Raw genomic sequence first — 72089 nt, forward strand, 5'->3', positions numbered from 1 at the left:
TTCTTTTGCTGATACCTTCATTTTCCACAGTGTCGGACCTCTTCCCTTTTTCTTCTGTTTAATGCTAATAAGAGGAAGGTTTCCTGTTGTACTTGCTCTAACAATACAATCAATCGCCATGTATTTTGTACAAAGTCACTTAGTACAAGTTACAAATGCATTAATTTCTTTGCCTTTATTACTTGTATTTTTCCCTCCTATCTTCCACATTTGTTTCGTTAAAAACAATTTATCATTACATTGAAATGCTTTTTAATCTAAGCATTAAAACAATCCTTTCATATGTAAAGCTCATTTTGCTTGTCAATCATATGACTTTGAACAGTTTGCAATGTCGTAATTGCTGCAATTATAAACTCCACAAATAACGACACCCATAATACCTGCATTAGCAAACTGCAGTTCAAAACTATTTAGTGAGACGTGCTAATAAATAATTATAAACACGCCAGTGCACCAGAATCATAGAAGTGGCATTGTGCAATTGAACTGTTCTTCACACCAAGCCATGCAGGTAGCAGCATTATTGACATTCTCGCTGAAAACTATAAGGTGTCTGGCCTTGGTGTATTAAAATATTTTATACGGTTTACGTGCCAGCTTTGTAATGGATACGTTGCTGCATGTCGATGAAGATTTTCTGGATTGTCATGGTCAGTGATGAATTGGCACTTCACCTAAGTAGGTGTATGATCACTCATAATGCGCACATCTGGAGATCAGCAAATCCCCACGAGATGGTGCAGTTGCAATGTATCTCCCCTAAATAGGATGTTTTTTGTACCATAACCCAGTGGAAACTTTATGGGCCTTTGTTTTACACTGAAGCAAGTGTAACTGGTGTTTCTACTCTTCATGTTCTTGAATAACGGCTCTTTCTTCAATTACAAGATGTGGAACCAGAGAACTTTATTTGGCAGCAATATAGTGAGTAGCCTGATTGGCATAACTCAGTACATGATAGGTTAAACGACATTGTACCCGACCACTGGAATATCTGCAAGGGACTGGATGACGAAGTTTGTTTTGCATGGCCTCCACATTCACCTGATCTCTAATGCCGTGCGGTTTTTACCATTGGGGATCGTCAAGGATTATGTGTTTGTACCTCCACTGCCAGCTTTCCTAACCAATCTGTTAAACAGGATTGAAGCAGCTGTTGCAACAATTACTCCAGACAAACTGACCAAAGTGTGGGATGAACTCGGCTATCGACTCGATATATGCTGTGTGACAAATCGTGCTTACATTGAACATCTGTAGGACAAACTGTTTGAGTTGCTCTTTTATTTAACCCTCTTAGTGGCATGCCCGGTTGCTCACAGTATGCCAAGAGTGCCAGACAGATTTAGAGAATTTTGCAGGTTCTCACTCTCTGGACTATATAGTTCACAAATATTATAACTAAGACTTGAGATTTTTATTAAATATTAACAAGAAGACATTCTTACTGCTGAACTAAATTACAGCACTAAAATGCTCTTGGGTATTTTGAAAAAAAGTATTTTCCAAACAATTTAAAAATACCAAAATTTAAAAATCAGAAACAAAATAGAAAAAAGCAGAAAATTCAACTCAACGGTAAATATTGATGACTTCCTTGCAATGTCCTATTTCAGATGAATAAACATGTAAAGTGTCACATTTTTATCTTCAATAGTTTAAGAGTCATGTACAGTGGTATCGTAATATACAATTGGCATGGCCAGCAATGGGATCGAACCTGGCACATGGGTTGTGGTCAGGGTGACCAGATGGTGATACATTATCATCGTTCACAAGATGAAAGAATCTCATGATCAATTGGAATCTGTTTCTTGAGAACATATTTCCTAACCATGGAATATAACGGGAGTTTTTGACCCAATAAGAAAATATGCTCGGCCTTGTAGTTATAAGATTCAATAATTGAGCCGTGAAAAATAAAATAAAAATACGCTATAGGTTTGCTTCTGATGAATGGGCGTGTCTCGGGCTAGGAGTATCATAATAATCAGGTGAGGGTTGGTATTTCGCATCTTGACCTAATTGAGTTTCACAGAAAACAGGAAATTGTTACTATTGGATATTGTTACAGCCGTCATCATCATCAGTACTGTCACTCAGACGATCATTACTACTTCCAATGTTTACATTCGGACAATGAGCACGTGGGTGAGTGTTTACAGAAAACTCGCTGTTGTCAGTCCCAATAACACTTTCACTTTACCCTTCCTCACTTCTTGGAGGAATGAATTCCTCATCAGAGTCTTCATCATCCTCTTCTTCACTAAAAAGTATTAAGATATACAGCCAGTTCGTCATCGTTAACAAAATAACTTCTCCCGCTAGTCACCATTTTACTCACGTGGCATGGAGATCATACGTCGTAGATGAACACAGATTTTAGAAACTCAATGCATGATAGCGAATGAATTTAGGCATTATCTAGCGGCGTAGTTAAAATCTAATGACAATTATATATGGACTCGACACATAAGATGTTGCAATCTGACGGCCCAAGTTGTACTAACTCGTATAGAACTGCGCGCTATCCAAATAACGATATATCGTGGTTGGCACTTTACGCGTATATACTGAGCCCTGACAGCACTCCCTGTGACCATTTTGCACATCTCAATTCTGAATCTCGGTGTTGGGTTACGCCACGGCAAAGCAAAACAGTCGGTGATCCACGAAGCCTCCACTCTAGGGACGTGCAAGTCCGACGAGTTGGGTCACAGGTTTATATACTGGACTGGTATCAGTATAGTTTAAACGTAGAAAGTAATCATCATTTCCTACCCAAAATTACGTAAATATTCCGCAACAGGATGTCAAGTGCTCAAAGATATTGGCATATTCATCAAGATTCATTGATCATTATTTCATTTCATCCTAAATTAAATAACTATCCTAGTATTCCTACACTACATCAAATGAGAACTCTGTGACATGTTTCATTTATGGAAGGATTTCCCGTTTAATAACTACTAAATGACTTCGCGTGATCGAGTCTCGATCGCGAATGAGACCGTTACTTTGAGAAAGCCAGGCCACTAGAGAGGACACCACCTACTACACACCATTAGAACTTCATTGATGGTTTCCACTAGATTACTACAATTTACTATGCATCTGTCTTCTACCTAACACAGCTTCTCATATTTTTATATGCGGCTCTTCCGACCCCTCTATAATAAGGCAAAACACCAGCCAACATTATGAAACAATAATGAAGAAAGGGACCGCTAGATTGAGAAGATATTGAGAATGCTGCTATTTCTAAAGCCTTAAATTTCATGGTGTTTTCTTCTCCTTATCACAGGCTTTTCGCCTGCAGGTTAATTCAGGCTTGGTTTCTCTCAAAATGTTTGCTCCCGCTCTCCTCCTGACCAATTTGATGTGATGGGTTTTCACTAAGATGATTTTGACAGCGATTTCAAACTGTTTTGTGATTTTTATAAAGCAATAGTTTGTAAACTATGAGGTCCACAACCTCACCATGTGCTACTATTATTCATTTCCATCTACATCATTTGTTTTCTCATTCCCTTGCTTCTTAGGTTAACGCAGTTTTTAGTATCTATTATTATTTCAAATTAACACCTGTTTCACTGAATTTTGTCACAATAAGTTGTTTTTTGCTCTGCATATTGATGTAAATATTGTATATTTGTGCTAATTTTGTTTCCGTATAGGCTCTCTTTTGTTTGTTTTTTCATTTGCGCTTTCATTATGTTTTTTAACATTTTTTCAACTCATATTATGTAAATTATTCCAACCCCCCTAATTTTTTTTTTTCACTGAAGATGGCTCAAACGAGCCGAAACATGTCTGATCTTGTTTACTCCGTCTAATGACAGAATATATGATGTATTGATTAGGAGGATACTTTCATTTTTCACCATTGTAAAGTGAAAGCCGTCAATACGGAATGATTCTAATATCTTGTAATGAATTCACAATGCCTAGGAAAACAATCTATTCAGGCATTTTCACGTCAAAGACTACTAGGTATGTTGCCGCATTAACACCATATCACCACAATAATATCGCAATTTCATTATCAAACACCGTATTTCTGCACAAGCACATAATATCTGAAGACCATAGAATCGCATGTCGCAAATACTGAGCTCCTCCGAGGTATTTTGAGCCACGAGTTAGGTTAACGTTCATCACAATAATATTATTACGGCACCAGTACCATCGATGCCAAAAATCATTCCGTAAAACCTTGCTAGAAGACATTAAAAGAAAACTCATACGACCCATCGCATATTATCACAACATAGATTGAATCACCGCACTAGACGCAATGATCATAATCAACACAACGCAATGATTAACAAATAACGGTCGCCTTCAAGTTGAAAATTACACATGTCATAAACTGACATTTAAAAAAATGAATACTACTCTACATCTAAAATAAGCAACTACATGGTGGAATATATAGACGATATTTAAGTACTCATCCTGGGTTGTTGCTCCACGACGGTGTCACCTTCCATGTTCAGCTCTCAATTATTAATATTTATCCATTAGTGTCCATCACATTCCTGGCCAGATCCTTCGAGGTCCCTCTATTTTAGTTGTTCATGTTAACACGTGTTGTCATCTCATATTTGCATTCAATAAATGTCGGTTCCATGTTACCTGAAACTCAGAAATATCTATTAGGACAGGGTCATACACCTTGATACAATTTCACAGTTCAATCAACACACTTGCCTTTACATTTCGATAACAAGATATCTTGTTTTACAATATAATATTCGTTTACAATATGCCAATATCACGTTATATATCTCTTCAAAAACAATCTTTCTCCCCACGAATTTTACGATTCCGATCCTTCTAAGACACAGATTGAGAGTCAACTTCCACAGAGACAAAAAAATTCAATATAATAATCGCGGACGGTTTGCTTTTTCATAATCCTTCTGTGCTTCCAGCTCCCATGTGTTCTTGACATTTGGAAAACATTTGACACATAATGCGTAACGATCTCGTATAAATCAGCTGTACCGGCAAAGGAACTTGTTTAATAATTTGCTGCCTCGTATTTAGGTTAGTAATCGACAGTTTCATTCTCCATCTCGATCGTCGAATCGTGCGAGACTAGATGCACAAGGTATGGCCCTCTCATATAAACTTTGCTTATTCCAAATTATTCACACATTTCATGGCCCTCAGTATTATTCTGTCACTGACATTTTCTGCCGTTCATACGCATTTCAGTAACTTTACTTGAGGAATGTGTATTATTCATTTAATCCTGCCCTATGTTTCACAAAGTTTTATTGTCTACCAATATTTCCGAGGCACCACGGGGTTTAGAGCTTGTTATCAATCCGCCGATATCTTCAATTCAGCGATGCTGTTCACATAATTAGACAAGTCAACTGAATTCAAATTCTCCTGGAGGTGTGATGACCGGACATAAGATTTCATTGACATTATTTCTCAACATAAACTTCCAATGTGTTCACCATGTGTTCATCCTGACATGCATTGGAAGGTTATAATACGAAACAACGATATATCGTTGTCTGGCTCTCTACTGGTTAATGTGTTATTTACGAATGCAAGTTCAATGTAATAAACATTACAGAACCTTAAAACCATGATATTCATTATGATACACCCTCGAGTTTTTAATAACTGTGCTGCATTTTGTAAAATAATCCAACAATATATGACCTCTTCCTCAAAATATTACAGCTTTTGTATGCCCCATTGTTTTGTTTATTATTTCACAATGGTTTCCTTCATAGGTGGGTGTGTATACCCATAATTATAAACAGTAGTAATAATATCATGGCTTCAGTTTCAGTGTGCATGCATTTTGATGCTTCCTGAGCACTTATCAGCATTTCGATGCTTCCTGAGCACTTATCAGTTTTGACCATCGACGCTCTGTCCAAAACAGATTATTACAAGAACTTTAATTCATTTTTTAGCCCATATTGTCAACCTTATCAAGTGTTATTGTTTTTCCCTCTCAGAATAACCTCAGTGAATCATGTACGTGTTTCATCTTTGTTGAAAGACATCTTCAACCATCAAAATACAAAAATTGAGCACAAAGTTATATTTAATTTTTAAAAACACTAAATATTCCTTAGGTGTAATTCTGTCTGTGAATTCTAGTCAGACACTGTCACTGTTGAAAGCATGTGATCATAATAACACACATGCATATTGAGTTAAAATTTATGGACGCTATAAAAAATCATCAGCATTAATAAACATATACAATTCCATTAATACACATGTACATGTATAAGAATACCTTTGTTGCTGTTTCTAAAGTAAAAATTATTATATAGACTACAGTTTCTGCAGATCTTTAACACTAGAACCGCCGGAGCGGTCAAAATGACCGCTACACATTTTCAAAGCCTTATTTTGACCACATTTTTGGTCCTATTGTAAAGAGCTTCAGTGACTTTTCCTGATTACCGGTCAGAATCATCCGTATTAAATGTAATTAATTTTGCGTCATTGGATAGGACGTAGGTAACGAGTATACCTAGAACCGCCGAAATGGTCATTTTGACCGCTGTATTCATTATCAATGTGTTAGAACATGTGCTTATTCCTCTGGTTGAGATAATATTTGTTTATAATTATTCTTCCTGCAATAATGTAAGCACAACAATGAAACTCTGATAGTCTATGCACGGCCATTGTTCAATTTCCTCTTTATTCATTTATTGAAAGGCGGCTACGAGGGCTAATGGTTCACTCTCCTCTGAGAGTAGCGAACATTCTTCCACTCTCACAATCCCCTTCAAGGCCTCCCTCACCGCTCCTCTCTCCGTGAGCCAATCACAACCTTGGGACAACTGTCCACTAATCTCTCTCGGCAGTCTGGAGCTACAGCTTCGTCAGCTTGTCACAGACCATGGCTCGTAGACCACCGACCCTTACCGATGAAGAATTACTCACTCTACTGCATGACATTCCAGATGATATGTCTGAAGTTGAATGTGACCCAGATGTAGAGGACCTACGAGAAGAAGCTGCGGATGAAGATTACTACCAACCAAGTGTCCATTCTGAAAGCAGTGATTCAGATGATGCTGAATACCAAACTGTTGAACCAGGTAAGTTACAATAATGATATACGTTATCTTGATGTCAACATTTCAACTTTGGTACTCAAATTCAACATTTAGACTGCAATTATGCCTGGTATAGGCCGAGAACTGAAAGTTATCAATTGTTCTATTACAGCAGCAGAAAATGTAGCACGAAAAGCTGGAAATAAGAGGGGACGAATCAACACAAGCCTCCCAGGAACAAGTAATACGTTGCTAGGTACAGATGGCATCACGGAGTGGACTGTAGGAGAGTTTGGGAAGACTACACCTGGCAGGATGACTTGTCACAACATCTTGAAAGAAAATCCAGGACATGCTCCATATTCAAAGCGGCATGTTTCTGACGACAGTGTAGCGAGTGCATGGCGTCTTGTTATTGATGAGTCTATATTGAAACACATCAAACACTGCACGGAAACGGAAGCAAAACGTGTTCTAGGTTATGAATTGTGGAGTGTAAGTTTAGAAAAACTGGAGGCATTCATTGCCTTAGTGTATGCTCGTGGTGTTCTTGGAGCCAGTAACACTGAACTTGATGAACTCTGGTCTAAAAAGTGGGGGCCACCATTCTTCAGTGAAACAATGGGGAGGAATTGTTTTCGAGAAATTCAAAGATTTTTGCGTTTCAACGTCAGAACTACAAGATCAGAACGTTTGAAGACTGATGAATTTGCGTTAGTATCAAAAGTATGGAACAAATTCATTGAAAATTGTCAATTGACTTATATTCCAGGTGAAAATCTGACGGCTGATGAGCAGCTTTTCCCAAGCAAAACAAGGTGTCCATTCTTACAGTACATGCCGAACAAACCAGATAAATTTGGAATTAAGTTTTGGCTTCTTGTGGACGTTGACTCAAAGTTTCTGTGCAATGGGTTTCCTTACCTAGGAAAAGACTATCTCAGAGGACGTGACGAGACTCTTCCCGAAAGTGTAGTAATGAAGTTGATGGAACCATTTCAAAAGAAGTTGCGAAACGTGACTACAGACAACTTTCTTTTTTTTTTTTTTTTTTTTTTTTTTTTTTGCTAGCTGCTTTACGTCGCACCGACACAGATAGGTCTTATGGCGACGATGGGACAGGAAAGGGCTAGGAGTGGGAAGGAAGCGGCCGTGGCCTTAATTAAGGTACAGCCCCAGCATTTGCCTGGTGTGAAAATGGGAAACCACGGAAAACCATCTTCAGGGCTGCCGACAGTGGGGTTCGAACCTACTATCTCCCGAATACTGGATACTGGCCGCGGTTAAGCGACTGCAGCTATCGAGCTCGGTAACAACTTTTTTACAACAGTGAAACTTGGTAAGAAGTTGAAAAGTAATGGTACGAGTATTGTTGGAACCATTAGACGATCAAGGAGAGAAATACCTAAAGCTGTGAAGGCTATGAAAGCTAGTCTTTACGACTCAACTCTCCTGAAACATTCCAATGACACACTTACTGTTTATCAAGGTAAACGAAACAAGAACGTCCTTCTATACAGTACTTTGCACTCAGAAGTTGAAATTCAAGCTAATCCCAAAAGGATTCCCGAAACAGTAGACTTCTACAACAATACAAAATATGGTGTGGACGTGATGGATCAAATGGGAAGAAAATATACTGTTCGATCCGCTACCCGAAGATGGCCTGTTCATGTATTTCATAATATTCTTGACTTGGCAGCTATCAATTCCTGGATCATTTTCAAAAAAGTGACCGGGAAGAAGATCAGTCTTCTTGATATCTATGCCTAAGAAGATCAGTCGCCGAAATTACATCCTGAAGCTAGCAGAGGAGCTTCGTATGGGGTACATGGAATCGAAACCTAAGTATGTGGAAAGAGAACCCGAATTTAGGGAGCTTGTGGAAGGAAATGTACAGAGGAGGCAATGCCAAATGAAGAAATGTAGGAATAAGACAAACTTTACCTGCAGAAAGTGCAAACAGCGAGTGTGTGGTTCTTGCTCAAAGGACATAACTAAGGTCGTGGTATGTAGTTCCTGCTTCTAAAGATGCAGAATTGCATCAGCGTGTGCAAATACACTAAAGGAAAAGAAAGACAGTGTTTCAAAAATATGGTGTGGTACGTGGATTTGGCGAACATATTTCAGGTCATAAATTACACTAAATAAAATGTTACAGTCATTTTCTTTTCTGTTAATATGTAATAACTATTTTACAGTTTAGACTAAAAGAATTTGAAGTAAAAGCAATGTTTGTTTATTAGATAAGTGTGTTTTAGAGAAACATATCTGTGTTTGTAATAAATTAAGAAAATATTACATTTGCAATACAATGAAATAATTTGTTTCTTTTCTGCTTTAGATCCCATAATGAATGTTTTATAAACTTAGTAACACATATTTGAAAGTATGACAATGAGTTACTATACGTATTTAGAATAAAAATAATATTTCCAATACAGCGGTCAAAATGACCGCATCGGCGGTTCTAGGTATACAATATGTTCCGGCGGTTCTAGTGTTAAGGACTTTTTTGTATGTTAAATAACCCATGTGAATAATATGCATGTTTTTTGTAGAATCTTTAAGTATTTTTTATGTACGGCTGTTTAAAAAACCTCAAATAGACTAAGAATAGTAATTATTGCTAGTCTTAGTATTGTGATCCTGGCTTGGATGATAATAGCATAGCCTTTTATTGGTAGATTTATCGGCACACAAAATAACTCCTATTAGAGCAAATTTCTGCATCTCTACAACTCTGAAAAACAGTAATAGTGGGACATAGAAGCAATAATATTAATAGGATAATATGTGAAATTAAGAAATATGTTACAAGTGGGTGGAAGCTGTGCAAGATCCAACTCATTATTCTGTGCTCCCCAAATTCATGATACAAATTGTATTCTTGTTGACTGTTATTTCCTAGGAACCTCCACTGACTGCTGATCTGAGTTTTAAACTGAAAACATCACTGCCTGAAGTACACAAGGGAGTTGGGAGTGTAAGTTTCAGTTTTTCATATCTTTCTGAGGATTTTAACTTATCATATTGCTCATTTAATACAAGAACATCATAACTCAAAAATAGCCTGTTTTGTGTTATGTATACAGTAGAACCTTGATTATACATTCCCAGAAACTACGTTTTCCCGTATTCATTCAAATTATGTGGTCCTGCGAGGATCCCAATTTAATCACATTGTAAAAATTCTGCATTTTCCGTTCCTGGAAGTAATGATTTCTCGGATCAACTGTCCAGAAATTACAGTCTGAACAACGCTAAATCCTCGATCACGCATTTTTCGGGGAACTGTATATCATGGAAGGACGGCTATGGCATATTATGGATCTTGGTGTTGACGTTCCATCAATGCGGTAATTTGAGGAAGTACTGTACCGTACTCGAAAAGTGATCAGCGGTGAAATTGCAGGGACCAGCATTCGGGTAATATTGTTTAGAGAATCCTCGGAAATCATAAAGTAAAGAGTGTCCACAACAATTGGAAGGAGACAGAGGGCATTTTGACAGCTCTACATGAAGACGGAATGAGTTTCGTCAAATGTTCGTACTTGCAAAACTTCTACATATGTCCAGGGTTACATTTTGTTTTTCGAGTGCATCTCACAGGGCTTTCAGACAGGAATCGAAACTGCTCCTTCTGAAGTAACACAGATTTAGTATTTTAATGTTATCGTATACAATTATGCTATTGAGACCAGAAGAGATGTTGCACCTTACACACGTAAAGCCATGGGGTTTTTTCGGATTGCCTATTACTGTTTTCGTCATAATATAAGTCTGGGAATTTCACGTTTTGGGTTTCAAATGTTATAAAAACTGTAGTAGTTTTATTTGCGCACATTACTGGTACATTTAGCAACTATGTATCATTTCGCAGTCATACGGACTTGTACAGCAAGCACGCTTTCCAGCTGAACTCAAGGTCGCGAATTACCGTAATTTCGGAATTGTTAGTTCTATTTTTTCTCTTTCCAATTTGATTGTGATTAGTGACAGGCAGAATTGAACATAATGCATTCGAGAACTTAGAGGATTGATACTTACATTCAACACCATATTCTCAAGTTCAACATTACCTTTAAAAGTCGATGTAGGCCTTATTTTCGCGGTGCAAGATTTCCATAAACTTACTACGAAGAGTATTCCGGTGACCAAATTACAAAGAAAGATTAAAAAAAAGTGATTTTGCCATCATGTTGGGTGCTTTGGTATCTAATGTGCTTTATTTTATTATATTAGAGAATTAAAAACTACTTGTAGTTGATTGTTGTTTGGCTTGAGTTACGGGTATTAGATTCTTCGAAGAGTTTGGCTGATCAAAGTTGCTGAACTGAAAGATGTTTTCAGAGGAAACTGATTAAGCTTTCCCGGCAAAACTGAATGTAAAGTTTCGAGATTTCTAAGTTGCGTACTGGTAATTAATGTTTGAAGCCGGCCCCGCGGTTTCACTTGCCTGCCTCACAACCGGAGAGCCTGGGTTTGATTACCGGCAAGGTCAGGCGTTTAAACCTGGATATGAGGGCTGGTTCCAGGTTCACTGATGCTGCAATTACCGATACCTTTAATTGAGTATCTATTTAATGATGAGGTGTCGACCCCGGTCTAGAGAGCCAGGAATAATGGCTGAGAGGATTCGTTACACTGACCTTGCGTCACCTCGTAATCTGCAGGCCTTCAGACCAAACAGTGGTCGCTCGGTATTTCACTTCCAGGGTCCATGTTAAATTATGATAGTGTTGAAAGTGTTAATTGGTGTGCATAACTCAAAACAGGCATTTTTGATTTATGATGTTATATTAAATGAGCGATATGTTTATTTACTGTAATAAACACTTTCCAGTCTGTCATACACACAACAATTTCAAACGCAAATTAAAATACTATAAGCGTACCTATAAAAATCACATATTATATACAAAATATACAAGTATTTGCATTTGAAATTGTTGTGTGTCTGACAGACTAGAACATTTTTATTACATTTAATAAATTGATACTGGATAATATGGTTCCTTTCTTAACAAATGTTTACCTACTGTAATTATTTATTTATTTATTTATTATTCTCATTTAGGTCCATTGGATACCACGTCTAGTAATTATGACATTTCTGGAAGCCTTTTTTTTTTTTTTTTTTTTTTTTTGCAGCCCAGAAACGTTGTATTTTTTCTCTGGTCATCTGTCCTCCCTCTTCTGTCCACCCGCTGTTCTGCTTTTGCTCATCGTGGAAGCCCTTAAGGTTGTTGATCGCTGTTCTGTATTTTGATTGGATAGAGATGTCCTCCCGATTCAGTCCCATGCTCTTGAGTTCCTTCCTTACTTCCTTGAACCATTTATCCGAGACGTTACGTCTGTGATATATATATATCACTTCTAATGTCTCATGGTTCTATATTTCAAGACCTTCAAAGATCACATATTAGAATAACAGTATATTGAGGAAAGCTAAACTCAGGCACTATAACACAGTGATCAAACCCAAGTGTCTGTATTCAAGTTAATGCCTCAGAATGAAAGGAAAGGCTGGATTGAGAGAAGCAGAGAAGTATGTGCGCAAGATCATTTGCAAAATAATGGGTCCTAAGATAACAGATGGACAGTATAGACTCCGAGAAAAAGAAGAGATATACAGGAATAATGAACCGCTGATGTAGTCAATAAGAAAACCACAACTGAAGTTCTATGGACAACTACTCAAGATGGATGCAACCCAACTAACAAAGCAGATTCTTAATGTGTTGGACAACAGTGACCAAAGAAGCGCTGGCTTCACACTGCAGGAGGACATGTATGTGGTGAACATCTCTCCTGAAGATGCACAAGACCATATCAAGTGGAAAAAGGAAGTGCAGTACAGCAGGCACTGCAATTAAGCAGGATAAATGCTGATAAGAAGAAGAAAAAATAATTGCATCAAAAGTAGTTTTGACACATTTGACATTCCTTTTCTGCACCAGAAATTATGAATTCTTTTCAATGGAGTTTCTGCATTTTAAATGTCACGTAGAATATTTGAAATGCTACTTTCTGGTGTGGTAAAAGAACCTCAAGAAAGTACTTTTCATGTAATTACTGGCTTTTGAAAAACTGCTCATTTGAATTCAAATAATTTTGACATCAGACTTGTTTACTCTTTCATATTTTGACTCCTTTAGTGCTACCCGTTCTCTCTTGACTTATTTTTAGCTAAACTTCTATTATTGCATTGCTTCCTCAGGAGTCCAATCTACAGTTATCCTCTGATGAGGTGGTGAAGATCGAAGTTGAACCTGAAAATGTTTTTCCTGAGACAGATGATGTCGAGGGATCTTCTGAAGTTATCAAAGAGGAGGATGTGGCTGAGGTAAATTATATTATCACTACTAGCTGTAATGTTGTGTATGACAGGGATGAAAATGCCCTCACACTTCACTTTCATTTTCTCAGTTTGGTTGTGAGACAGCATAAACACATTAGTGATTTGGTGCCTACAATATGGTAGTATCAAATATGTTCTGACCTGATCTTGAACTGTTGTTTTTCCTTCAAGTACAGGGCATCTCAAAATGAATATCAGGGTTTTAAGACTCTATTGTTTTTATTACCTTGAAATTACAATCTATATATATAAAAATGAATATTTGTGTGTATGCAAATGATACATCTCCTCCTAAACCACTGGAGCAAAATCATTGAAACTTGGTACACTCAATTACAATCTATATATATAAAAATGAATATTTGTGTGTATGCAAATGATACATCTCCTCCTAAACCACTGGAGCAAAATCATTGAAACTTGGTACACTCAACACTCACTATCTGGAGACGAGCACTGTGAGATTATTCAAAAATAGTGTTGAGTACATAGTTTTTGTTTTCACTGAGATGAATAGTGACACTCCGGATTTTTGAAAGTCCAAGTTCAGCCACTTCGTGATGGGGGCGAGGGGATAGTGATATATAAAATTCATCGAAAATAGTGTCGAATCCATAGTTTTGTGGGTCGCTGAGATCAATAGTAACATTCCGGATTTTTTAAAGTCCTAGTTCGGCCCCGTTTGGCATAGGGGTTGAGAAAGGTCGGAATAAATTGTCCAGTATGACTGAGATAATGGACGTATGTATGTTCCAGCATGCCTTCGTTCAACTGCACTCCATTACTTTTGTTTTGGACTTATTTATTTTCATCTTGCACTCCTTACCCAAGACTTCATCCTTACCATTTAGCAGCTTCTCGAGATCTTCTGCAGTCTCAGATAAAATAACAATATCATCAGCAAATCTCAAGGTTTTGATTTCCTCTCCTTGGATTGTGATTCCCTTTCCAAATTTCTCTTTGATTTCCTTTACTGCCTGTTCTTTGTAAACGTTGAAAAGGAGGGGGACAAACTGCAGCCTTGCCTCACTCCTTTCTGGATTGCTGCAGCTTTTTCAAAGCCCTCTATTCTTATCACTGCAGACTGATTTTTATACAAATTGTAGATAATTCTTCGTTCTCGGTATCTGATTCCAATCATCTGCAGAATCTTAAATAGCTTGGTCCAATCGACATTATCGAATGCCATGTATGTGGGCTTGTCCTTCTTGATTCGATCCTCTAATATCAGACGTAAAGCCAGGATTGCTTCACGTGTTCCTACATTTCTTCTGAAGCCAAACTGATCTTCTCCCAACTCAGCTTCAAATTGTTTTCTCATTCTTCTGTAAACAATGCGTGTTAAAATTTTACAGGCATGAGATACTAAACTAATGGTGCGATAGTTTTCACACCTGTCAGCACCGGCTTTCTTGGGAATAGGTATAACAACATTCTGCCAAAAATCGGATGGGACTTCTCCTGTCTCATACATCTTACACATTAAATGCAATAACTTTGCCAAGCTGGTTTCTCCTAAGGCAGTCAGTAATTCAGAGGGAATGTCATCAATTCCAGGTGCCTTATTCCTATGTAGGTTGCTCACAGCTCTGTCAAACTCTGACCTCAAAATTGGGTCTCCCATTTCATCAGCATCAACAGCCTCTTCTTGTTCCAGAACCAAATTATGTACATCTTTACCTTGATACAACTGTTGGATATGTTCCTGCCATCTATCTGCTTTGTCTTCTTTCCCTAGAAGTGGCTTTCCATCTGAGCTCTTAATATTCATACACCTAGATTTCCTTTCTCCAAAGGTTTCCTTGATTTTCCTGCATGCTGCAACTACCTTTCCTAGGACCATACAACCTTCGACATCCTTGCACTTCTCCTTGAGCCAGTCTTCCTTAGCTACCTTGCACTTTCTGTCCACTTCATTCTTTAATTGCTTGTATTCTTTTCTGCCCTCTTCATTTCTAACATTCTTGTATTTTCGTCTTTCATCAATCAGGTCTAGTATCTCCTGAGTTATCCACTGATTCTTAGATGATATTTTCTTCCTTCCTAGCATTTCTTCAGCAGCCCTTCTGACTTTTCATGACTATCCACTCTTCCTCTATTGTGTTTCCTTCAGCCTTTTCATTTAGTCCTTTTGCAACATGTTCCTTGAAACAATCCCTCACACTCTTTTCTTTCAACTTGTCTAGATCCCATCTTTTTGCATCTTTCCTTTCTTCAATTTCTTCAGCTTCAGATGGCATTTCATGACCAACAAGTTGTGGTCAAAGTCCACGTCTGCTCCTGGGAAAGTTTTGCAATCCAACACCTGGTTTCTGAATCTCTGCCTAATCATAATGAAGTCTATTTGATACCTTCCAGTGTCTCCAGGTCTCGTCCTCGTATAAAGCCATCGTTTGTGGTGTTTGAACCGAGTATTGGCAAGGACTAAATTATGATCAGTGCAGAATTCAATCAGCCAACTTCCTCTTTCGTTCCTTTGTCCCAATCCAAATTCTCCTATTGTATTACCTTCTCTTCCTTGGCCTACCACTGCATTCTAGTCTCCCATCACAATTAGATTCTGGTCACCTTTTACATATTGTATTAAACCTTCTATCTCTTCATATGTTCTTTCGATTTCCTCATCATCTGCTGAGCTTGTAGGCTTATAGACCTCCACTATTGTGGTAAGCATTGGTTTGGTGTCTATCTTAACGACAATAATTCTTTCACTATGCTGGTCATAGTAGCTTACCCGCTGAGCTATTTTCTTATTCATTATTAAATCGACTCCTGCATTTCCTCTGTTTGATTTTGTGTTCATAATTCGGTAGTCGCCTGACTAAAAATCCTGTTCTTCCTGTCAACGTACTTCACTTATACCAACTACATCTAACTTTAGTCTATCCATCTCCCTTTTCAGATTGTCTAATCTACCACAACGATTCAAACTTCTAACATTCCACACTCCGACTCGCAGAATGTCAGTATCCATCTTCCTGATGATCGCCCCCTCTCATGTAGTCCCCACCCGGAGATCCGAATGGGGGAGTAATTAACCTCCGGAATATTTTACCCGGGAGGAATCCATCATGAGTACATCATTCATACAGAGAGAGCTGCATGTCCTCGGGAGTTAGTTACGGCTGTAGTTTCCCGTCGCTTTCAACCGTGTAGCAGTATCAACACAGCTAAGCCATGTTGAGTATTATTACAAGGCCATATCAGTCAATCATCCAGACTGCTGCCCTTGCAACTTCCGAAAGGCTGCTACCCCCCTTTCGATGAACCATTCCTTAGTCTGGTCTCTGAACAGATACCCATCCGATATGGTGTCACCTGCGGCTCAGCTGTCTGCTTCATTGGGACACGCAAGCCTCCCCACCGCGGCAAGGTCAGGTGGTTCGCAGGGGAGGAGATTATAAGTATACATATTTTATTTTTGTGATGTATAGCTGAATTGTTGATGGTTCATTTGTTCCCGGATTTTTTGTTTTCCTGTGTTGTACGTTTTTTTTTCCGTGGTCCCTCCAAAAAAGGAGAACCGAGGTTCCACTGTACCATTTTATTGGTTCTCACATGCACTCTTAAGACTTTTAACATTATGCCCCTGCAGGGTACAGGCACATTGCTTTTCCTGGTTTTGGGTGGTACAGGTGTGATTTTTGTGCGTGTTTATAGGCAGCTGCATGTGTCCCATCATAGGTAATGAATTTCATATTAATCTGTATTGAAGAACAATATAGTGTAAAACAAAAGCTAAAGATTTCCACCTATTCAGTAGTTAGTTGTAACCTTAATAAAGTTACATATATTTGTTGAAACTAGTTTCGGTGTTACCAGAGACCATCATCAGTCAAAATCAAAGTAAAGGCATGATATGAATAAAAAATATAAATAAATAACAAAAATATATATATGAAGCAAGCATGAAGTTCAAGACAAGCAAAGATTTTAAAATCACTCATCGTAATCACATGTCATGTGCAAGCTCTCAGCTTTCCTCCAATTGGAAGACTGCACTACACAGAAGACCATGTGAAACACTAAAATATCAGCACTAGAGGAATCTTTTAGAACTCAGCTGAGCTGAAAAAAGTGTAAACACAATGTTGTTGATGGAAAAGAGTTGAGATGTTCATTTGTTTCTAACATACATACATACATACATACATACATACATACATACATACATTATGATTATAGACTGTTATGCCTTTCAGCATTCAGTCTGCAATCCTCTGTGAATTTACTAAACATCGCAACAATCTTCGATTTGCAACTAGTGTTGTGGCCTCATTTAGTTCTATACCTCTTATCTATAAATCGTTAGAAACCGAGTCTAACCATCGTCGTCTTGGTCTACCCCTACTTCTCTTACCCTCCATAGCAGAGTCCATTTTTCTCTTAGGTAACCTAATCTCCTCCATTCGCCTCACATGACCCCACCACCGAAGCCGTTTATGCGTACAGCTTCATCCATCAAGTTCATTCCTAAATTAGCCTTTATCTCCTCATTCCGAGTACCCTCCTGCCATTGTTCCCACCTGTTTGTACCAGCAATCATTCTTGCTACTTTCATGTCTGTTACTTCTAACTTATGAATAAGATATTCTGAGTCCACCCAGCTTTCGCTCCCGTAAAGCAAAGTTGGTCTGAAAACAGACCGATGTAAAGATAGTTTCGTCTGGGAGCTCTCTTCCTTCTTACAGAATACTGTTGATCGCAACTGCGAGCTCACTGCATTAGCTTTACGACACCTTGATTCAATCTCACTCACTATATTACCATCCTGGGAGAACACACAACCTAAATACTTGAAATTATCGACCTGTTCTAGCTTTGTATCACCAATCTGACATTCAGTTCTGTTGAATTTCTTACCCACTGACATCAATTTAGTCTTCGAGAGGCTAATTTTCATACCATACTCATTGCACCTATTTTCAAGTTGCAAGATATTAGACTGCAGGCTTTCAGCACAATCTGCCATTAAGACAAAGTCGTCAGCATAGGCCAGACTGCTTACTACATTTCCACCTAACTGAATCCCTCCCTGCCATTTTATACCTTTCAGCAGACAATCCATGTAAACTACGAACAGCAAAGGTGAAAGATTACAGCCTTGTCTAACCCCTGTAAGTACCCTGAAGCAAGAACTCATTCTACCATCAATTCTCACTGAAGCCCAATTGTCAACATAAATGCTTTTGATTGCTTTTAATAATCTACATTTAATTCCATAGTCCCCCAGTATGGCGAACATCTTTTCCCTCGGTACCCTGTGATATGCTTTCTCCAGATCTACAAAACATAAACATAACTGCCTATTCCTCTCGTAGCATTTTTCAATTACCTGGTGCATACTGAAAATCTGATCCTGACAGCCTCTCTGTGGTCTGAAACTACACTGGTTTTCATCCAACTTCCTCTCAACAACTGATCGCACCCTCCCTTTCAAGATGCCAGTGAATACTTTGCCTCGTATAATAATCAGTGAGATACCTCGATAGTTGTTGCAATCCTTCCTGTTCCCTTGCTTATAGATAGGTGCAATTACTGCTTTTGTCCAATCTGAATGTACTTTACCAACACTCCATGCTAATTTTACTACTCTATGAAGCCTTTTCATCCCTGCCTTCCCACTATACTTCACCATTTCAGGTCTAATTTCATCTATTCCTGCTGCCTTATGACAATGGAGTTTTTTCACCATCCTTTCCATTTCCTCAAGCATAATTTCACCAACATCTTTTTCCTCCTCCCCATGAGCTTGACTGTTTGCAACACCACCAGGATGATTTCCTTTTACATTGAGAAGATGTTCAAAATATTCCCTCCACCTCTCCAGTGATTCCCTGGGATCTATTATGAGTTCACCTGAATTACTCAAAACACTGTTCATTTCCTTTTTCCCTCCCTTCCTAAGATTCTTTATTACTGTCCAGAAAGGTTTCCCTGCTGCCTGACGTAGCCTTTCCAGGTTGTTACCAAAATCTTCCCACGACTTCTTTTTGGATTCAACAACTATTTGTTTCGCTCTGTTTCTTTCATCTACGTACAAATCTCTGTCTGCCTCGGCCCTTGTTTGGAGCCATTTCTGATAAGCCTTCTTTTTAAGTTTACAAGCTGCTCTCACTTCACCATTCCACCAAGATGTTCACCTTTTTCCATCTTTACACACAGTTGTTCCTAGGCATTCCCTTGCTGTTTCTACTACAGCATCCCTGTATGCCACCCATTCACTTTCTATATCATGAACCTGCTTACTGTCTACTGTTCGGAACTTCTCACTAATCATATCCATATACTTCTGTCTAATTTCCTCGTCCCTTATTCGTTTGCAGACAGATTTCACTTTCTCTACCCTAGGCCTGGAGATATTTAGTTCACTACAGAGCAGATAGTGGTCTGTATCATCGAAAAACCCACGGAAAACTCATACATTCCTAACAGATTTCCTGAATTCGAAGTCTGTTAAGATATAGTCTATTATGGATCTGGTACCCCTAGCCTCCCATGTGTAGCAGTGAATAGCCTTATACTTGAAGAATGTATTTGTAACAGCGAAACCCATACTAGCACAGTAGTCCAGCAAATGCTTCCTATTCCCATTAGCTTCCATATCTTCCCCACATTTATCAATCACCCTTTCATATCCTTCAGTTCTATTCCCAACTCTCGCATTGAAATCGCCCATTAGCACTATTCTATCCTTGCTGTTGACCCTGACCACGATGTCACTCAATGCTTCATAAAACTTGTCAACTTCATCCTCACCTGCACCCTCACATGGTGAATACACGGACACATTTCTAGTCCTAATTCCTCCAACTGACAAATGTACCCACATCATTCGCTCATTTACATGCCTAACAGAAACTATGTTGCGTGCAATGGTATTCCTGATAAAGAGCCCTACCCCAGACTCTGCCCTTCCCTTTCTAACACCCGTCAAGTACACTATATAATCTCCTATCTCTTCCTCGTTATCTCCCCTTACCCGAGTATCACTTACTCCTGGCACATCCAGATGCATCCTCTTTGCTGACTCGGCCAGTTCTGCTTTCTTTCTTCCATAAGCCCCATTAATATTGATAGCTCCCCATCGAATTCCATTTCGTTCGCCAAGCTGTTTCCAAGGAGTCCCTCGCCTGTCAAATGGGAGTGGGACTCCATTACTCCCATAGGTCCGAGGCCTGCTTAAAATGTTCTGAGCTCGGTAAATTCATGAAGCAGGATGCTACCCTACTAGCACATACTCCAAGTGAGGATCTCTCTTCTAACGGGTTATGGACCACCGGTGAATTGTATAGTCCTAGCCGCTTGAACACAAGGATGGCCATGACTCAGAATATGTCTGAGATGCCCACTCCCATTCCATAGCAACTGGTATCCCGACTCTCAGGACCACTTACTAGGCCACTCAGCCATTGCCCATGGTTCACGAACTAGGACGTGACTACAGTAACCCACAAACGTGTTTCTAACATGACAGAAATAAACATGGGGGGAAAAAGATATAAAAAACATTTTAAAAAATATACAAAATGCCTAACGTGGGGCTGAGGAATGTGGAATAGTGGGTGATTTTTGGAGAGAAAGAAGAGGGTTTAGAGTACTTAATTTCTTTTTATTGAAAATAGGAATTCATAGATCAAATAAACGGTTTATTTTTTCAGATATTTCTTTAAGGTTGAAATTGGAATTAAAGAATTGATCTGGGTGGATGAAACAATTCTCAAAGATATTGAGCAGAGAGCCATTTTTATGATTTTTAGATCCTGATCAATATTTGTGAATTTATGGTTTGAGTCCATCATAATGTTTTCCCATAGCTGAAAATCTATTATATTGACGTGAATTTGCACGTTCTAAGTACCTCGTGTCAAAGTTTCTACCTGTTTGGCCGATGTAGGTTGACGGATAGCTACTACATTTAAGCATATAAACACCTGATCTATAGAATTTTTTATTATCATTACTAATTGAGTTTGTGTTGTGTAAAATTGATGCTTTATTGTTGTCTGTTTTAAAAGATATTTTTATATCATGTTTTTGAAAGTGTTGGAAGTCTGGTGTCTCTGTGGCTTATTAAATGTGAAAGGTTTTGATAGTTTTTCTTCTACATTAATAGTAGTGGAAAGTCAATGTGTGACGTTACTTATTATTCCTTCAAAGGAATGTTTATTATATCCGTTAGCCTTGGCTATGTTTCTGACGCTGTTCAATTCATGCATAACATGTTTTTTGACATTGGGATATTGAATGCACGGTGAACCATGCTTTAGTATGCGGCATGTTTGTGGACTTGTGGATGGTGTTTATGGTTTATGTAGGTTTTCTTTAGCTTGAAAGTCAAAATAGCAATGTTAAGCAAAGACATTGATTTTCTTATTCAGTGCATAACACATAACATGACCCCTGACTTTTTAAAAGTGAATTCTAAGAAACATGGATCTTCTTTTCAAATAACAAAAACCCAAATTTGCATTAATGAGATTTGGCTCAGAGATGAAATAATGTTCCTATAGAAGTAGAAATCCTTCCTTAATAATAAACTCTATGAATCTCGATGTACTCTGGTTCACAGACACGAAGGGCGCGATCCACCAAAGTCTTCATCATGGCGCGCTTCTGCCCAGGATGGTGATTCGAATTTTTGTTTAAGTATCGGTCTGTGTGTGTTGGTTTTCGGTATACTTGATGCCTGGTACACCCCTTTATGTAACATACGACTGAAGTTTAGTAAGATAAGGGACATTACAGTCAACCAACCAGAGGATCCATTGCTCGGCACGACCCAATCGGAGGTCGTGCACTCCGAGATCCAATCAGACGACAGACTTCTCGGAGCGACCCAGTCAGAATCCACGCCCGGCACGAACCAATCGGAGGTCGTGTGCTCAGATAGCCAACCAAACATCAGGCTGCTCGGATGTCGGATTGCACAGCGCGAACCAATTGGAGGCCACACACTTACATATAAATACAGCTGCTTCCCAAACAACTTTCGCAGTCGCCAGCGGGATACAGGAGAGCGTATCTACACGACGCCACAGAAGATGACTACCGCAGCAGTAGTCGAAACGTCTGGGAGAAGCGAGAGGAGTGGACCACGGCATAACAGCCCGGAAGAATTTTATTATATTGACACCGGCCGTGAAAGCCTTCATACTTTAATGACCCACCTCTGCGGGGAGGATATTTATCGTTTAAGTCGTCAATCTGAAATGCTTCGCAAGAAGAAATCCCATCTACTGTGCTCTCTTACATTTTTACTCCGCTGCCGCGACACGTGTTATTCCACAATTTCTTCGACAGAAGAGACTTTTTTCAACTCCTTCGGCACACAGAATTTATAACAGGACGGAACAAGCCCTTCTTTGGGAACGTATTTATTTTACTCGTTAGATGTTAGATTGCTTTGTTTGTGTATAGTGATCTCCTTTCATTCCGGCCCCTGTAGTGCTATGGATATCTTTTGTCATGGTTTTGGTCTCAGCTTCTTCTTCCAAAACCTTTTCATTCACTCTTTTCTTTTATACTGTTCATCCTCTTCCCGTGTCCCTCACTGGTATCTCTCTTTCTCTCCTGTGTTGTTGAGTTCCGGCATGTCAGTTGGTTTTTGTTTACTTACCTCCCATCTATTTTGATCCCCATTTCAGTCCAGTCGTCCTGATCTCGACTTGGTTTTACTGGTTATAAATTTCATCATTGAAATCTCTGTATTGAACAGCATATACCTTTCTGAAAGAATCTTTGTTGAGGGTCCACCTTTTCAATACAGTGAGTGTTCTCCCTAGGACCTTTCCTTAATTGCCACACAGCCCTGCTGTTTCATAGGCCACCTGGCTAACATACCCTAGACATATGCTAGTTATGTAATATTAATGCATTTTTGAGTCATTGGGTGCTCCAAATTAAAGCGTAAAAACTATAAAACGGTTTATTTAAATGATATATCTTCATTATTGCCAGCATAATTGCATCAGTTAGATCGGTGCTCAGATGTTTAGCTTGACTATCACATAGTGTCGTGTGCGAGCGGTATCTGGAGTAGTGCGGAATCACACGCGAGCACTCTATCCCTCTTGACATTTCAAATCGTTTGGCACTCCACAGCAACCAAGTGATAAGTCCTGGTGTTATATGATTATGAACGAGCTGTAGAACACCAGAAGTTCAAAATACTCTTGCTATGTCTTGTTCAAATAGTTCAATTATATAGTTAATGTTTACTGCCTGATATTATTGTTAATGCCTAGAGGGAAATAAATTGAAATGTTATTGTTTACGTAGTTTACCCAGCCCGGCTACTCATTCCTGCCACCCGGTTGACGAAAATTTCTGGGGAGAACACTGCAATATTTTATATATTATTTATTGATTTACATAAATAATGTTACATCATTTCAATGTCTTAAGCAGGATGTGTTTTGCCTATTTTTTTTGGTATTTTCAGTTGCTTTCCTAATATCTAAGGTCAAAATTATTTACTAGAATCCTAGGCTTTATTTACACTAGAAATATTTAAAATGGTTATGTTAACTTGAGTTGCTCTGTCTAAAAGTTGTGCTTTCCATCTTTCCTCTCATCTTTCCCATTGTTTCCCATACCCTTCTGGTCATTCTCTCCTTAGCCATCGTGATCAGGTGTCTATCAAATCTTGTCCTTTTGAGCCTGATTCCTTCTGAGTTGATCGTCATGTGCCCCTACAGTCCCTCCCTTCATTTTCACTCCCATCTTTCATCTCATCTTCTTTTCTCTACTTTCTCCACTCATTCTGCCTGAGATCTTTTCTCTCCTATACACAGTAACATATTTGTATATTCTTGTTTTTCATACTTTCATACTCGTGTACACACTTGGTCTTAACATGCAGGCCAATGGACAACAACCAATGTTAGTTAATGTCCTCAAGCATTGTATTGAATATTATAATATATTACTGTAGGCAAAGTGAGTTGGTTGTGTGGTTAGGGTTGTGTATTGTTAGCTTGCATTTGGGAGATGTTGGGTTTGAATCCCACCTTCGGCAACCCTGAAGATCGTTTCCCATATTCACACCAGGCAAATGCTGAGGCCATAACTTACTTGAGGCCCTGTTTGTTACCTTCCCAATGCCAGCCTTTTCATATCCTTCCATCACCGAAAACCTTGGATATGTTAATGCGATGTTAAACCGTGAGGAAATGTTACTGTAGACTGTTTAGGGCTTGGAGCTAGCCCCATAGAGTAAGAGTGTTATGGTTGTTCACTACACACGTCTAAAACCAAACCAAACCCCATGGCGCAACAGTCCCGAATGGCCGTGGCCTACCAAGCGACCGCTGCTCAGCTCGAAGGACTGCAGATTATGAGGTGTCGTGGGGTCAGTACTACAAATCCTCTCGGCTGTTATTCTTGGCTTTAAAGACCGGGGCCGCCATCTCACCATAAGATAGTTCCTCAATTTTACTCACATAAGGTGAGCAAGTCTCGAACCAGCCCTCAGATCCTGGTAAACATCCCTGACCTGACTGAGAATCAAACCCTGGGCCTCAGGGTGAGCGGCAGGGATGCTGCTGCCATACTGTGGGGCTGGCTCTGCCCATGTCTATTTGATTAAGAAGAAATCATGGACAGAGGACTTGAAGGGACTCAACCTTGTGAGAATTCATGGGCCAGTCTGTGAACTGATGAAGAAAGCTACGTAACACAGCTGACCAGATGATGCTCTAATATCTGCTGGATGTTGGATTGGGCAGCAGTCATCCTGACAGGCCAAGGGCCTAACTGGACTGTACATGTCACATAATTTGCTTCGTTAGGTTGTACAAATGCAAATGTAAAAGATCCATCAACTCAATTCATCACATATGATGTGTGTATGATTATGTAAATATCGTGATAATATATGATCATTTGAATTGATGGATTTTTTACATCTGCATTTGTACATGTTTAGCGACGTCAATATGAAACCAAAATTAAATTTTTAATATGTAAATCGTTAGGTTGTAGTACAATAATTTGCACTAAAAAAATTTCAAGAGATCAAATCTTTTGTGAACAAATTCCACTTGGAGGTTCTTGACCTCTCATCTTTTATACATTAACGGTCTTACTAATAAAAAGTCCTTATACAGTTGTTTAACACTTGTATAGTAATACAGTGAATAAACCCTGTATAAGCATTTTATATTTTTCTTACTAATAAACGTGGTATACGCATTGTATTACTATACAGCACGTACACACTCGTTCCAAGGCGTAGGGATCTCTTCCTGGAGTTCACTGGCGTTTTTCGCATGTTCACGGCCTTTATGATCGCTTCTGCTGGTTATCTACAGGCAAAACTTTCCGGAAAGTCGCGCAGTAGCACGGCATATCGAAAAGGCAGTGGCAACACAAAATGAGTCAGCTGGAAATTGGCTTATATTGATATCAACATTTCTTCAGCTTGCTTGTGTAATGAACGCCAAAAAATAAATGGAAAAGCCTAAGAAAAGATCAATAGCTCCTAACTGGGATAGTACGGAAAACGTAGGCTAAGCAATTGTAATTGAATCAGCGAGTTGAAAAGTGTGCACATTCCAAAAACCTTACTTTTCAGGAGAAAGGAAAACCTGTTTTGTAGCTAAACGAAAGGTTTGATCAAAAAAGTTTCTATTAGGCATTTATACATCACATTTCTGCGTATTCAGGTACAAAGTATGGAAACCATATTACGTACGGTTTTCAAGTTATACCATTTTTTATGTCGAGGAATATGTCCCTTTTTAGGGTACTCAAATTTGATAAAGATCTTTGTAGAGGCAGATAATGTATAATAAATTCACAATTTCAAAAGTCTATTAAGCAGTAACACATTATTACCCAAAAATACGCCCAACCATCATTTCTTTTATCGTTATTCATTGTCTTTCCGTGAGACAGCTAGAAATGAGCTTATATTAATATCAACATTTCTTCAGCTTGCTTGTGTAATGAATGCCAAAAAAGAAATGGAAAAGCTTAAGAAAAGATCGAAAGCTCCTATCTGGGATAGTACAGAAAATATAAGCCATTGTAATTGGATCGGCGAGTTGAAAAATGTACACATTCCAAACTCCTTACTTTTCAGGAGAAAGAAACAACTGCTTTGTAGCTTAAAAGAAAGGTTTGATCAAAAAAGTTTCTATTAGGCATTTATACATCATATTTCTGCGTATTCAACTACAAAGTATGGAAATCATATTACATACGGTTTTCAAGTTATACCATTTTTTATGTCGAGGAATATGTCCCTTTTTAGGGTACTCAAATTTGATAAAGATCTTTGTAGAGGCAGATAATGTATACCGGTAATAAATTCGCAATTTCAAAAGTCTATTAAGCAGTACCGTAACACATTATTACCCAAAAATACGCCCAAACATCATTTCTTTTATAGTCATTCATTGTCATTCCGTCTCTTTAAAGTGTTTTACTTTACGAAGATGTCTAGCCTCCATAACCTCTGAATGGTGTATGTCTTCTACGTTTAAAATACCGTGAAGATTATCAACGTTATCATCCATTCATTCAATGTGTGTTCATGTTAAATGGATAAGTCAAATATTTCACCGCGATTATATTACTGTAGACAATAAATAGCACGAAAATAAACTGCTCACTCGTTTCATTTTCCGCTACTCGCTGTTATACAGCGCTTATACAAGGGTCCTGGTCTGTATAAGCAATTCAATGAATAACTATAACAGATGTATACACAGGAGGCTTATACGCGGTTTATTAGTAACGAATTTCACATAAACAGTGTATAAACCTTGTATGAAAGCTATATACCGTTTATTAGTAAGACGGTAGGTGGATAAAAGATGAAGGGATCATAGCTATAATTTGCTTGTGGCTTTATTGGTAGAGTTAGCATCGGTTGTATTGCTTCAGTGTATAATTCGGTATAGAAAATGCCCAGAAAGTAGAGTTCGTTATACTTTATTTACATTCGTGAAATAGCGGGTGAGAATCCCAACTTCAGCAGCCCTGAAGATGATTTTCTGGCATTTCTCATTTTTACACCAGGCAAATGCTGGGGCTGTACCTTAATTAAGGCTAGAGTCGCTACCTTCCATGTCCTAGGCCTTTGTCTTAAGACCTATGTCTGTAGGACGTGAAACAAATTGTAAAACAACAATACATGTCCATGGAGTGATCACTTTTATATATGGAAGGTGTAACTCATTCTCAATGTTTTTGTTCCTGTGATAGCTCGTGTACAATTTATATAAAGTTTTTTTTCACAGCTTCAAATCTGTGCCTCATGGATAATTTTTCTCAGCCTGCACATGAACTTGTATCTCTGTTTGTTTCAAAACACCTGCATTCAGTTTATTTTCCTTTCAAAATAAGTCATCCTTTGATGAAGTTTCGTGCAGTTTCTTGGAGTCAGTGGGATGTCCGTGCCTGCCAACACTTCCTATTTATATTTACTTTTTTCTGTTTTTATCCAATATAACCTCCAGTACGGCCAGTACTCTTCCCCTAGGATATGTGCTCGTGTAATTTACGCAACCTTATTTTCAAGGTATGTATTTGTTGCTTTATTTGGCGAGTGTATCGTCCGTTGCCTTGGTGTATCGTGTTTCCCGCTCACTTCAGCAGCGTGTGAGCTTTACAGCTGAGAATTTGGGATGGCATTTGCCCTACAAGCAAGAGAAGCTAGCGTGCACTAGCGAATCCATTAGTCGGGATGAAAGAATGAGTTTGTTGCTGTGTGGTTCGTGCACTGTTAACATTGTTTCTGTGCGTAATTTTTTTGCAGTTATATTCCATGTATTTTCTCTTGCGGTTATGTGATGTCCCCCTGTTAGAATTGTATGTTAGTAATATATGAGACATATTGATGTGTTTTGTATGTGGTAGTTTCACATATTTCAGTGCATTTGTGTTCATTCTTGGTTCATAATTTTAATGACTTGAATGATTTCAAAGAGTTGTGTTGTTTGCAGTCTATGGTATTTTATCTTTGTGTTATGGCCACAAAACATTACAAACGTTATCTTCAGGTGTTCAGAGAAACTTGTGAAATTGAGTTTCCATTCATTTTACAGTCTAATTTTCTTCTGTGTTTGTTACATTTTCTTGTAACCATTTTTGTGTTTTCTTAGTTTAAGATTTTAAATTTAAGGATCAATTCACATTGCAACTGTAGATATGTATGCCTTTTATCTTGTCCTTTTTTTTCACGGAGACTGTGGCACAATATATGTGATAAAATCCAAGAATGAAAAACTCTTCCTATTTTTGATTTCTGAAAAGTTGGCAGGCTTATGACACTCACTCATGCTGGAACATTTATGACGTCACTTACATAAATCTCTCCATCTCTGTTCAATTACTTGGAGGCAATAAATGTTTTCTTGAGTGGTGTAGTGAGTTGTTAAAAAAGAGTGGGGGCTTCCTTGTGATCATCTCAAGAGAACAAGGTAATTGTAAATAACATGGAAGAATAGTTTTATACTTCTTGCCTCATATTATTGTGTTTGTTACTATTTATATCAACAGATCACTGTAGGGATTAGAAAGAGCTACTTACAATATGTATTTTGCACTGCCAGAAGTAAATAAAATGTACTTATACCATTGTTATTTGTACTTAGGTTGTGAAAGAAGACCTCTCCGAAGAAGACTGCGGCATAGCTGAATCATTTTCCAATGAGTAAGTACTTATCTTAAATAAGTTAACAATAGTTTAGCACTTGGAATATCAGGTGGGAAGCTACGGCTTCCACTAACTTAAAGTTAGGAAAATCATAATTTGATATTGTAACAATAAATATTAATTAAACATAATGTTCTTACTGTATTTTAACCCATTTGCATCATTTGACCAGCTGTGGTCGTGCCGGGTGTTTTGGCGCATGATTCAGATGATGAGCTCAGCTTGCAATGACACAGTGTCTCACTTATCTTCGTATATTAGATTCCCTCACTCTGTGAGGAATTAGAGACATGTACTGTTGGTAAAAATTGCTGTCTGTATTTATGTGACACTGGGATAGTTGAAGAATTGTTTATTTTCTCTGGTACTGAGTATCCATTATGTAGTAGAACTGACATCATGATAATGACGAGAGTTTGATTGCACTTGTAGACATTATTTTAGATGACGTTATGGCAATGGCAATAATTACGTTTTGATAAATGAATCTGAGTTTTAGGGTAGTGATAGCAACAGTGAAGGTTATTTGAGTCCAAAGAGAGTGAGAAAGTGAGAGTGAAAATTCTGTGCAAGGACTTCTGAAGGTGTCTTTCAGAATGTGTAGGTTTCTTGTACATTGCATTTCTTAATGTACCATCATTCTTCTTGTATACTAACACATCAAGAAAAGGTAATTTACCTTCATTTTCTACTTTCATTTTGAACTTGTGAACCATGTTGAAGATTCTGATAATCACTTGAGTGCATTAAGAGAACAGGCAACATCCCTGAAGAAAAACGGCTATACGTCAGGAGACGTGAAGATCAGGTAGCCTAACAGGAATAGTTAAAACAAGGGCAACAGAAGAAAGAAAGAGTATTCTTTTCTTATGTGGCTTGTATAACTGACAGAATAGAGAGCATTCTTAGGAAGTACAATATAATTCCAGTTTTCACCACAGACCAGTAGCTCAAATCCCCGTTTCAACCAGTCAAAGAAAAACCCCCTCTTGAAACACCGGGCTCATATTGCTCATATATTGGCATGACAAAAAAGCTTGTTAGCACCAGGGTAAAAGTACACATTAGGTCAGTCAAGAATGTCACTTTCATCCTCCATGAAAAATGCTGTAAGCTAGTCTGCTGTAGCAGAACATTTCTACAGTACAGACCATGAAATCCTCTTTGACCAGGCGAAGGTCATTGCTCCTGATATGCACTTGGCCTATGTGGCAGCTGATGGCTGTATGGATTTATGGTGTCTGGTACCCCAATCACCACAGCCTTGTTTTCTATTGACAGGGGATTGCATGTCTCAGACCCCAGACACTGGCAGAGCACCATCGCTATGGAACCCAGAGTTTGAAGAGGCTGCTTTAGAAGAAATAATTATGATAATGCATCAACCAGTACAAGGTCTGCTGGGAGGAATGTTAATGCTTCAAATATGATGATAATAGAGGTTATGGAAGGATCAACAATTGTTTTACCCTTGTCAGTATCAATTGCTGCAAGAACTAACACCGCTGGATTACCCACCTTTGTTAGGTGGGTCTTAAACAGCTGAGGAAATATTTCATACTTCTTTTCATGGATGAAGCTGCATTTACAGGAGAATAGCTGGCAAACTCCAGAAATTGGCACTTTAAGGCAGACAATAACCCTCATGTGATAGAAGTGAGCACATTTCAGCAGAAGGTGGATTTCCACGATTTTCCATTTTCACGCCAGGCAAGTGCTGGGGCTGTACCTTTATTAAAGCCATAGCCGCTACCTTCCCAATCCACCCCTTTGCCACTCTATTCGCCAGAAATATTCAATGTGTTAGTGCGGTCTTGAAACCACTAGTAACAACACTAAAAGAATTTCATCATTGTTGACGACTGATTACTTAGGTCTTTCCACCTTGCGTGAGTGGTGAGAAATACTACTATTTCTTGATACAAACACTGCCTGGATTATTAGAAGTTCCTCTGGGTATTTGGCAGCGAATATGACCAGGTCGTGATGGCACGCCACTGCATTTCCCTCGCTGTGTCACGCAGCACTTAAATTATCATCCAGGGAGATGGGTAGGCCATCGTGGGCCAGTTAAATGGCCTTCGTGGTCGACCGATTTCACTCCCACAAATTTTTAATCTCGGGTTTCCTGTGTATCTGAATCCCTTAGAAAAAGAAAATCTACTTGTACCAAAATCCAGACAGCTTTTCAAGTCATTTGTGCCATACCACATATCCTGGGCAGAGTCCAAATTTCACTAATGCACTGCTGTGAACTGTGCATTGAAGGAGAAGCGGGGGCATATTGAACATTTACCGCAATCAAACCATTGGGCAGGTATTGCTGTAAGAGATGAGGACAACCCTTGCGCAAGTCGTGTCTCTGTCTCGCATCCACCTCAGCCTCCCTTCTCGTTCCAGCCTTTTACTGAAGCAGAGTGGTGAGCAGTGGCTTAAGATCTGGCATAGCAAATACAGCAAGTTTGTCAATTTGAATCGCATGCCCGGAAGTAGCAACGTACCCTCATTTTCTCCTCCAATCCAGTAGCATCATTGATCTTTACATAACACAAAGAGCATCCCTGACTTTCATTGTTGGTATACAGTAATTAAATATATCCTCTATGTACAGTTCTTTGTCTACTTGATCCTTGTTTGGAACCATTTCTGATATGCCTTCTTTTTACATTTACAAGCTGCTCTCTCTTCATCGTTCCACCAAGATGTGTGATTCTTCCCATCTTTACACAAAGTTGTGCCTAGGCATTCTCTTTCTGTTTGTGCTACAGTATCCCTGTATCCCATACATTCTGCTGTATCCTGAACCTGCTTACTATCCACTGTTTGGAACTTTACTAATCATATCCATATATTTCTAATTTCCTCTTCCTGGAGATTTGCTACCCTAATTTGTGTGCAGACATGCCCAGAGATACTTAGTTCACTGCAGATGAGATAATGGTCTGTATCATGAATAAATCCTATGAATACCTGCACATTCCTAACATATTTCCTGAATTCAAAGTCATTTAAGTAATAGTCTATTGTGCATATGGTACATCCACCCTGCCATGTGTAGCAGTGAATAGCCTTATGCTTAAAGAATGTATTCATAACTGCTAATCCCATACTAGCTCAGAAGTCCAGTGAACACTTCCCATTCCTATAAGCTTCCATATCTTCCTCACATTTACCCACCACCATTTAATATCCTTCAGTTCTATTTCCAACTCCCACATTGAAATAACCCATTAGTTCTATCCTACCTTTACTGTTGATCCTGACTATGGTGTCACTCGGTGCTTCTTAACACTTGTTAACTTTGTCAGCTGCACCGTCACATAGTGAATACACCAAGGCAATTCTCGTGCTAATTCCTCCAGCTGCCAAATATACCAATATCATTTGCTCAGAAACTATGTTGCATGCAATAGTATTCCTGATGAAAAGCTCACACCCACACTCTTCCTTTCCCTTTTTGATGCCTGTCAAGAACATTCTATTCTCTTTTCTTTTTCTCGTTAAGTCCCCTTACCTGAATGTCATTAACAACAACCACATCCAGATGCATCATCTTTTCTGTCTGAGCCAGTTCTATTTTCTTCAAAAAGCCCCATTAATATTGATAGCTTCCCATTGAATTTCATTTAGTTTGCCAAGTTGTTTCCAAGGAGTCCCTTGCCTATCAAATGGAAGTGGGACTCCATTATTCCCATAGGTCTAAGGCTTGCTTAGAATGTTCTGAGCTTGGTAAATTCTGTGAAGCAGAATGCTACCCTACTTATACATAGTCCCTGTGGGGATCTCTCCTCTAACAGGTTAGGGACGACTGGTGTATTATATAGTTCTAGCTGGCTGAGCACAAGGAGGGCCATCACTCAGAATATACCCAAGATGCCCACTCCCATTCCATAGTAACTGGTATCCCGACTCTCAGGACCACTTACTAGGCCACTCAGCTGTTGTCCATAGTTCACTAACTAGGAGTTGACTGCAGTAACCTTGCCATGAACCATTGATAATAATAATAATAATAATAATAATAATAATAATAATAATAATAATAATAATAATAATAATAGCAAAAATTACAAATACATTTCAATCCTCCGTGGCTCAGGTGGCAGCGCACCGGCCTCTCACTGCCGGGTTCTATGGTTCAAATACCGGTCACTCCATGTGAGATATGTGGTGGGCAAAGCGGAGGCAGGACAGATTTTTCTCTGGTTACTCCAGTTTTCCCTGTCATCTTTCATTCCAGCAACACTCTGTAATATCATTTCATTTCATCTGTCATTCATTGCCCTAGAGCAGTGTGGCAGGCTCCGGCAGCCAGCACATTTCCCCCCAGGCTACTAGATGGGGGCTTCATTCATTCCATTCTGGACCCCGTCAGATGACTGAAAATAGGCTGTGGATTTTAATTTCATTTTCACAAATAAATTTCCACAAAGGGTGCTGATGACACTATAAAATTACATAACAGATAATTACAGGTATAAATGATACTACTCACTATATGCAGGTATGTAATTCAGTGTGATTGCTGCCTGGGAGACCAATTACCTTGGATCGAGTATGGGTATTTCACTCGCCTTGACAAAGAATACTTCAGTTTATTTGAAACGTTGGCAAACTGTACGAAATGTACAGAAAACTACAACATGGTTCAACCTGGAAGGACAACTAAATAAAGTTGTTATATATGTTATTGGATGAATGTTGCGATTAATATATTGTTTGTTTTTAACAAGGAGTACATCATAAATAACACAGCAGAAAATAAAGCGTGGAGTAAGTAACTTAATCTAATGGCGAGTGCAGCGCTAATGACTACTACACACTGCCTCCCCCGTGATAACGTCCAAATATGTACTGAGAAAGGTGACGTCTCGCGCAGACCTCGTCATTCTTTGGGGATGACATGGCTGGCCCGCTGATTGTGCAGCTGATGACAATGGAGCTGGTGATGAGTTATCCTCTTGAATTTTCGATGGTGTATTTGCATCATTTGATGGAGAGTCGATCAGTGCTGATAGTTTGTGTCCCACCAGGTGTTGCCAATTGGAAGTGTTTGTCATTTCATGACAACACTTGGAATGATCTATCATACCAATGTTGGCAGAAGAGAAGTTTTGGTTGAAGCATACCATATGAAAACGAATTTGCTGGTCTTGAGACGAGGGTGGATGAAAACATTTTTGACACCATGGTGCTCAGTTGGAATGGGTTAGAGAGATCTCAAGTGCTCTTTTAACTTGTGGAGGAGGGTAGGAATATCTGCAGTCATGTCATGATCTTCTAGACCAGGTGTTTCCAAATGGCAGCACACAAAGCCTTATTTCGCAGCCTGCAAGGGCTTTAAAAGATTATTTTAAGGAATGGGAAGAAAAATTACAAAATTATTTCATAGCTCATTCAAGAATGTATTAATTCTTATACCCTTTATAGACACAAGTCAGAACTACAAGGGTCATCAGGAAAGTAGTACCCGCTAGTGCCGCATGAAGTGCTGACGACTCGGGTAGCCGCTGAGCAAGGTCAGACCGTGTCAGTGGCTTGTCTGCCTGCTCTGTGTGAGGTTGCGTGATGCTAGCATTGCCTGTGTTGTGTCTGTGATCGTTTAAAATGTTTAAACAAATTGAGAACCCCACCAGTTGTGAAGTGAGGGCCGTGATTAAATTTCTTAATGCACGAAACGTTCGACCTTGTGATATTCATCACCAATTAATTGAGGTGTATGGAGATAGTGTGATGGACGAGTCGTCTGTTCGGCGCTGGTGTCTCAACTTCAACCTGGGGAGGGGGGATACACACGATGAGGAGCGTTCTGGGAGACCATCTGTCATTACAGACAAACTGCTGAGCGCAGTAGATGAATGCGTGAGGAACGATCGGTGCATCACAATTGATGAACTCTTACATTTTCCTAATGTGTCTCAAACAATTGTTCATGAAATTGTCAAAGACCATCTGCATTATTCAAAAATCTGTGCAAGATGGGTCCCTCACATGCTTACAAAGGAGCACAAAACCAAGCATATGGCTGCAGCACTGACATTTCTGGGACGTTATTCTGATGAAGGAGACTCTTTCCTGACTCGCATCATTACTGGGGACGAAACATGGTTTTGTTATGCATCACCTGAGAGTAAACGACAGTTAATGGAGGGGCATCATGCTCATTCACCAACCAAACCAAAAAAATTAAAGACAGTTCTGTCCACCAGGAAACTCATGGCAACCGTTTTCTGGGATCGCCGAGGTGTACTGCTCATTGATTTTATGGCCCACGGAGACACAATTAATGCTAATGCGTATTGTAAAACATTAAAGAAATTACGGTGGGCAATACAAAATCGATGGCGAGGTCTGTTGTTTACAGGCATCATTCTCCTTCATGACAATGCCAGGCCTCATGCAGCTGTGATAACACAACAACTTTTGCAGCAATTCAAGTGGGAAACCGGGAAAAAGATTTGACAGTGATGAAAAACCTAAATGAGCCGTGACTACGTATCTCAGTATGCTGGTGGCAGAGGACTATGACGCTGGAATACAAAAACCCGTTCGACGTTATAACAAATGCCTAAATTTGCTTGGAGATTATGTGGAGAAGTATGCTCATTCCAGTAAAAATTTGTATATTTGTTAATATTTACTCCTGTGTCTTTATTGCGCAAACGGGTACCACTTTCCAGATGGCCTTCGTAATTCATTCTTTAATATTATTTCCATTTTTTGAGTATTCACCTGGGCTGAATAGATTATTTTTGATTAAAAAAATAATAATAAATCAATCGCTTATTTAGGTCTCTAAATGGTGTAGAGGTGGCAGGATGGATCAGAAAATCCTAAACTAATTCTGCAACTTCAGGCTCTAATAAACCTACAACATAGTTGAATTTTGTTGTTTTGCATCTTATTCCTACAGTTTCAAATTGTGCTTCAATTGGAAAAAACCATACCTTAATGTTTTTACACCAAACCCATGGAATCTTCACTGCAACATGTGTGATTTCTGTTTTGCTGGTTGTCTGGTCTTTGTTTCTTGAGTATAGTCAACTGATGGTGAGTTTCTTCCATTTCACTTTGTTTAATGCCAGTAAAATCACTACCGGATCATGTTGGGGTCACCAATTATAAATAATACTTAGTTATAAATGATACTACACACTATATGTAGGTATGTAATTCAGCACTTTTTTAATATAGATTGTTGGATGATGTTGCAAATTAATGTATTGTTTTTAACAAAGAGTAGAACAGAAACATAGAACACAGCAGAAAATAAAGCGTGGAGTAACTCAATCTAATAGTGAGTGCTACACAGGTAAGTTCCCAGCCCATATGCTCGTTAAACAACACCCTGTACAATTTCTAAAACATTAAAAATACAAAGGATTAGAACTACCAAAACAACAACAACATTAATAACGAAGCTAAAAGTGTAATTCTGGAGCATAATGTAAGGGAGAGTTACTGACAAGCTAGCCAACTGGCCACCCACCACCTTGCACTCATTGTTTGACTAACAAGGAGAGAGGAAACACTACTGGAGAACTTCATTTCGATAAGTTTAAACTTTCAAGGGTATAAATTCACTCGTGTTGATAAAAAACAGTACACCTTGAAAGACTAGAGATAGGAAGTTCATATTCACAGGATATGTTCATTATTATGTTCTGCAAAAACAGTTAGCATTTCAGTCACCTAGGTTCGCATGTGTCCTCTTGCCTTGTAAACACTGTGTCCTCCATGAGCACTGATAACTTGTTCCATGCGCGACGGCATTGACGCATATAAGGTGTGAATGGTATCCTAGGATATAGCCAACCATGCTGCATTCACCTGTAGCATTGGGTCATAGCGCCGCACCCGTCGTTTCACCATGTCCCACACATTTTTGATTGGCGACAAGTCCGGTGATTGGGTGGGCTAGGACAACAGTCTGACATCCTGTGACAACAAGAAGGCATGTGTTCATGCGGCAACATGTGGTCACACATTGTCCTGCTGAAATATGGCGTTTGCGGTATAGTGCAGAAAGGGTATGGCTACGGGTCACAGGATGTCATTCACGTAGGTCAAACTCATCACAGAACCAGAACCAACTGTGATTTGTGGTTGTACCGAATAGCGTGCCACACCATAAGGCCTTGAGTTGGTGCTGTACATCTTGTACAAATGCAGTCAGTGTGATGCCTCTCGCTCTGTCTGCGGTGAACCTAAATGCGGCCATCACTTTCAAACAAACAGAACCTGGATTTGTCCGGAAACACTATCTGCTGCCATTTCTGTCCCCAGTAATGTTTCTCCATACACCATTGTAGTCTAGCATGTTTATGCACATTACTGAAAGATAGGCACAGAAGTGGATGACACACTGGTAACTGAGACTGTAATAAAGGTGACAGACTGTCACTGTCACGATGTGCTACACTTTTGCGCCAGAGCCGAGGAGGATGCAGATCTGCCCTGCAGTGCCATTTGGATGAGGTGTTGATCTTCTTGGGAGGTGTGACCAGACCCATCTCATCGTGTTCTACGGCCTTCTGTGAACCATTTTGTACACACTCGTTGCACTGCTGATACCCTTCGTCCCATTCAAGCAGCAGTTTCCCGGATGGATGCATCACATTCTCTTATGCCAATAAAGCGTCCTCTTTGAAACTCACTCATTTGATGGTACAGTTCTTGCATACATCTGCAAGGCATCCTTCACTTCTGCTCAACTCACACTGATCCATTATCTTTGGTTTGCAGCGACAGGCACATTTTACCAGTCGGTGGTGGTGCGCCGTGATATCAGTGTGGACTTTGAACCTGAGGGGCGACATAGTTTAAATGCTAATCAGAACATACTAATGCACATGTCCTGTGAATATGAACTTCCTATCTCTAATCTTTCAGGGTGTTCTGGTTTTTATGAACATGAGTGTAGAATTTAAACTTAACTGTTTCCATATTTCTAAATAATTTTCATCAGTTTGTAACAACTTAACCCCAGATTGTCATGTACCCATTGAGAGGGCATATCCTCGTGTTATACATTGTCTGAAAAGAGCTACTTCATGATGTCGAACATAGCCATGTCTTCTCTTTACAGATTGTAGATAATATGACTGTCCTCTTGTACTATATTCCTTCTTCTCTTAGCATTGGAAACAATTTTAACCACTCAGCTTTGTGAAGCACTTGCTCAAAATCAATTCATGCAACATACCTGTCCTTCCCTTCCTTGGATATCTCTCCAGCATTAGTCTTAATGAGACAGAGCAAGTTGGCCATGCGTTTTAATGCTATGAGCTTGCATTTGGGAGATAGTACATCAAATCACACTGTCGGCAGCCTTGGAAATGGTTTTCCGTGGTTTCCCCTTTTCACGCCAGACAAATGCAGGGGTACCTTAATTAAGGCCATGGCCACTTCCCTTCCCACTCCTAGCCCTTTTCTATCGCATAGTCACCATAAGACCCGTCTATGTTGGTGTGATATAATGCCAATTGTAAAAGAAGTCTTAAGGAGAGAATTATGTCCAATGTGCCTCTTCCATTCCTAAAATTAAATTGATCTCAGCAAGTACATTAGATGTACCATATTATTCATTTCCTGCCCATTATGCATGTTACATTCATATCCATGGAGTAAAATGAACCAGTAGCAGAAAACATCTGATTAATGCATGGATTTAACCGCCCTGTGATTATTTGTTGAATTTCATGTTGTTTTTCAGTTGAGGAAAGAGTATCCACTTAATGGCAATATTATTGCTGAAAGATTTACTTCATTTACTACCCCTCGTCTGTCGGGTGGGGCCCGACATGACATTGTATATCATAAAAAGAAAGAAAGGTTCCACCTTATCAATACTTATTTATTATCACATGTATGATGGAATATCACATGTATTATAGGACCGGTTTCGACCTCTTACAAGGTCATCCTCAACTACATTAGAATCCTATGTTTGCATTTTGTATTATGCCTCATTCCTAAAAGCTTTGACATATTCTGAAATTTAACAACATTATATTGATTACACTTTTGCTAAGAGTTCCATTGTTACAATATAGCTAAAATTATGACAAGTTAAATACTCTTATTACATAATATAATGACCCAATATACACATGTAATTATAATAAAACTGATTCGTCTTTTCTTTTTAATGCATAATGTAAGAATAATTTACCATAGGCTTTTGCCTATTCAGTTAAAACAAGTTCCATTCTTATAAATGTTTAGTCATATATGAGGCGATCTTTGTTGATATTTGTAAATATTACAGAAGTAAATTAGCAGTAAAATCGTACGCGACAGACAGCCAAGCAACATACATCTCAACCACTCCACAACAACATTTATTAACACCAACATCATAAGAAAGGAAAGAGCCACCAACAATTACGACCTTGTCATTCAAATTGAACAATTTCCAGAACATCAGCCAAGTCAAACAAGCCAGGTTCAAGTCATGAAAACAAAATTAGAAAGATAAAGTGGTTGAGTTTTACACAAAGTGTATCAGCTAAGGCTTATGCAAATTCAGACTTTTAACTCGCATGTTCATCAGTCTTTTTTAAAAGCGACATAAGAATGTGCTGTCACTTGTTCATTTAAACTACAAACAGACATTTGTGTCTAAGCATACCTTGCAATGTTTTAAATACTTTAATGTGTTTATATGTTTGTATAATGGGCAAATTTCACATTATTTCAATGTAATACGTAACGCAAAACAACGCAAGATTTATTGTTATCGACTGTTTTAGACTTTCAAAAGAGCATTTAAGCACGTTCAACCATGTTAGCTAATATTTTAATGTAGATAAGTAATATATTTTATTGAGTCATTAGCATATAATTACACTTGACTGGCGTATTTTATTGCTAATTTACTACTGTAATATTCACAAATATCAACAAAGATCGCCTCATATATGACTAAACATTTATAAGAATGGAACTTGTTTTAACTGAATAGGCAAAAGCCTATGGTAAATTATTCTTACATTATGCATTAACAAGAAAAGACGAATCAGTTTTATTATAATTACATGTGTATATTGGGTCATTATATTATGTAATAAGAGTATTTAACTTGTTATAATTTTAGCTATATTGTAACATTGGAACTCTTAACGAAATTGTAATCAACATAATGTTGTTAAATTTCAGAATATGTCATAAAGCTTTTAGGAATGAGGCATAATACAAAATGCAAACATAGGATTCTAATGTAGCTGAGGATGACCTTGTAAGAGGTCGAAACCGGTCCTATTATACATGTGATATTCCATCATACATGTGATAATAAATAAGTATTGATTAGGTGGAACCTTTCTTTCTTTTTATGATATTTGGTGGCTATCAATACGGAACAAAAATGAAATTTATAAATCAAGATGACATTGTATTGTCCACCACTCGTCTGCCATCTCTTAGCTAAGAAAATACATGATGCTATATTGTACTGCTATCTTTTGGTTCAGCGTGGAATTGTGTAAAATTCAGATACTATTTGACAGTCAGTCAAAAATCTATTATTTTAGATGGGAGTGTAGCCATCAATTAGGTACAGTCAACTTTCGCATGCAAAGGCTCAAGCGATAGCAAAGCAAATATGGTTGCAATGTGCTCTCCTAGTCATATATTAGTATTAGTATATTTGCTGAACATAACAGGCATTAGCCCAAATACATGTTCCCATAAAATAAAACAAAATCGGAAAGAAATAAAACATACAAATAAATAAATAAATAAATAAATAAATAAATAAATAAATCTAATCTAGCCCTTTCCTATCATCTCTCTCATCTAACTCTTCCTCAACTTAAATATTAATATATAAATAAATAAATAAATCATCTAAATCTTCCTTAACTTTTACACACAATTATTACAACAGTTCACTGCTTGCTAAATCCGCTGGCTTCACATTTCATCACCCTCAGCATCATGCTCACCTACTGACTTGTCAGTCCTTATACACTGACCTACTACCAGATAAATTCCAGGACACATATGAGTCAACAGTTACATAATATCATGCCCTATCACAATCGATTAAACCTTCTACAATTACAATATCTAATCAGATCCCTAACATAATTAAGCTTCACACACCTTCAGTTTTCAACATCACTCCAAATTATTGCACTTTAATATAATAATCCTTCACTCACAACTCACACTTGACCACACTCATCTACACTGCACATACACAACTTTGTCCTTAATAGAATATTTTATCACTCTTACACACGCCTCTCACTTTGCACCCTTCACTCCTTCACCTTTTTCCCATACACCTTCCTCTCGCAACTTTCTTTCACAAATTCTCTTAATCACCCTAGTCATATATAGTGTACTGTTCAATGTTGTATATACCAGGCAAGTTGGCCGTGCAGTTTGGGACATGCGGCTGTGATTTTGCATCTGGGAGATAGTGGGTTTGAATCCCATTCTCAGGGGTGTGCGGTTAGGGGCGGACGGCTGTGAGCTTGCATCTGGGAGATAGTGAGTTTGAATCCGACTGTCGGCAGCCCTGAAGATGGATTTCCGTGGTTTCCCATTTTCACACCAGGCAAATGCTGGGGCTGTACCTTAATTAAGGCCATGGCCACATCGTTCCAACTCCTAGGTCTTTCCTAACCCATCATTGCCATAAGACCTATCTGTGTTGGTGCAACGTAAAGCCACTAGCAATAACAAATATTGTTGTATATGGCAGGTAACAGTACAAAAACCCAGTATTTTTGCACCTCTACTCTTTCCCTGTACCCTATTGAATATATCTAATAGCATTTGATGGAGCTTACAAGTGAACTGGCAATGTCAGCTTGTGTACCGTAACCCAACATGTGACTGATGCCGATGGCTGATGAAATTATAAATCAACAGATATCAATTTCTAGAAATCGACACTTACAGCAGTTTCAGGCTACAAACCATCGCACATATTAAACCAGGGACTGAACTTGAGTTTTTCAGTTTTTTGATAATTTATTCAGTGAAATTACTAACAAAACCAATCATTATATGATAATGATAGTAATAAAAATGTAAAATAATATGTCTTAAATTGTACATATTCCTTTTATTTGCTCCGATATATGTTGCTGTAAGTGTTTGTAGGCCTTATTACATCGTTTAAGAGCAAGTGCTATCTCCAAAATCATGAAAGATGAATACACGTCACATGAGATAGAAATTTTTGTTTAAAATACCAATAATAGGGGCAACACAGAGAACTTTAATTCGAGGGGAAGGGTTAAAATTAATTTCAGTCTTTCAATTTAAACATAATGCAATGTTTGAAATGCCCAAAAGATATCAATTATTGAATCTGCTATAATTCTGAAGCTGCCAAACAGTGTCTGCATATCCTACTTTTTTCATCTGAGGGCCCTCTGTTGTTTAAATAATAGTGATTAGAAGATACTTCAAGCAATAGTTACAGTGTTGTTTCAATTAAATTGCATCTCTCAGTGTGGAAAAATTATTGTACTGTTTAATAAGCAATTTTAAACCTAAAAAAATTATGTTAACCCTTGATAGCATCTTTAAAAACAACAATAATAACAGCAGATTTTTGCAGAACTTAGCTATTCCATTGAACAGTTTAAAAATGTTAGTAGTTATTGAATAATACTATTGATATTATTATTACTATGATATTTAATTTGGAGTAAGGCCATCCTTGCATGTGGGAACTAGCTGTAGTAACTGCTTGTTAAACTTTTCAGGGTGAATTCGTCACTGTTGTGCATCGTGGATGATGATGTGCCTGATTCGAAAGTTACTTGGAAGAGTACTGAAGTGGAATATGATGCATTTGATGAAGGTACATTAGAAGAAACGAATAAACAGTATTATGATAAGGGTGGTATTCTTCCCGTATGTCATCTGTGTGGAAAGTCATTTACAAGTCGATCTGTCCTGAACAGACATATGGTAACACATGAAAAGATAAAGCCACATAATTGTACATACTGTGGCAAAGGGTACACGCGAAAGGCAGAACTTTCTAAACATATGCAAGTTCACTCTGGAGATAAACCTTACTCCTGTAGATTATGTGGGCAACGATTTTCTGACCAGCCTGAATTGCAGGAACATTTTCAGGTTCATACAGGCGAAAGGCCATTTCCTTGTAGTCAATGCGATAAACGCTTCCGTCAAAAATCTCATTTAACGCGCCATATGCTAATGCACAACGGAAATTTATGGTTCACCTGCAGTATTTGTTCTAAAAACTTCCATATCAAAGATAGCTTCGAGCGTCATATGTTGGTCCACACTGGTCTAAGGCCTCATGCTTGTACCGTTTGTAACAAAGCTTTCGCCCAACGTAGTACGTTGAATCAACATATGTCGACACATACGGGAAAAAGACCTTTCAATTGCACTTACTGCGGAAAGTTCTTTACCACTCTTCTCATACTGAATAGACATATTTTAATTCATACCACTGGAAAGCCTTTTGAATGTAGCACATGTCACAGGAAATTCATTAGCAAGTCGAACCTGAACCGTCATGAGCAGGTTCATACTGGAGAGAAGAAACACTTTTGCCTAGCGTGTGGCAAGGGGTTTGACCAAAGGTCGACTTGCACGTGGCATTTGTTAAATGAATGTCGTGCGAAGGACTGACCAATATTTTGGAGTTGAAATTTGTACATCACAGTTAATTTTTAATTTGTTTTGATTTTTACTGTACTTTCTGCAGTTGTAGAAAGGGATTTGAATTGCTTAGCTAATGCTTAGTTTGTGCCTTGCCCATTGTTTTCCAGTTTAACCCTCTAAAGTATGGTTGGAAGCAATGTGAACAGGGTATATGAGTGTTACAGTGTCGGTCATCATCATCATGGTTGACCATCTCCAGTTGCCCGTGTGTGGTGCGCAAGCCCCCTCTTTCCTTGTTCTCTCGTGATATCCCAATCTTGTCCTTTCTCCTCGACATCTTTTCTTTGCCGATCAACTTCTGTCTTGCTTTCCGGATCCTCTGTAGTAAGGAGTCTTCTATTCCCACCTCCTCTTGGATATTTTCATTCCTGCACTTGTCCTTCCTGGTCTTCTGTGTGATTATTCATAGGAACTTCATTTCTTCATGCATTGTAGGCTTTGTATATACAAATGGTACCCCAGTACAGTATATGAGAGGAAGTATTGTTTCTCACTCATAAGAATATAGAAAACAACTGATTTTTTAAAAATTAAAAGAGATTTAACATATTGATTAAAGTAAAAAGTAATAGCTTGTCAAATGATTAGGGCATATTCACAGTTCAACTGATGTGATAGCCTGTGAAACAATCTGCATTCTTTTTCAAACACAGTGTTACTTGGTCATGGCCTTCCATCCATACTTCACACCAGATCCTGCACCCAGCCATCCATATCTTACATCACAGTCTGCACAGTTGTTAGGTAACATTGTCTGATTATCCATCCATGTCTTACATCACAGCCTGCACAGTTGTTAGGTAACGTCTGATTATCCATCCATACTTCACATCACAGCCTGCATGATTGCTAGGTAACATTGTCTGACTATCCATCCACACATTACATCACAGCCTGCACAATTGCTGGGTGACATTGTCTGGCCATACACCCATATCTTACATCACAACCTGCACAATTGCTAGGTAACATTGTCTGGCCATCCATGTATACTTTACATCACAACCTGCATGATTGCTAGCTAACATTGTCTCACTATCCATCCATACCTTACATCACAGCCAGTATGATTGCTAGGTAAAATTGTCTGGCCATTCATGAATACTTTAATACATCCATAGCTTACATCACAGCCTGCACAGTTGCTTGGTAACACACTCTGGCCATCAATCCATAGCTTACATCACAGCCTGCACGATTGCTAGGTAACATTCTCTGACCATCCATCCTTCCATACCTTACATTACTGCCTGCACAGTTGCTAGATTTGCACTTCTGTCAAGTTAACTTCTCTATTGCATATTTTAGTTGATTCTCAGCCTTAAGACATGACAAAAAGAATTATGAATACATTTGCTAAAGGTAAATCTTGAGAAAACACAATACATATTAAAATAAAGTACATACTACAGTATTATAATTATGATTTGGACTTGAGTGTTGCATCATTAAGGAAATAATCAACAAATAGAACACTATCAAGAAGTACTTCCAAGTCATTGCTGCTCTTAACCTTGAACCAAGCATCTGAAAAGAAATGCCTTATCTGCATGATGTAGCAAAAATGCTACATTCATATTTCATTACTTTTCCTGCTGTAGCCCTGTTGAAACACCGGGTGCTGTGAGATCTCCTTAGTTAATCAACATTGGGTGTGGTCAAGGTACAGCTGCCATGAAACATATCAATCTGCCTCAGGCAAAGATAACATTGCACAGAAATGGAGAAAATTATTACCTCTAGCCATAGCATCATTTCTGGAAGTACAGATGTCAAAGATGTTATGTACGCATTAAGGTTTGCCATCCTTTAGCATGTTATGTAACTATAAGAAGAATATTATGTTGCAAAAATGCTACACTGTGCAGACTTGGCAACACTGCATCATAAAGTCCACTTGAATTTGCCTGCAAAGCGATGTGATTGGCTAACTTCAGCAGTGGATAAAATGACGTCATGAGAAACTGCATAATTTTTTCCTGGTTATTTATCAATATTACCAATGCTTGCATTCCTTGTTCACATTGTTTCTGACCACTCTGTATACTTTATTTTCTTTGTAATATAATACGACTGAGCGATTACATCACATGAAATATTTAGGACTAAATGTTATTAATGGCAACTATTGTTGTTACATGTATATATGGTCAGTTCTTTGTTTCCTTGTAGTTTATTCTGACTGATGTACCCAGGCTGTGTTCTGGGCTGGTTATATTTTTTTTACAATTGGCTTTATGTTACACCGGCACAGATGGGTATAATGGCAACTATGGGATAGGAAAGAGCTAGGAGTGGAAAGGAACCGGGTGTTGCCTTAATTAAAGTGAAAATGGGAAAGCAGCTTCTGGGCTGCTGACTGGGGTTCAAACCCACTATCTCCCAAATGCAAACTCACAACTGCACATTCAACTTGCTCAGTATTAGGCTGATCACCTTTGTAACATACACTCATGAAGTTGATACTGCCAACTAGTGACTGGTATAGCAACTGCTGAAACACATCATGATTCCAAATTGTCTGGGTGAGACCGAAGTCTCCATTCAGTTATTACCATTGAAGTTCTCCAGGTTCTGTTTCTCTTACCTGAGTCTGTAGGATTGGTAGCTTCTAATAATATTGGGTGTATGTCCCATGAACTAATTTTATGGGTTTTGAGATGCCAATGTGCTGGAATTTAGTTCAGCAGGAGTTCTTGAACGTGCCAGGAAATCTACCAAGACGAGGCTGACATATCTGAGCACTTTAAAATGTCACTGGACTGAGCCAAGATTGAACCTGCCAAGTTGGGGTCAGAAGACCAGCGCTTCATCTGTCTGAGCTACTCAGCCCAGCTCAGTAGCTTCTGCAAGGGTGTCCCTTGTCAGAGATGATATGTTGTTGGTTTGTATATTAAATTTTATATGTTGAACATAGCTGCATTAGTTTGTAATAATAAAACTACAAACAACATCCTATAGTAACTTCACAGTGTTGCTGTTAGAGTGCGCTAAGATGCTGCTGCTTGAAACAGCTATAGCTCTAGTAGCGATGATACAAGCTACCATACGCTATGCAGTGGAGTGCTTTGGAACTAAATCAGCTGTCACATGGTACTTAGCTAAGCCCTATAGCAAATAGAAACTTCGGAAGTATTACAAGCACATTATCAATGAATATTGACAATTCTGTCAGAACTACCATTTTTATCAAGAACCTTCAGATTCTGTGTTTGAAAATGAGGGATTGGCCATTGAAGTCTCACAGTTTCCTTTACTGGGAATATGGCTCATCGAATTTAATGAAATTTTGAAAGTTATTTTACGATCATGGTTTGGTATCAGGTAAAACGGGACATCTCGTGGCTATATTCCTGACACCAACAACAACGAAGAACAAGAAACTTTCTCCGTGGTGCTCATTACAAAGAATACAGCATAGTGCAAGGCATATTAGTCCAGGGTCTTGCCATTGAGACTCATTGCATGCATTGTTAAAAAATGTTTGAATTAACAATTTAGTTTATTTTTCTTTCTGCTTTGATTGCTGTAGTCTTCATTGCACTCTTGGAGTTTTTCACTGTACTAAATTGTTTTTGTGTTGCTGTGTAGTACTGTACCCATATATATCTTTATTCTGATGTTTGTGATGAATAATTACAATGATCCTCCATTCTTACATGACTTACCATGGCTCTGCGTGCCTGCTTATTGATGAAGCAACTTGAACTTGAGACCCTCGCCAACCATTTTCATGCAGCATTCTCCAATTGACCATTTATCTATATTCTGGCTGTTGTGATATTATGTTTTACTAAACTTTTCCATGTGGTCTCTCTCTCAGCACCTCTCTTATTGGGTCTACTGTGACCAGACCATCGTAATCTTTTCCAATACCCTTGATCATTGCTCCTTCCTCTCCATTCCCCATTTTCATTTCTTCTCTCTTTGGGCCAGTTAGACCATCTGCTGGTAAAGTGGCTGGCATTTGCCCAGGAGGTAAACTACCTGGGGGGTGTAAATCAGCTGGTCTTTGGCTTGCGTGCAACCACCTCCGTGCAAGCGCTAGGTAGCTACCCGGAGCTAGACACCGATATACAGAGTTGGGTAGACTGATTTTCAGTGACTTCTCACTTTCAAGTGTAATGTTGTCTATCGTCAGATGTATGAAGCTCATTTCGATTGTCTTATTTTCCTTTGCTTGCATCTACTGATTATCACCAAAAAGCCTAATAAGGGGAGTCTTAAGAGTTAAGGACAACAATTTGTCAAGCTGTCATGATTTTAATCTATGAGCTTCAAAATCAATACCTAATTGGGATTAAAATTTCAACATTACATTTTCTTATGCCAGTTTATAACCTATCATGTAAGGCAGCGTTTTTGGAAAGTATTCCATATACTTATATACACACACACACACACATACATCTTCCTTACAGACTTATTGCCTTTGAGTATTCTATCTGCATGCTTCTATGAATTAAGTATCTCCACGATGCTCTATTTGCAACTAGCTCTGTGGCCTTGTTTAGTTCCACATGCTTCCATTTATTGATAATGCATTTCATTCTAATGTTTAACTTTATGAAGATAAAGTTGGAAGGTAGGCCTACTGTAAATGTAAGGAACTAATTGAGGTAAATATCCATTCATAGGAGGAGGAATTCAGAAATGGAACAGTTTCCAATTTCTTTGAAATCATTTGCAAGAAGACTATGTGAACAACTGATAGGGAATCTGCTACCTAAGCCACAGTCCTATAATGCTATTTTAATCATAACATCATTTTCTATAAGTAACACACATATAAAACATTTTCCTAGTAGACATAATATTGTGATTAAACATTTCAATGAAATATATTATTAACAAAAGAATGAATGAAAAGAGGCATACAGATTAATACAACGCTAATCATGACAATAAAAAAGATTCATCGTAATGATGACTCGAACCTGCATACCTCGTATTAAGAAGTGAGCGTATTAGCCATTGCACTGCAAGAACGCTTGGATTAATATGGATACATACACTAAGTTATACCTGGTGTCTGAAAACTGAAAAAGTAGAAAATTAAAGCCCATTTGAAATGATTTCAAAATAGGTTTTGATTTTATATCCTTTTAGAATTTCTTTGTGAAAGCTTGCATATAAAATGTGTTCCCTACGTTACCAATGCGAGAGGCTGGTGTGACCATTGCAACTCAAGCGAAGCATTAATGTTCAAAATCCTGCAATACAATATCGATCATTGTTACACTATCATGATTTTTTCAGTATACTAAGCTAATTTATGTTGTATGTCACCAGAAATACAGCTAATAATGTTCACCTCTCAAAACCTGCCTGGTAGGTAAAGTCTTATCGGGCCCTCGAAGTGGCCAATAAATTAAGCGCCGGGTAACTACGATTTATGCTGCCAATAGTACTACCTGGGAGTGGTCGAATGGAAACATCCTTTTACGTGGAGGGCAAGTTACGCGCTACTTTACCAGTAGGTGGTAGAACCGGCCCTTTATTGTTTGTGCACTATGGTTTGGTGAATGCAGTAATAGATAATCTCTTGCCATGTTCTCCGATCCTGAGCCAGCTGTACATGGATTTCCTCATCCGGTCAATTCATCTTAGTGTTTTTATTGACCCTTTTCTTTTATTACCAGTTTTTCCATGGCTTCTGTATGCTTGAAATGTGGTCAACCTGTTCTTCATCCAAGCTCCCCAAGAACAAAACCATGTTTTCTACAGGATATTTATAGAAATTTATAACAGAGCCTCACACTCGGGCAAAATGCTGGCAACCAGGAATAAGTTGGCTGGAAAATTTAAATGTCCAATAATGGACCATTTATATTGGTATTGCTCTTGTTATTTGACATTAAGGCTCTCAGGTAGCAGAAGGTCTCTGCTACTTTAAATCCTGCTACATTCTCCATCAGTGGTGGATTGTAATTCATTATATCCACAATCTTGACTTTAGTCTTGGCACTGTTGTTCTCCAGTGTTCATGAACAGGCCGAAATATCTCTACCTACTACCCCATTCTCTAATATTATGAGTTTCTCTGTATGTTTTGATAGTTTCCATAATTTGAGCCAAGTCTTACTCTGAGCTGAATTATTGTCTTGTATGTTCTATACCCTGCAGGAATCTAGCTGAGATCTCCTTCATTATGTTATTATCCCTCTTAATATGTCCTCCTGGATGCCATACTCTAGTTATTGTAATCTCTTCAAATCAGTATCAAAAGACATAGAATAACTTGTCTTCTCACATGATGTTTGTTTTTGTCTGTGGATTTTCAGCCCAACACTTTGGCTTTGAAAAATGTGATTCCTATCCATCCATTTCTGTTCTTTCTCTTTATTAACAACAAGCACATCGTTGTCTACATAAGCTAGTCTCTTGATCTGTTTACCCAAATTCATTCTTGAATCTAATTCTGTTACTTTCCTTATTGCAATTTCTGTTATGTACATTTCATTGTTTGTTCTGGTACAGTAGGGATTTAAGAGTGTTGTAATATGCCAGAGGAGTTTGGTTTAGTGAAGTGACCTCAACAAGACTTTAACAATTCACTACCACAAATATTCTATTGTATCTTCAGTTCAATATTTACTGCACTTCAGATTCAATTGCAGAGAATTTAGTGTCGCTCTTTCTGAATATAATTTTCTAATAAATGAAGAACTTATTTTTGGATTGTTACGTGTGGATTTTATGCCTCCTATGTTAGCTGTATGTATTCAGTGATTTCAACAGTCATGTCATAGGTGAGTAGGAAGCACTAGCAGCAGAATAAGCATAAAAAGGATGAAATTTTGGAGATTGCCAAAAAGGAGATGAATGTCTGAAATGTCAATTACATTTGATTTTAAAGCTTTTCTTGCTCCATTTTCCTCTGTATAAAAATTGTGTCCAAAGAGTGAAAAAACAGAAAAGTAGTTCAGTTGAATGTGGGCTTAAATTAAATCTCCCAGTAATTTCTCCTTCATATAAGGTAGTAATGAAAATGATATTATTAAAATGATATTATTACTGGTATTTTGAATCATGTTTCAAGAGATCATCCAGTTTTATTTAAGATTGTTTATGTAACATGCAAGTTTATAAAACAAATTGTGAAAATAGATTAAATGTGCTTTGGAACCCAAGAGGTTCTATGATGTATTTAGACGTAATTCTTTCACTTTGACTTCCTTTAACCTTAGCCAAGCATTACACGTCTTTATCTGGAACCTCTCTACTCCCGTGCGAGTGATTGACGTGTTTATCCAGAATTTTGAGGCTTTGCGACTGTGTGCTTCCTCTTAGGGTAGAAATATCAGCCAATAGATGCCAGGAGCATGTAGACAGTGCCTTTATTTAAGCTAAACACAGGTATTTGGAATTTAAAAAGAAGGTGTTTGTTCTGAAGCGCAGTTTCCATGCTTCAATGTAAACTTAATATAAGTTTGTTCACATTGTGCATGTTTGTGTTTTGCCTTTTCTAGGCATTATGTCATCGAAATATATTCAAAACAACAGTGAAATAGAGTCACAATTATTAAATAGTGATGATGAATACCCGGAAATGAGTGACTGAGGAAAGTGAAATCGTTGCAAGTGAGTGCGAAAATAACCTAAGTGACAGAGCAGACACAGATGCTGAAAAAAGTGTTCGGTGACCTGTGTTGTCTGTAAGGCCCAAAAAGTAAGAAAAGATACTATTTATTATTGTAAAATTTGCACAGCAAAGCCATTCTTACACCCTGATAGATGCTTTGAAATGTATCATACAGGTGAAAGTTTCAAAACTTTCAGGGAAGACTCAACATAAATACTAGTTAGATTGTTACCGTATATGTTTATTAGTGAATGTGACAGTTCAATATTTACAGCAGTAGTCATAGTGAATTATGAAGTAGGGTAGAAAGTGAATTACAGCTCGGTTGTTTAGTGATCTTAATCAAGACTACTTTTCATGTGTGTTAAGAATAAAAATATTTTTACAAAAAATAATTATGCTCACAAGCCAAAACTTATCCACTTGGCAAGGGTTAAATAATTTTGTGAATGGTTAGGAATTTGCAAAGGTTTGAAATGGTGTAACCAGGCTTTCAGTTAACTACTCCAACATACATCTTTATAGGCTGTTTGCATTTTAACATTCAGTCCGTAAGCCTCTGAATTAACTAAATGCCTCCCCAATGATTTGGCACTGAACAGTGGAAGCAAAACAACATAGCAAGCAAAATTAGACCTGGTGAACAATAGGCCAAGGTGGCAATCCGATATTTGCAGCCGTGGCTTCATGTTAGGTGATCATAGAAAGAAGTGTATACCTCCAAAATCTCCTAACTAGCTCTGTGGCCTTGTCTAGTTCTATACCTCTTATTGTTAAACCTCTAAACACCGAGGTTGCCTAATATGACCCAGGTGTTCCTCTTTGTCTCCTATCCTCCAAGGCTGAGTCCATTTTCTTGTAAGCAACCTATCCTCTATTCACCTCACATGACCCCACCAGAGAAGCCAGTGTATACACAGCTTCATTCATTGAGTTCATTCCTAAATTGGCCTTATATCATCATTCTGAGTACCTTCCTGCCACTGTTTTGTTTCCTCCTACTAGTACTAGTAATCATTCGCACTGCTTTCATGTCACTCATATCAACCTTATGAATTATACTGTATGTATAAGTATATATATACAGGGTTATTCATCTAACATGTTACATGCAAATAACTTCTAAACCATTAAAGATATCAGCATTCTGTTTTCATATTCGTAAATGGTACGCAGGGTCTTGTGAAATAACGTGCTACTTAATCTCATGGGGTAATTAACAACCGAGATATTGATACCAACTCCATATTTTTAAATGGAACGGCACTCACTCCCAGGAAACTGCTTGCGCCTCAATATGTCCTCTCCCGACTTCACGCCGTCTGATGCGGCATGCAAAACAGCGCATGCTGTTCTTATATCTCAAAAAGTAATTGTCCGATTTTGAAAATACTTACATATTTGAACTTGTACGCAGATGAACTTTTAAATCAGCTGTATACATTTGTGCCGTTCTATTTAAAAATATGGAGTTAGTATCAATATCTCGGTTGTTAATCTCCCCATGAGACTAAGTAACACGTTATTTTATAAAACCCTGCGTACCATTTACGAATATGAAAACAGAATGCTGATATCTTTAATGGTTTAGAAGTTATTTGCGTGTAACTTGTTAGGTGAATAAGCCTGTATATATATATACATTGAATCCATGACCTTTGTGCCCTAAGAACATTATGCATAAATCGACAATCATTTAAAAGTTGGATTCTTGATAGCATAGATTTGACACGTGACGAGGAGGTGATTACCTTCGGTCCCACGCTCTGGGGTAAGTGACGTCAGCCACACGTGTCAACGGCGGAAGAATCTCAAGTCATTTTTGTGAACTATTTCAAAGCGCGTGTACATGGCGTGATCCAAGCCAAGTCAAAAAAATATAGTGCCTATCAAAGGAGGTCAATCATCTCGCAAATCGAACCCGTAAAAATGTTAAATGTCCGTGAACACTACCGCCAGAAATGTAGCAAGCATGTAGTCACTTTCAAAACTCTTGAAATTACAGTTTAGGTAAGTCAGAAAATTTATAGAAATTTTCTTGGCGGCAAAGGGAGAGATCCGACGCCATGACGAAGTCTCCTTCTCCGGCATTTGTGATACAAAGCGGACGAACAATTGTTGAGCTGCTCTGCGAAATCAAACAACGAAAGTAGACTGAGTTCAACTGCAGATTTTAGCCATTGCGGCTAGGTCTTGAGTCCATGAGGAGATAGTTTTCTTGAATGAAATAATTGTACCAGATAGGACGGTCAAAGTACTGAATAAATTCTAATGTTGTTAAGTAATTCGTGTGCCGAAATAATTATAATCCATCGTGTGCACTCAGCAAACAAGTGAAGGGTATTTTCTTTTTTTTAATGCTTTATTCCAGGAAACCTGAAGAAAATTAATAATCAACTGTGAAGCCATGAATGTAAAAATGGCTAAATAAAATGCCAGGGTCGCAGGTGAGCCCTATGACTACATGAGGTAGGTGACTTTCCATCTTACTACCTCTTATATCTTGTCTCGTGATCTCTAAAAGTGTATTTGAATGGGGATATACGACGCAGTGGTCATCCCTACTAAGGTTTGTAAATGTGAGAATACGACTAAAAGAGTCATTTGTTTTATTTTCCACTTGGATAAATTTTTGAAGTCTTGCGAGTGCCGTATAATGTTGTAAAAAGTTATTGAATAGGGTTCCGAAGTGATATCACGTCCAATGTAGATCGTCATCCGTGTGAAGTGTACTGCCTATATTTTGTGATGCCAAATTAAGATGTTCATTCGACGTAAAATTTTTCTGTCTGCAATTTGACGTTAATAATAATAATCCATGGTCACTCATTTTCAATCGAGTGGAAGCGCGCTGTCGGGTGAGAACCTAGGGTGATGAATCTGGTCACGGAGAGAAACGTTTTTCTATGCCCACTTTAAACTGTGTCTGACTGACAATAAAAAGATCTAGTAGAATGTTTCAGTCATTTCTCGTAAAAATCAAGTTATTAAATACGATATCATTTATGCGAAGTTATTCATGAGTAATGCATTGTGCCATATTAGACGTCGAGATTTCTAGTAAGGATTTTATTCCAGTTCTTTGTCGACGATAATTGTGGAGCTGGGAAACAGGGGTTAGTTTTGTTGTTATGAGATTTGTAAATCAGGTTGGACCTGTCATTGAAGCCGGGACATGGAAGCCCGAGGAATGTTTTATATGAGTTGAGATGAGATGTGCGAATCAGGTTAGAGTCCTGTCATTGAAGCCGGGACGTGATAGCCCAAGGTATATATTTTATAATGTTGAGAATGGAAAGAAATTCATAGAAATCCATAGCGGTATTAATAGGCGACGCGTATAATTAGTGTGGGCATCTTGAAGCATAATCTGTGCATTTTGTTGGTTAGAATATCGTATTTGTTTAATTATATCGACAGAGTTTAAAAGGAGCATTTTGAGAAGTCAGTCAGGTAGAACGAACCGGGTGTTTCATGTAACTGCCAAGCGAACTTGGGGGATGAGAGGCCTCAGCTGTGATAATGGGACAGGCGTGGAATTGAGATTGCATTGTATTTCTCGGCCAGGGAAAACGTTAAAATGCTGGATTTAGTTGAAATTCATAGCCGGTAATGATCTGAGTATTGTGAAATACTGTAATGGGGACGTAATGAACATTTGAAATCACGAACTTTGAGTATAAGGAACAGAGTAACCAAATTCAGGGTTGTCCATAATATAGAGCGATGGCTGTGATTATCGGTTTGTCTGTGAGGGCTGTGCAAAATTTCATAATGGTATGACGAGATATGACATCGTAATTATATGGCGAGTTGTTTGGTTTGTACGTAGATTCATAGGATATCCAAGTTTTAATAATGGTTAAGACTAGATTAGATTTTAAAGTGTGAAATCACGAGACAAGATATATAACTGGACATGAATTATGTAACAATTCTTTTCCAGCCAGATAAACATCGCAATATTGAATTTACATCACAGCTGCGTAGGAATTTGTGAAGAAACCAGAGTCCGCGGTGATAAAATTTACTGATCTTTAACATTTCGTTAAATCATTTAAATTTATTTAATTATTAAATTCAGTGAAACCGCATTTTGAAATAACTTTAATCAAGCGAATAACTTGGAGATGCATTCTGGAAATTTTAGTTTGTTGTCTGGGGAATATTAAAAAATAAAGTAAAGATTAAAGGGACATATCCGAAGGAAATGGATTTTACTGCCACAAAGTTTGTGAGCATTGCTATTGTTGTAATTATTGAACTTTGATTGATTGAGCAGTGAATGTGCTGGGGATAGTAAAGTGGAAACTTTGGTCATCAACCGATGTAACTTAATTGTGTTTAGCCTTCAGCCTAGAAACTTGGATGGTCAGGGGGTCATCAACCTCAGTGACTTAGATTAGGGCCATATGCCATTGTAGCATCATTTCCTTGCGGTCATCATCCACAATGACTTTAAAGTAACTTAGAAGATTAGATGTCGGTCCATGACATAGACGCAGGTCACATCGATTCAATTAAGGGTCCATGCCGTAGAACGACTGTGTGGCACACACCGATTGGACGGCCTTAATTATACCCAGAGTCCAGAGTTCGTGTTACGAGAGCTGGACCATAACGAATCACTATGATGGTACATGTGGTCTCACATGGAAGCCGAATTTAAGGATTTCCAGACTTTCCTTTCTTAAATGATTAATAATTGAGACAATGGTTTCTAGTAAGAATGCCCGTCAGGCAGTTACGTTAAAGTCTCACATCAGTGTTCTGACGTTTATGTAAAAGTGATTGTGGTGTCCAGTGGACACAATTGACTTCTATGATACCACTGACATATCAAATGCTTCAAAATTTCCAGAATAAATAGGAATCTTTTAAACAGACCTTTCATTCCAGTAGATAGATTAGAATTACTGAACCCTACCTTTACCTCAGCAAGTGACGAAGAACCCGATACGACCCAAGAGACAGATCTCATGAGCTTTGCTGATAGGTAAGAAAGGTAGGTATCCCTCATTATGGACCTAAAGGGTTCAATATATATACACGTACGCAAGTCAATAAGTATCTGCAGTTTTACTCTAGGTTCGCTCTATGGTATTGTGTGGTACCAGCCATGGTCTACGTCTGTGGTAGGTTTCAGCATTATCCAATCAGTACAGGTTGCGCTGTTGCAACATAAAGATGGCCGCGCCACTCTCTGTTTGCACCAAGGAAGAACAGCATTCCATAATCCGGTTTATGTGGTCTGAGGGTGTACCAGGAGCAGAAATTCATACAAGACTTTCAGCACAATATGGGGACAATGTTTTGCCACAGCGAAGTGTTTACCAGTTGATTGAACAGTTCAAAACAGGTCGCATGAGCGTGAAGGATGAGGAAATATCTGGTCGTCCATCTGCAGCCCTTACTGATGTCAATATTGAACAAGTACGTGATATTGTCCCCGTATTTTGCTGAAAGTCTTCTGTGAATTTCTAAAGAACATCAACACATGTACTGTGAGTGAGCACAAGGATCCCGACGTGATGTTACAATTTGGAAAATATAAATAAATTACACTAGCCAACATGATTTTGCGGTAAAATCGAAAATATGTAATTCTTATGAAAATCGCTGCCTTGATTCCGAAAATGATGCTATGTTTTTGCTATCACGTCTAGTTTTGACGCAATTCGGTGTTTTAGTATCTGCATGCATTCGTAAGATGTAATGTTGAGAGATGTTCTCGCGCAACTTTTTTTAGAATACAATTATGTGATTAGATTTATTATTGTTTGCATTTTATTATAGGTTTATTGCTGTCTAAATTTTCATTTTGTAGTTGGAGATTTCCTGGTAAATTCATAACAAACTCCCCCAGATACGCAATAGAATGCGAGGTATGTAGGATTGAAGATAAGACAGTTGAGAGTTTGTCTTTCATCTTAGACCACTTGAATAATCAGACGTGTTAAAACTCCCAGCCCTTATGCAATGTTTATGATGGACTGATAAAGCAGTTTCCTTTCAAAGATAACAGTCCGAAAGTATTATACTCAAGAAGATGAACTTGTATTTTGTACGGATGTTTCAAATCTTCTACGTCGATTGAGAGAGAGAGGGTATGATCCTAGTAACTGGCGTGTTTTTATTGACTCTTCCAAAATAAGTTTAAAGGCTGTTTTTCTTCATAATACAAATGTTCTGGCATTCGTCCACTTGCACACTCCACAAAAATGTCTGAAACATACGAGATATTAAAGTTGGTGCTTGAAAAAATTAAATAACATGAGCATGGGTGGCAAATTTGCGGTGATTTGAAGATCATTGGATTGTTGCTGGCACAACAAAAAAGCTATACAAAATTTCCCTGTTTCCTATGCGAATGGGATAGCAGGGCACAGGATAAACATTGGGATACAGTGAATTGGACAGAGAGGAAACAACTACAACCAGAATCCAAAAATGTCTAGAATGTAAGTCTTATTGACCGTGAAAAAATTCTAGTTCCACCCTTGCACATCAAATTTGGATTGATGAAACTGTATGTCGAGGCATTAGATAAAAGTAGCCTATGGTTCCAATATTTATCCAATAAATTTCCCTCATTATTAGATGCAAAAATCAAAGAAGGCGTATTTGATGGACCACAGATTCGTAAACAGATGAAGGATAAAATTTTCACAGACACGATGACTAAAATTGAGAAAGAGGCATGGAATGCATTCAAAGATGTAGTGACTAAATTCCTTGGCAACATTAAGGACCCTCAATACAAAGAAATTGTAAGGAAAATGTTGGTAAAGTTTAAGGAACTCGGTTGTAATATGAACTTTAAGCTTCATTTCTTAGCTTCGCATCTGGATTATTTCCCTCTAAATTTAGGAGCTGTCAGTGAAGAACAAGGTGAAAGGTTTCACTAGGATCTCCAAGACGCAGAATGACGCTATCAGGGACGTTGGAATGTGAATATGATAGCCGATTACTGTTGGTCGATTGCACGAGACGACCCTTCTAGAAATCATTCAAGAACTTAAAAAAACCGGAAATTCCACGGAAAACGGGAAAAGACGGAGGTGTGAATCTAAACTGCACATAATGTAAGTAACAAAACTATGTATGTTTAATCATGTAATTTTTATTCAAGGTACGGTTATATTAATTTAAAAGCAACTGTACAGTCGAAACTAAATAGGCGCTTTATGCTTCAGTTTCACGAATTTCAATATACATTAAAAATATAATACATACTATCTACTTGCTTACAAAGCAGCATTTATGTGTATTCAATGCATGAAAAATATTATTACGTTTTGCAAGATGAAATTTACATTAATACATCAAATTTAATCAATACTAAGTATCAATAATTTTACGTAAGAACAAAATAATATTTTGTAAAACTGCCACCAAACCAGACATGATTCGCCAAAACTAATTTTTTTCTCGAATTCTGCGTTAAGAAATTCATAAAGCCCACCTAGTTTCGTTTTCACCGCACAAAAAGGTTTTATTTTGCAGGCTAGTGTTATTCATATATACAAATATAGATAACTGATTACACTCATACTTTACAGATTCATAAGGGATTATCACACAAACTAGGCTAGATTCAAAATTAATGAAAGATAAAGATAATGGTGCAGTAACGAGTATGCGGATACTAACCCTTTCAAAATGTTCCAGGTGTATTTTGTGGTACATACTCTGTGTTCATGCCCACACAGCAAAGTCAGTCTGAAAATAGACTACTGTAAAGATAGGTACGTCTGGGAGCTGACATGTTTGTTGCAGAATACCATTGATGACCGTTGCTCACGTCCGCAGGATTCTACCTATTGATTGCCCTGCACACGTCCCCCGGATGATGCTAAGCGAGCAACAGCGATATAAGGTGATACAATTGAACGACTTAATGTATCAAACTTTTGGAAATAACTTTTTTTTCAGAACCACTCAACAATGGACATTGGACCTTCAGTCCGTATTTTCCAACTAAATATTGAAGGCTTAAGTCGTGCCAAATGTAAATATCTTAGAAAACAACTGAACAACCTCGACATTGATATCGTCAACATTCAGGAGACACACTTAACAGATGAACTGGACTTTGATAGAAGAGGACGAATACTGGGCTATACCCTAGTCGACGCTATCCATCATCAGCAGTTTGGAATTGCCACCTATGCTAAATCCAGTCTGACAGGAGTTCGGGTTGTTGAGTCAAGTGTAAAAGATCTCATTTTCTCTATAGCAATACAGGTTAATAACGTAACAGTTTTTAACGTGTATAAGCCTCCTAGCATCATATGGCCTAGCATTTTGCCAACCTTCAGCCATCCCTGCATTTACACTGGAGATTTTAACAGCCATCATACTAATTGGCGATAGGACACAGTTGATGAAGATGGTGAGGCATTAACTTAGTGAGCTGAAATATCCGATCTGCACCTAGTTTTTGATGCAAAAGACAAGGGCACTTTCAATTCTGCTCGCTGGAGAAGAGACTACAACCGCGACCTAACATTTGTGTCCAAGGATTGCTTTGATCAACCTCTCAGTATTGCATGTACAATATTGTCGAGTTTCCCAAACAGCCAGCATCGACCAGTCCTGTTGGAAGCAGGTATGAAGATACCCCTGATGACCTCAGTACCTTTACCAAGGTGGAATTTAAATCCTGCAAACTGGGATAAATTCTCTAAAGATCTTGATCAGAAGCTGTGTGATAGAAATCTAGAACCAACTGCTAGTATCTATGATGACTTCGTCACCTTAGTCATTTCAGCTGCCAAATTGAACATTCCAAGAGGTTTCAGAAAGTATATGTGCCCAGTTGGAATCCAGAAAGTGAGGCCCTGTATGAAGATTATCAAACAACAGGCAGCCATGAAGTAGGTTCACAGCTTCTACTGTCATTAGACAAGAATAGGAGAGAAAAGTGGAAAGCAACAGTAAAAGATATGGACTTTGCAAAATCGAGCAGAAAAGCTTGGAGAGTCTTAAATCGACTTACTGGAAAAAATTATTCTAAAAAGCTAACTAACATGAGCCCAGATGCCATTGAAAATAGAATGGTTGAAGTCACCCGTGCCAAGAGAGAAAAATGCCATACGAAAACTGTGAAACGTAAGCTCACCGAGCTCAAACATGGAACAAAGACAAAGACAAATGAGGAACTGTCTAGGCCATTCTCTATTCAGGAAGTTGAAGCTGCTATAAAAATACTGTAAACCGGAAAGGCCGCTGGCTCTGATAATATCTACAACGAATTCCTTTGAAATAGCATAAAGTAGATCACTTCTCTTTTAACTTACATCCTTCAGACTAACAACCTGCCGAAGCAGTACAAATGGTCAAAGGTGATCGCCCGTCTTAAACCTGGAAAGTCGGAACAGAGACCTGAAAACTACCGTCCAATAGTACTTCTCAGTTGTACTTATAAACTCTTGGAGGATAGCACCATTAATTAAAGCTGTAATCCCCCCCCCCCCCCAGAGCAAGCTGGTTTCAGAGGAAATCGTAGCTGCACTGATCAAGTTTGGTCTCTTACCACTCACATCGAGGCAGGCTTCCGAAAGAAGTTAAAATCAACAGCTGTCTTCATTGATCTGACAAGTGCATATGATACTGTTTGACGACATGGACTAATTCTTAAAGTGCTGGAAGTAATTACCTGCTTGGATATTGCAAACCTAATTTCCAACATGTTCTGTGAGAGAGAGTTTGTAGTATTCCTAGGTGATTCTAAAAGTCGCAGAAGAAAGTTAAATAATGGTCTGCCACAGGGATCAGTATTGGCCTCAGTTTTCTTCAACCTCTACATCTATGACTTACCATCAACCACAGCTACCGTACTAAGTTCATCTATGCAGACAACATTGAACTGGTAGCTCAAAGCAGAAATTTTGAGGACGGAGAAGGCATTCTTTTAGCAGACTTGATCAAAATGGCAACATTCTTCAAGTCTTGGCATTTGATCTCAAGTGCTTCTAAGACTGAGGTTTCATGTTTTCATCTCAGCAACCGACTCGCAAACTACAAGCCATCTGTTTTATTCCTTGGTGAAAAACTAAAGTACAACCCATTCCCGAAATATCTAGGAGTCACGCTGGACAGAACTCTGAGCTGCAAAGAACATCTCACCAAGCTCTCTCACAAAATCGCTACAAGGAATAACATCCTGCACAAGCTTCGTGACAGTTCCTGGGGAGCCATGGCTGACTGCTTACGATTAACTGGTATCAGACTTGTCTACTCTGCAGTGGAATACTGTGCTCCAGTATGACTGGAAGTTGCACATGTGCATAAAGTGGATACTAAGCTGAATGATACCATGCGCTGCATAACTGGTACTGTAAAGTCAACACCTCGCCACTGGTTACCTGTACTTAGTCATATCCCACCACCCCACCTGAGGAGAAAGGAAGCTCCGCTGAGAGAAGCAAAGAAGATCTGGTCATCTCCCTCATCACCAGTTCACCAGGAATTTTGTTACCCATCGCCACAACGACTTTGATCTAGGAGACCAGCAAGTATACTGGCCGGCCAGCTCTTGAGGAATAGTTTTAATCTAAATGAGAGCTGGCAGGATGAGTGGTCAATTTCAACATCTGAAACAAATGCTCATGACCTAAATCCAACCCAGAAAATGAAGGGATTCGACCTCCCAAGGAAACTAGGTTGTCGCCTCAACAGACTGAGAACTGGGCATGGACGCTACAATTTCATATGCCACAAGTGGGGTTGATTGGATTCTCCTTGAATGCACCATGTCATCCTGTGCTGCCCTCTTCATGCCTACTCCGGAAGCCCGAGCGACCTGTTTGATCTTTCAGAAAGTGCTGTAGAGTGGCTGAAACATTTGGACCTGGACTTATAAATTTGTAGTTATAATCACCATACTATTAAATAAATAAGTAAATTGATCACAACTGCAAGTGCATTAAATTATCCTTGCTGCACATTGATTCAGTTTCACTTAGCATCTATGAATTCTTGAAATGATCTTCCTGTTCCAGTTTTGTATTCAGTTTTCTAAGGTTTCTTTCCAGCTGACATCAGTTTAATCTTGGAAACACTATTTTCATACTGTAAAAATGAAATGGCATATGGCTTTTAGTGCTGGGATTGTCCGAGGACAAGTTCGGCTCGCCAGATCCAGGTCTTTTGATTTGACTCCCGTAGGCGACCTGCGTGTCGTGATGAGGATGAAATAATGATAAAGACGGCACATACACCCAGCCCCCGTGCTAACGAAATTAACCAATTAAGGTTAAAATTCCCGACCCTGCCGGGAATCGAACCGGGGACCCCTGTGACCAAAAGCCAGCACGCTAACCATTTAGCCATGGGGCCGGACTTTCATACTGTATTCACTGCTCCTATTTCCAGATTTCAGGATATTAAATTGCAGATTTCTAGCACAGTCTGCCTTCAAAGTTGTCAACGTAGGCAAAACGTTTAATAGAATTCCTCCTAATTGAAGGCATTTAACACTGCAACATCTACTACATTCATCTCCCAGTTCCGTTGCATAATGTATTGCTATTATAAGTCGATTAAAAAAGACGAAATAGATCATTGTGTACAAGAATAAAAATCACCCTGCATAGGTGATAATAAATAATCACTCAGTAAAACGGGTGCAAAAATTAAAAATTATTAGGATCAGTCTTTTAAGATTAAGAGCTGAGTGGAAAAGTACAGGGTGACATTCTTGAGGATGTTGAAGATATTTAGGTAACATAAGTATCCTTTCAAATTAAAAGTAAGACTATCATCCTAGTACTGCTGTATAGAGTTGAGTCCTGACACTAACACTGAGTCCGAAACTGGCAGCGTATGAAATTTGGTTGTGTCATTGGATACTCAAGATTTCTTGGACTGTCAAATCTTGCAAACTGGAGGATTTATAGCTATCATGAGAAGCAGGCATGGATATGCTTTACTATAATTAATTGATTCTCCAGGGGAAGACAGAAGGAAATAGAAGACCTGGAAAGAGAATCATTTTCTTGGCTGAAGAACTTGAGAACACGGTTCATTACAACTTTTGAGGGACTTTGCAGATCGGTTACAAATAAAGGATGTATTACCATGCTGATCACGAACACCGTGAACGGATAGGCACCACAAGAAGAAGAAATGTTGTGAAAGCCTTTCAGAATGATATTGTCCGTAATGTCCAAGGCGTTAAATGTATTTATCAAAATAATATATACTGATAAAGGCAAGAACATTAATGATGAATATAAAATACAACATAGTTCCAGGTATTTTTGCCGTTTTTTGTGGTAAAGGATACACGTAATTTTCAAGGGAAATTCATTTTTTGTTTATTCAATATATTGGCCAACGGCTTCTACACACTTTCAGGTAAGCTATGAATACCATGCCAGAAAAACTGCTTGTCTTTTGCGGCAAACCATTCGTCGAGCCAATTGCTCAAGTGCTGCTCTGCGAGCGCGTGCCCCATTGATGCGATGAGTATGGCTCCAGTGTATGGGACCCTCACCAGGATTACTTGATTCAAGAACTGGAAAAAATCCAAAGAAAAGCAGCTCGATTTGTTCTGGCTGATTTCCGACAAAAGAGTAGCGTTACAAAAATGTTGCAAAGTTTGGGCTGGGAAGACTTGGGAGAAAGGAGACGAGCTGCTCGATTAAGTGGTATGTTCCGAGCTGTCAGTGGAGAGATGGCGCGGGAGGACATCAGTAGACGAATAAGTTTGAGTGGTGTCTTTAAAAATAGGAAAGATCACAATGTGAAGATAAAGTTGGAGTTCAGGAGGACAAATTGGGGCAAATATTCCTTTATAAGAAGGGGAGTTAGGGACTGGAATAACTTACCAAGGGAGATGTTCAATAATTTTCCAATTTCTTTGCGATCATTTAAGAAAGGGCTAAGAAAACAACAGATAGGGAATCTACCACCTGTGCGACAGCCCCAAATGCAGATCAGTATTGATGGACGGACGGACGGACGGATGTTGCCAGGTCGGGGCAGTACGGCAGGTACGGAATGATTTCAAGAACGGTTATTACCGCACTTAAATTGGTAAAACCTTTACCTCTCTGTGGAAATTCCCCCAGAGAGTATAAAAATGTACCACTTTGTAGCTTTTCTTCCAGTTTACATGCATATATCCCCCCCGGCCGCTATATCCTACTAACCCGGGTATTTTTCGTTGTCCGTAATTTTGTTTCGCCCCGAGCCCCACTTTTTATCTCCAATCGCCGCTACTGGCTGGAAGCCTGTTTCTGACTATTTGGTGACTAACTCGTACGTGCATCTGTAGTGCTCATGCTGTAACTCGGGTTTCGGGGAGCTTCTAGACGCATGAAAGATCCTGCCCTGGGTTGTTTTTCTTTGGCCATCCAAACCAGGGTGTCTGAGAACACTTCAAGTCTCCTGTAAACTTTTCCACAGATATCACATCCTATTCTGAGCAACACCTAGTATTCTGGTAACGTACCTCTACGAGTTGCCGTCTTGAAGCACTGTAAGTGGCTTAATTGAACGCTAATTGAATATTCCAATTATTTACTAGCGAACAACTGAAAATGAATTGTGGTCCTGGTTTGCTTACACCAGTGTGGTATCTGAGATATTTTTTCATATTATGTGAGGAATGTCCGGTGTAGAAAGCCAAGAATAACGGCCGAGAGGATTCGTCGTGCTGACCACACGACACCTCGTAATCTGCTTGCCTTCGGGCTGGGCAGCGGTCGCTTGGTAGGCCAAGGCCCTTCAAGGGCTGCAGTGCCATGGGGTTTGGTTTGGTTTATGTGAGGAATTTAACATTTTGTACATATCTAAGTAACCATTTAAAACTTTAGAAATTATGTCTGCTCGTATAATTTTCAGAATGTAGGAAAATACCTGGCGAAGTTCATCTCAAATAGAATATATTTTAATTGCTACAGTTGGCTTTAAAATTCCTTTAAAGCTGGGATTTCTAACTCTTGTCTGTAAAGTACAGTGAGTACAAGCGCCTCAACTGCATACAACAGCACTTATCCTGTAACACAATCTAGCTACCTTTCATTGGTCGGAGTTTCTAACAAACGCCAGGCAGCATTGAAACAAAATCTAGGTTATAATTATTAAAGCGTCTTTATTGTGGCGAAGTTAGGGTTCCTGGCCCTTTCTTACTCTTAACCACTTCATGTATATATATATATATAAGTACTAATTTACAATACAATTTTTACAATTTTACAATGTATCAATTTCAACAATTTACATTTTAATGCATAGTAACAGTATAAAAACTGAAATGACATAATTTAAACATATTTAATGTTTACAACTTAAACTATAAACTAAACTAACTGAAGTAAGTAAATTATAACCAAGTATAAATTGGAGCACGTTACAATAAACAACCGAATTCACTCTCATTCATGCATCCCATTCACACAAAACAGAGAGTGGAAGTACTTATAAGATGACGCTTGCAGAGGATTTTAAACTTTGTCTTAGATTTAGCTTCCGCGATGTCATTGGAGAGTTCATTCCACAACGATTTGTTGTAGGTTGCGGCTCGATGTACAGGAATTTCTAGCGTGCAGCCAGACGGGGTACTGAACAGGTGTAGTGAACTAAGGTAGCGAAATCTGGTGGACAGCTGAGGAGGAGTGTTTTCAGAAAGCACTTGATACACCAAAGTAGTTGCATGGAGTCTACGTCTGTCATTCCGTCGTAACCAAGATAACTGTCTATAGTATGGAGATACGTGGGCATACGGTCGTATGTGGAATGCATACCTGATGTACGTATTTTGGGCACGTTACAGTCTCATGCCTTGCTCGTTATTGATATCAATAAAACTATATCACAGTATTCGAGAATCGGAAGCAGAAGTGACTGAATTAGCTTTATTTTCAGCGACCAAGGAAATATATTCATGGACCGGTTCAGGGGATGCAGGCTTTATATACCTTTCTTTTTGCACACATTCTTCAGATGTTGCGACCTGTTTAATGTTTCGCTTATAGCCACACCAAGATTCATAAATGTTTCACAGTACGGAATAATATTATTTATTGCTACAAGAGGAATATCGTATTGTTTTAAGACGTGTAAGTTTTCGAAGTGCCGATGATTATTGCTTGCGTGTTAAGAGGGTTAATTTTGAGATTGTTACACAATGCAAAATTACTTATAACACTAAAATCTGCGTTAATTTGTCGCACAGCACTCCGAATTTTACCAATTACAGACTGCTAGTAGATCTGCAGATGATCAGCATAAAGATGATACTTGCAGTGTATAATAGATTTGGCAAAATCGTGTATGTAAATTGCAATTAGCAGTGGTCCAAGTACAGACCCTTGGGGGATGCCGAGGGGGATCAGCCAGTCAGATCTGTTATTATTTACTGTGATACACTGACGGAGACTTTTCAAGTTCTCTATCTGTTTGGATGATCATTCGTGGAGAACAAGAACAGCATAAAGATAGTTTTATCATCTAAAATATGCACTGATGACTTCCTGTGATGATGAGCGGTCCTTCTCAGCCTGCAAGAAAATTATATCGGATCAGCTCCAAAACATCACAATAGAAAATATGGAAACGTACTTGGCGACACACAGCGCATTACGATTAAATGTTACCGTACTATTAATCGGGGTTTAAAGACAGATTGTGTATTAACATTGTTTACGAACATTTATTTGTCTCATTTTCAGGACGGCAGGAAATTGGCCACAACAATACACTGTGTAATACACTCTCCGATTTACAGTACACAATATTACTTTTAAATATTTAAAAGCATTTCGATTATGCCTTTAATTTGATTATTTAATGCTATCAAAATTAAGTATAACTTACTACTGTATGTGAGTTATCTAAAGCAACAACGATGACTTTGTTATAAAATATGGAGCTGTTAAAAACAATTTTATGTTCTTATATCATAACCATTAGTCATAATAAAATAAATCTGCGAACATTATTGTACATTTAGTGCATTAATATCTTTACATATTGTCTGAATATTACATATTTATGTACATATTTCACTGATATTTAACATATTTTTATGTACATATTTCGCATTGTGATATTACATAAAAATCTGGGCGCCAGGAATGGCACTCCTCTCCACACAGCCCAACCTTCGCACACACTAAAGAAAATATATCATATCCCACCTTGGTCAATACAACAGATGTATATGAAGAGATACTTTAAGTAAATCCACATAAGCGGTGCATGTTCTCCCCATTCAGCCTTAAAACAATATAAACTCTACAGAACACCCAGTTTCGTATTTTGCTAGTGTTTCATTTGTTTTCCTTATTGAAAACAAATCTCAATTTTCTTCTTCTTCTTAATCTGTTTACCCTCCAGGGTCAGTGTTTCCCTGTGACTCAGCGATGGATGCCACCTCTACCGCCTCAAGGGCAGTGTCCTGGAGTTTCAGACTCTGGGTCGGGGGAAACAACTGGGGAGGATAACCAGTACCTCGCCTAGGCGGCCTTACCTGCTATGCTGAACAGGGGCCTTGTGGGGGATGGGAAGATTGGAAGGGATAGGCAAGGAAGTGGGAAGGAAGCGGCCGTGGCCTTAAGTTAGGTACCATCCCGGCATTTGCCTGGAGGAGAAGTGGGAAACCACGGAAAACCAGTTCCAGGATGGCTGAGATGGGAATCGAACACACCTCTACTCAGTTCTCCTCCCGAGGGTGAGTGGACACCGTTCTAGCTCTCGTACCACTTTTCAAATTTCGTGGCAGAGCCGGGAATCGAACCCGGGCCTCCGAGGGTGGTTATGTTTCTTAATCACACGGCAAGTTAAATAATTTCAAGATTATTTTTCATAAGACTTTCAGTGTTTTTTTTTTTTTTTTTGAGTGTTCTGTAGACGTAATCATTTTGTTTTAAGGCTGAAGAAGACCGAGACATGTACCGTTCCGGTGAATTTACTTAACGTTTCCTTTAAGATACATATTGATGAAGTGACCAAGGAGGAATAAATAAGGAAGTGGCAACATTTAATGAACAAACGAGTAAAATGTCATTACCTGCCTTCAATGTCGTCCCCTGCAAAGTCTGTTATCTTTTGACAAATGTCGGGAAGCCGTTGGGGACCGTTGGAAGGGCGTTTACAGATGCCACGTCAGGACATCGGCGGCCTCGGAGAGGTTCGTTCAACTTCGGAAACAGTGCCACCGTTGCAATAAGAGCTTGAGATTGTTTGACACTTGACAACCTGCGTTGTCATGCAACACCATAGGGCGATCGTCTGGTAGTAAACGTGGACGTAGTTGTCGCTCCAGAAATCGGCAATAGTGGTCACTGTTGACGGTTTGTCCCTCTGACAGAGCATGCGTCGGAATAACACCCTCGTAGTCGTACGTCAAAATCAGCGTAAGCTTCACCCAACTCTCCTCCTGTCGAAATTTCTGTCGCCATTCATTCGATTGACGCTTTAATCCAGGCTCGTGTCCACGGCTCATCAATACGCTGCAGAATTGCGTCTCCTTCGTTGCGGTATTTGTCCAGGTGGTGCCATTTCTGTACGTCCGTGAGTTGGTGTGGAACCGAACGGCACGCATTTCGTCAGTATGTGCCACACCTTTCATGACTGAGTCCAACCTCTACGGATGATTCTCGGGCAGTACATCGATGGTCGACGGAAATGAAACCATTCACGATGTAAGTCTGATGTTGAGGAAACGCTTTGACCCATCGTGCAACCCTGCTATATGGTAATGCATTCTCGCCACAGGCTTCACGTAGTCTTCGATAACATTCTGATTAATTTTTGTCACAGACAACCTCCATTTTAATCCACGAACGCTGATCATCTTTTGAAAACGTGCTTTAGAGTGGTAAAATCGACACTCTTCACTTCAGTGCCACACAGCAACAACACTCCCAACTGGATGCCCGTCAAGTGGGCACTACAGCGCCACATGACCGCTCCCGTGCCCGACCTCCTGCAGGTGTCTGGACTACCTTGCCACTCGGATATGAGATTCTTAAATTCGCACTTACTTTCAATTGAGGCATTCATACCTTTCAACTGACACTGGCAACTCCCGAGCAACCGAGAGAGAACCGAGCCGTCTGTTTGTAAACCGTCCCAGCAGATCAAGATTACTCCAAGCAGCGAGTGTACATCAGTTATGTAGAACAGAAAAGGTGATACATACTTTTCGCAATCTGTAATAACAGTGGGGAGAATGTATCTACGCTGCATGTGAATGCATGTTCACACAGACACCTTTGTACGATACCTGAATAATGCACCCAAAACATACATGGTGCAAAACACACACTCACCTAGCATATGCCATGGGTCTTAAAACATCACCTCACAACTCAATAATAGTCTCCTTCATAACAGCGCAATATTGCTAAGCAGTTGTTTCGAAAACATTGTAACAACAATACTCACAAAGTTTCACAAGCACGGGTGGCTGGTCGCCCATTCCAGTCGCCATATTGGTGTACCTGCCGGGATACTGCATTCTAATACAAGAAGTGTACGCCTGTACACTCCAGCCATTGCACGTATTCCATGAAATGATATCCCACACGCTGCCGAAGTACTGCTATGTCTATAACGAAAAGGCTAACTCCAAACTTAATCCTAAATAAGAACTACTCAAGCTAATAACTAAAATACGCTATTTTGCTTAACGTCGCACCGACACAGATATGTCTTATGGCGACGATGGGACAGGAAAGGTCTAGGAAGTGGAAGGAAGCGGCCGTGCCCTTAATTAACGTACAGCCTGGTGTGAAAATGGGAAACAACGGGAAACCATCTTCAGGGCTGCCGACAGTGGGGCTCGAACCCACTATCTCCCGATTACTGTATACTAGCCGCACTTAAGCGACTGCAGACGCGTAACTCTTAAACGGCTGACTGTTCATACAGACTTGTTGAGCTCTTTTGGAGTGAACTATTCACCACCCGATTATTTCCCACATATTTTGGAACATCCTGTTTACACATTCCCATAGTGTACACACAAGATAATTCTACGGCATCACTTACCTATAGCCCAGCTCTCTTTCAGAAATTATTTACAAAACTATGGGTGCTTTTACTGCAATATTATTGTTAATTTACGAAACATAAATTGATAATTCACCAAGCTTTCATTGAATTCTATTTTGTAGTTGTCTTGGTCGTGTAAATATCCTCTACAGTTCTATTTGTAGATTTCAAAAACTAGGTTCGTCTCGCTCGGATGAAGTAAAGAGGAGGAAAGTTTTTCAATTCCACTCGAGTAACGAGGTCCAGAACCAATCTTCCGGACAAACACCTGCCCCATCCTCTCGCTGTAGAGTGACTTCGTAAATACGTAGCTGAGCGGAAGCAATCTCCCCTGGAGTGCACCAGTTCGATCCACAAACAACCGTCCTTGGTCTTATTCCCTCTGTACAAGGAGCATTAATTTAATAAAGGAAATATCCATTCAGAGGAAACTTTTTCAAAAGCATTTCTAAAATTAACAAGGTCTAAAGAATAAGAATAAAGGACACGTAAAGGAAACGAAGGAGAACAACAAAGTATAAGACCCAAACATTCTCAACGATTGTAAGTAATACTATTATTTAAAAAATGTTAAATATTCCATATTTTTATGACTCTCGATATGTTGATAACAGCCAAGGGCCGTCCTGTTTCTGCGATTGTTGATATCGTGTTTATAGCCACAAAACCTACCCATCTTCTCGCGATGGGTCTGTCGCCTTTATTGTCTCCGAGCGTTTTAAAGTTTCATAATTCTTGCTGCCGTTTCCTTGGGTGTGAACTTGTGTGAGTTGTTTTCTATCTATTTATAGCCCATTTCGTTGCCAATGGGTCGCTATTGACTCCTGAGAGATCCCTTCGCATGTCTCTAGCCAGCGTATTTTTTGTCGGCTTCAATTGATGGTGAGGAAGATTTTCTTGCTCACTATCGAATCGTCCATTGATGCAGTATGTCCATAGAAGTTCATACGTCCTCTCACAGCTGGGTTCTGTCGTTCAGATCCAGGTCACTCCATGTGAGAATTGTGCTGGACGGTGTCCGGACATTCCGTACCACATGATTTTTTAGGACATTTCGTACCATCTAGGTCGTTACCTACCTGCCAACGGTGTTTCCGTAATTCCCAGATATTTACGCCAGGACAATCCGTACCACTTGATGTCACATTCGAACTCCATTTCCACGCCAGTGGGCGTAATGAGTCTGACAGGCACACTTTAGAAATCAGAAACAAAAATAATTTACAACATTTGCGGAAGGAAACTTCTATATTACTCTCATAATTGCCGGTTAAACTCTACTTATCTTGTATTTTTACGTAGATATCAAAAGAAAGTCGATTTTTGAATGATAAAGTCTGAAACAAAACAAAACAATACAATAGAAATATACATCGTGTTCGGGCGCAATGTGTCTAATGATCCCAAGGATGGATAATATTACAATTATTTGTGAATATTTATAAACTATTCCATTATTTCATTATCAAGTAAAAAAAAAAAGATTCTGATGAAGTGGCCGATATGGGCTTGAAAGTCACGTGGAAACAGGAAACTACCGAAAGGTCCCCGGGAATGGCAAATACGAGATAAAAGTTAATACGTGCACCGGTCACGTTAGTTGCGCCTGACAGAAGGTGGTCACACCATGCGGAGGCTTCTGCACCGGTCACGTCAGTTGCGTCCGACGGAAGGTGGTCACACCATGCGGAGGCTTCTGTGCCAGCAGTGGACATGAATACATGCAGTAGGATATCG

The 72089-nt window shown here is 38.8% G+C and overlaps 1 protein-coding gene across 1 annotated transcript; it reads left to right on the forward strand.

Moving 5' to 3' along the window:
• Nucleotides 1-6895: 6895 nt before the first annotated feature.
• On the forward strand, nucleotides 6896-43863 carry LOC136884857 (zinc finger protein 184). Its single transcript, XM_068230166.1, has 6 exons — nucleotides 6896-7097; nucleotides 7228-7781; nucleotides 9967-10041; nucleotides 13279-13404; nucleotides 29025-29083; nucleotides 42817-43863. Exons 1-6 carry the CDS (start codon nucleotides 6896-6898, stop codon nucleotides 43721-43723), a joined length of 1923 nt encoding a protein of 640 aa, XP_068086267.1. The 3' UTR covers nucleotides 43724-43863.
• Nucleotides 43864-72089: the final 28226 nt, after the last annotated feature.

The sequence above is a fragment of the Anabrus simplex genome, chromosome 13 (genome assembly GCF_040414725.1).
Source record: "Anabrus simplex isolate iqAnaSimp1 chromosome 13, ASM4041472v1, whole genome shotgun sequence".
NCBI classification, from domain to species: domain Eukaryota; kingdom Metazoa; phylum Arthropoda; class Insecta; order Orthoptera; family Tettigoniidae; genus Anabrus; species Anabrus simplex.

What these genes read in the sequence shown, in the direction of transcription:
- LOC136884857 (XM_068230166.1), top strand. Translation starts at nt 6,896, where the DNA reads ATGGCTCGTAGACCACCGACCCTTACCGATGAAGAATTACTCACTCTA. An exon ending in ATACCAAACTGTTGAACCAG is followed by an intron (nt 7,098 to 7,227) that starts GTAAGTTACAAT and finishes GTTCTATTACAG; the next exon opens with CAGCAGAAAATGTAGCACGA. An exon ending in GCTGAATCATTTTCCAATGA is followed by an intron (nt 29,084 to 42,816) that starts GTAAGTACTTAT and finishes TAAACTTTTCAG; the next exon opens with GGTGAATTCGTCACTGTTGT.